General features: G+C 42.4%; 1 protein-coding gene across 2 annotated transcripts; it reads left to right on the plus strand.

Moving 5' to 3' along the window:
- Positions 1-35,299: 35,299 nt before the first annotated feature.
- GRAP2 (GRB2 related adaptor protein 2) lies at positions 35,300-51,093 on the plus strand. Of its 2 annotated transcripts, XM_050892904.1 has the most exons (5): positions 35,300-35,377; positions 38,537-38,628; positions 40,980-41,099; positions 42,857-43,025; positions 49,946-51,093. In XM_050892904.1, exons 1-5 carry the CDS (start codon positions 35,300-35,302, stop codon positions 50,123-50,125), a joined length of 639 nt encoding a protein of 212 aa, XP_050748861.1. In that variant the 3' UTR covers positions 50,126-51,093. The 2 variants fall into 2 exon arrangements, with proteins under 2 accessions (XP_050748861.1, XP_050748872.1); XM_050892915.1 differs by lacking the exon at positions 40,980-41,099.
- Positions 51,094-62,915: the final 11,822 nt, after the last annotated feature.

The following is a 62,915-nucleotide window of genomic DNA, read 5'->3' on the forward strand; positions in this document are numbered from 1 at the left end:
AAATTCTGGTAGGAGCTGAGAGAAATACAATGTTGGTGAACAGCCTTTGATAGTAGCCCTCTTAGGGGACAGCATAATATAGGACATACAACATCTAGTTATGTTTTAGTTATCTTGATGCCTGTTTGTCATATTACTTCTTCTGATGCTGTCAGGAATCATAGGAAAGGGAAGATAAGGCAGATTTTTCGTGGTTTTGGCATGCTGAGCAGAGACATTAACATATGCTACAGAACGCCTCAAGAGACAGGTTGCAGACACTGAAAGACCTCTGGCTTCCTCCTCTCTTAGAATTATAAACCTGGAAACTCAGTGCGAAGATCTCCTTCTCTGTGTATTACTTTTTCTCTCTCATTCCTTGTTTCTATTGTTGATAATTTTTTCAAGCACTCAATCTGATAACGCCCTTAGTCTCCCTGTAGTGTCACGCTGATGAATTCTGGTCTGGGGTGTCCTAAATAGACTGACCTGATGGACAAATTAATTGGAGTTGCAGCTGGTAGTTCAGGTGGTTACTTCTGGTCATTGATGAGTACAGGGCTTTCAAATTGCTTTTCAGAGGGCTTTAGAAGTTGAGATATTTTATTTCACAAATGGGATGGAGTAAGACTGCATGTATTGTCAGTTATCAAAACTCAGGTGAAGGGCAATAGCTAGTTAAGACAGTGACACACCTCTTAGAACTGAGTGACCAAATGTCAGTTGGTTTTTCTGACTTGTTTTGAAACCACATTAAACCACATATTACTTTCAAGTTAAGCAATGACGAGGTGGAATCACATGCCATCTTTTGCTGAGAGAGGAAAAAAGGGCATTGAAATGCAAATTCTCATGGTACAGTTAAGAGTTTTCCTTAGTCTAATCTCATAGACCCCAGATTTTCGTACAATCATTAAACAGTCTTGAATTTATCTCATCTATCAGTATAAAATCAAGCACAATCATTATGCACAGCTGTACTATAGAAGTGTCACAATGCAATTATTTCATTGCACAGAACAGATGCATGCTGTTGGCACCTCAGAGCCAGTAGGAGCTGCGTGGAGCTTGTATCAGCGGGAATTCGCTTTCACATACATCACTTGGGTACATGAATGTGCAATGTGACAGGCCCATCACTACCAATAATTCATCTAATTTACTATGGCAAGGCGGATACTTGGTTGTGTCTGAAAGCCAACAGGTCAGTGGCTTCATCTAGCAGCTCATGCTGTTCCCAGCAGTGCTACGTTCCTACTAATAATTTAATCTTGTATTTGAAGTTCAGTTCCTAGCAGTTTACCTCCTCTTTCTCATTTCCTTTAACTTCTACTTAAAAATATAATGGTCCATTTCAGCATAATTAACTGCAATTTCATGGATCACTACAGCAGGAATAAGTTTTATACATAATACTGTAATCCATCTATTTGTTCCCCAGAATGCAAATTGACTTGATGAGCAATTCTGTGTCCTATGTAAATAACCGTAGTTCTAATTGAGAGTGCTGTATTTTCAGTGAAGAAGGGGGAGGAAAAAGATTGTTTCTCTGGCTTTGACTTTCTGATGATTGTTCCAGGATATTTAATTTAAATTTTAAAAAATCTATCATATAGAAAATATAGGCAACAGCTACCTTGATTTCTTTTTGAATGGAAACTCTGGTGCTCTGCTCGTGCTTCATTCTTTGTTTTCCTTAGAAAAAGTAGTTTTCAAAATTTAGATTCTCATATAATATGCCAGATGACAATAACTAAAATACACAATTCCTTTATCTAGTAGATACCAGTTATCATATGGGCAAGAACAGAACATGACTCTTGTTCTTCCATCAGTGTGTCAGTAATGTCCAAGAAGAAACACTCTACAATAGGATAAACAATAGGAAGTTCACTTTCCATGGCCTCTCTTGCGTTCAGATTCTCTGCAGGGATTGCCAGCAGGTGGAATAATTTATATGAACTGGATAATTGTCTTTGTAGTGTGGATAATTTTCTACTATGAATCAATTGGCATTTCCATTTCTTTTCACTATAAAGATGTTAGACAGTAATGATCAAGAACTTTTTGCAGGTTCAGAGCTAAAAACAATGTCTAAAGATGATATTGAAAATAAAGATGACAGCTTTTATATGCTGTTACAAGTTTCCTAAACTACAAAGTTTCTCAACCAATTTGATTAATTATGAAATAGAAAAAGATACTTAAATGTCAATGGTAAAGATGTTTGAGTGGTAAACATTGAGTCTTGTCTATAAATGTAAACTTCATTGGACTACTGACTTGAAGTCCATTAAGTTAGCGTAACCTAACTTCTCCAGGAGGAACAAACCTACGTTATTGAAATTACCAGGTAGTAGTTTTAAACAAAAAGAAGGAAGTATTCTTTCATACTGTGCATTAAGTAAATTGTGGCATTTATTGCCACAGAGTATAGTGAAGGGCAAAAACATAAATAGACAAATTTACAGAAAATAAGTTGCTCTTAAATGTAATTGTTCAAATACAATCTCTGGCTCAACAAGTCCCTAGATTGTTGCAGGGACTGGACAATTCCTGGAAGGAATGTCAAGAGAAGGCTCACTTTGTTTCTTTTCTTCCTGCCCATTTTCTGTAAATAGATCTTATTGGCACTCTCAGCTAGAGGACACTGGGCCAGATGGGCCTTTTGCCTGACCCTGTACATTATTGTAGTGCTCTTATGTGCCTTATGGCATCTTTAGTATGATTTCTTGGCAAAATCGCATTTGCTTCAAAACCACCTTGTTTCTACCAGTAGCATCTGTAAGAACTGCAGAATGAGCAAACCTGCTGGCTGAAACAGCTTCAGCACTTGCTTCCTAACTGACATACCCTTGGGGTGCTGCTTAGTAACTTAAGTTGTCTGGGCTATCGTCGCACCGAGCAGCCACGTTATTTACCCTGTTCTCATATCAGTACTCGTATAACTAGGAATTTGTATACGCAGATTCTGTCTGTCTTCTCTGGTGCAATTCCCTTCATTAATCTAGGAAAACATAGCTAAGAGAGAGCAATACAAATCCCAATCTATTTTAATATGTATTTTAGAGCCAGGAAATATTAGTTTGTCTTGCTTATTTTCAAGCCACTGACTTTCAGAAATGCCAAATGGATGCTAATTTCTTTTCAGTTATCAGCATTTCAGCTCATCTATCTTTATATTCAAAAATATTTCCACTGATATGTAAGTCTAAAGTAGCAGTGATGTCATTTTTCCTAAGTTCTTACTTGTAAAGGTGTTAGTATTTTTAAGTATTTTTTCCTGAAAATAACACAGAAAAGTTGGTTTTCCTTACTCTTTTTCTGATTTCTTTGTGCAGCTGTAATCACTTATTATCTTTCCCTGAGCAATTAGTTTAAATAATCCCCCCCAAGCTTCCTAATTTTAATTGACAGGCCTTCTCAAGTCATCCTTGATTCCTTCCAGTGTTATCCATATAATGAAAATTCTTCAATGTCTCAATGTTGTAGAAGCCCTGTTGACAATGGTGTCTGACTTTCTCTGATCCATTACTTATGAAATAATCCAACCGTGTGAGGCACTTACGCACATGCCTCCAGTTCTTCCTGCAGTCATTCATCCTGTGGCGTACCATGTCCATAATCTCAGAAACAGAAACTGCACTGTATGTTAGTTCACTGATCTCTCACATTAGTGTACTTGAGGGGCCTCAAGAATCGTTAGAGGTTGCTTCTCTGACTTTTACTTTGGCCTCAGAATAATTTTTCAGAGTTCTTCATGTGCCTCCTGAGTGCCATGGGTAAAAAGTTATTTTGCATCTAGAGTCAGTAAGTGATGGCAGACATTTCTCGTGGTGCTTATTCTGTTCTCCAAATCAGAAAACTCAACACAGTTCTGCTAATGTAACAGCTCAAACATTATATAATTCACTTAAAATTCTGGAGAAAGAAGCAGAGACAGAAATAATTTCATTCTCTATTTCTCATCTGCGTAAGACAGCCAACATTGGGACTCCATGGTAGCAAAATTAATGAACAGGAAGATAGAAGAGACTGCTTTCTGCAATAACCTTTTGGTACCATTCAACTGTCCTTAACCAAAAATACAGCAACCATGACAGACCCAAGGAGAAAATACAGAGAATATGCCTAGCCTCTCCTTTTGGCGAGACTACAGTTTGACACCAAACTAGAAGGAAAGTGGCTTGCTTCTACTCAATAATGTATGCCATAATAATTAAGTGCTTTGACATTTATAGGTTGAAAACACCATATTCAGGTGTTTGACAATGAAAGTCTACCAAGAACACAGAGAGCACTAGCAAGTAAAAGAAGAAATGGATAATATTATTTTCCAGTAAGCTTGTTTAAACGTAGCCTAACACCTTCAACTATTAAACCACAGCTTCAGTTGACTTATGGTGCTACCGTGGCTAGCATTTTGATCACACCTATAACAAGATCCAAATGCAAATGTCAGATCCAGTGAGAGTTACATTACAGCAAAAGGACAATACCTGCATCTAGGGAGAAGGGAAGGAAATGTCTCATGTCAATCTGTTGCAACCCTTCTGTCTACGGAATTGTTGAAGGGCTCTAAACAAGAGCAGAGAGGTGAAGGAATTAAAACAAGAGCTTCCATTTGTCTGTGAATTGCTCTGCTAAACTGTAACAACAGTGTTTCTAGACCGATGGGCTTGGATCTGTCAGCTTTCACAGCTGGTATACTCAATAGGAGGTGCATTTTAGTCAATGCAGTAATAGCATAAAAAGGGAATGCAGCCTCCAAATGATTTAAGTGATGCTTGTGAATTGTAATTTCACAGCTTTATGAGATGTTCCTGTTCCCCTCCCTTCCTTATATTAGTTAGCATCAGGCTGGGTAGATTTCTGTGCAATTCCCACCTGAGTCACCAGAGAAGGGTCCGCCTTCATCATGTATCAACTTGATTTCAAGTGCTGACAAACAGCCTCAAGAAGGGAGACAATCTGTAATCCACTTTATGAGAACAAAAGGTAAAAATATTAAAATTCATAATAAATGTTTGTTTTCCATCTGAGCCCCCTCCCCACAGCCCCACTTATGAGCATGCTTCTCCTGTCCACTAGCTACCACAGTCCAGATCGAGGGACATTTTTAATGCAAGGTTAGGCATGAATTTCAAGCAAAGGATCAAAATGGTACCTCTTTAATTTTTTAAAGAATAGAGCTAATTAACCTTTTTATCAAACTACACACAGCTTCAAATGACTTAGATGGGAAATATATTGGTTTAATTAAGATTTCACAGGGAGAGACAGTTGCAAACACTTGGAACTGAAAGAAAGGGGGATCTTTATGAGGAGGGTGCTGTATGTTTTACAACTCCCTGTGTCTCTTTGTTGTTTGCACTTCAAATGGAGTCCATTTTTATCTGTCTCTCTCCTGCTGCGAGAAACTGATTTTATCATGTGTTTCAATGAAGCTATTAAAAACTTCAATCATGAGATTCCTCTTTTGCCTTTGTATGTTTCTGTCTCTCTCTCTCTGTCAGAGTTGCACTGTGACATTAGTTATATGGCAGCATACATTGATGTGCTCTCTTTTCCAAGTCGATTAGATAATCCTCCTGCAATCATAACTTGCTTTAACAGAAAATTTAGTACCCATGTTTTCCTTAGCTGAGTCCCTGCTCGGTTTGATTTTTGTAGGTCTAGGATTTTGATGGGTATGCCATGCTTTCTTCTGTTTCTTTGTTTTTAGTAAATGGTGAAAAGTTCAAGAGTGACAGCTTGAAGTTCTATATGCATACAAAAAGAACAACATGAACAATGCCAGCATATACTTGCCCCTCACTTCAGGAGCTCAGGAACATTTCAGAGGTGTAAAAAGAATGTACTACAGTGACATAGCATTACAATACAAGTATTTTGGGGGCAATACCACACAGGATTTCTACATTGACAAACCATATACTTTTAATGCTCAGATGTAGTTATTTATCCAGTACTCTAAGACACTAAAAGGGTAGGATGTGCTAGGGATAAAAATATGTCAAAATAGTTGAATCATAACTAAAACAAGTTATTAGGCTAAAAGATCCTCCTCTGACAAAAAAACCCACAAAACCCCAAAACTGAAATATAAAATTTGGTAGATGTTCGCATTTAAATAATATTCAAATTGAGACATTGAGACTATAAAGGCCTGAAGCCTGGATATAGCCATGCATTAATTTCCTGTCTTTTGCTTTTGTTTGTCAGTTAATGTCAGACAAATCATGTCATATAAATGAAGCTGAACACTGTTTAGGTCTTAGTGTTAGTAGACAAGACATCAACATTTGATTCTTGCATTCTGTGCCTCCATTCTTGAGCCAACTCTATGTGATTAGTGCTACAATGCTGCATATATAACTGATTTTTAGTTTGCTTGCAAGATTGACATCTCTAATGCAAAACAAAAAATATTTTTGGCTGAATAGCTGAGAGTATTTTATCTTAGGCCAAATGGAAAGTTGTGTTTTGCCCAAAAATATTTTTTATTGTTTAAGGTGTTTTTACCTTTTTATTCAATCAAAGTAAATTTTGAGATAAAGAGCTGTTTTAAGCTGAAAAATCAGAACATTTCATATTGGAAGTACCTAAACCATTAAAAATGGCAGAAGAGTAATTTAATAGAAATTCACAAAACAGCTTAATCCTTCTCTGTAACTTTTTGGACAAAAGATATTATTAAGAACACTTTTTTTCAATATTAGATATTTCAATATTATCAATAAAATTTTGCCCATTTCTGTTTGTAACACCTGTGCTCTTTTGAGGGACACAGATGGAACCTGAGCAATCTGGCTGCTTGTTCTTCAAAGTCAACAATAATTAGGAGTTAAAACATTTGTTTCTGCTGCTTTTGAGCAACAGGCTGGAAAAAGCACGGACCATTTGGCCAGGCTCTGAACCGTACTCAAGGAAATGGAATCCCATCCAGATCCGCAAACAGGTACAAAGTCAAGAAAAGTGGCTTCAAGAAATCAGGGTGTGTGGATCTCACTGACTCAAGAACTTGATAATTTATGAATCTGTTTCAGCTGCAGCAAATGGTCCTTTCCTGGCTTACAGTCTACCAAACAGAATTTAGATCATGTTTTTAGGCTATGATTTTAAGTGGTCTTAGAGTGATGGCTGCAGGGAGAAATTTCACTTGATGTCAATTCCTTTTTACTTTTCTCTGAAATGCCTGGTGCTAACGGCGGCAGGCACAGTACCAGGCAGCCCATGCGCCAGGGCAAGGGTTGCGTTTCCTGAGGGGGCTTTCTGCCCTCCAGTAGCAACCAGTTTTCCAATCACCCGTGTCCCTTCTCCCACAGGGGCCCTGCTGGCCCTTGGCAGCCCTCATGCAGGAGGAGGGACTGGAGATCTGAGGGCAGGGAAGAAAAGGTGGGAGGAAAACAGCCCTTCAGGAGGCCAAGCCCCCGCAGGGACAGGATGAGCATAGGGCAGGGGTAACTCTTGCCCCAGTGTAATTAATGTGTGGAGTTAATTACCAATGGGGTTGATGTAGGTGAGAACCTACATCAGTAGGTGGACTCAAACCGCCAGGACCAGCCCTCTCCTTATCCCCCATCCCTGCTCCTTGTTACCTCAGGAAGCCTGAACAGCAGCGACTGTTGGGTAACCTTTTCCCTGGGAGATTCAAACTGCTGCCAATCACCTGCAAACACCCACCCCCTTTCTCTCCTAATCCAATCAGAATGCTTTCAACCACCCCTCCCTTCCCCCATAGGGCCCTTGCCTTCAGAGGGGCTGCCAATCACTCCTCAAGCCCCACCCCCCCACCCTGGCTTCCAGCCCTTGCTGTGAGGGATGGGAGATCCCTGCCATTTTCTGTAGAGGTGGTGGGAAGAGGAACTGACAGAGGTGTGAGGGGGACAGCTTAGTGTGGTAACCCAGCAGTGTCTTTTCAGCCTTTACTCACCTGAGGAGAAAGCCCTAATTATTTTTACGGCATTTATGTGGTCCATAAATATTTTGCCATCTGAAAGAGCCATAGCAGAGGTGTTGGCCAGACAAATCATCACTGCTTTGGGTAGATCACAGTTGCTCTGTCCAGGCCACCGGCCTCCCGCAATGCACCCCTGCTAGTCATTAAACTGATGCAACAACTAAATAGGCAAATGTGCCTTTTCTGTGTTCTTATAAGAATCAGATTTTCATACCTCTTTTCTCACAGCTTGAAGATAGCCCATACGTTCACACTGATTGCAGAATCTGATGAAATCCTGGACTCTTTCTTATACCAACTCCCTCTTGGCCTGTGCCTACACAGGCACAAGATGGTCTTTGTATTTGCCTGTGTTTGCTTACAGAGATACAAGCACATCTTCACATGTGGGTGCACTGTGTGTATGCACCCATGGATTCCGTCACATCAAATGGGATGTGTGGCAGGAGAGGTGCTCCACAAGTTCAAATGCTGACAGCTTATGACTACCACTGTCACCCCGTATTAGAGAAGAGGGCACATTTTAGGGGACCTTTGATAGCTTGCTCCTGGGGATCACTACTTGTGTCCAAAGGGGCCAGTGCTTTCCAGACAGATACATTAAATAACTGAGCATTGAGCAAGTTACGGTGTGCCCCGGCACATGACATGCAGCTGGAGCAGCAAACAGCTGTAGCATTCAGAGAAACTGCTCTAGAGTAGCTGTAACCCTCGCAGTAAGAGAATAAAACCGCACTAAGCTGAGTCCCACACCCAGCTCAGTAAGCTACCATGCCTGTGAGTTCCTGCGTGGTTTGTGGTTTGCACCCTGTCAGCTTGATTGGCTGCACTTCATGAGGAAGAGGCGAAGATGCCATGGTGAAGACTTGTGTGCCCGCATGGCTCCGCAGACTTTGGCCCTTGCTAAGCACTTGCGCTGAAGACAGGAGGCGAGTTGGTTATCTCGTTATGAGACTCGTGCCATTCCCCACTGCTTTGTCTCAACACAGATCCTGAAACAGCAGAGTGCAACCATCTGCCTCAAAGGTACAGATCTGCTCGGCTGCTTGCTTCTTTCACTATGAAGTTTTACCAGTAGATGCATTGGCTAAATTAGCATTACATTTTCTGTAGAGTTAAACAAGTAAGGTCTCAGTTGCAAGGCTCAAGATTTAGTGTGTTTTCTTCTCTACCACAGGTGCATCAAGTTTTTCTCCTTGTCAATGGGGGATCAGGGCTGTGCTCAGAAGGAGGGTATTTATTGGAACAGAGCAAAGAAAATAATAAATGGGGATTTTTTTTTTTTCAGTCAGAAGCACGAAGCAAAGAGATATCCAGATTTCCCAGAAACTTTAAGATTGCTCTGACAGAGATCAGACTATTGTGTCTCTGAGACACCTGATGTGATCATACCAACTGGGGCAAGATGCCTAGAAAGAAAAATGCTTCTGGCAACTGTAGATCTGGCATTGTTGACCCTCCTTTTGATGTCTCCTGTGGAATGTGGTGAGGTCTTGAGGGGCCAGGCATGAATGTAGTTTCTTCTCAATTGCTTTTTAATGTCCTTGTAAAGCTTTTTGATGCATTGTAAGCATAACATGCAGTATCGTTACGAGACATTTCTTTAGAATGGAGTGCTATAGAGCTGTATGGCAAGGTCTGTGTGTGTTTCATGTGTGTTTGTGTGCATAGAGAAAGTTCATAATACTTGACTTGTCTTGTAGTTAACCTGTGAGCCAAAGGGCATCAGTCTCCAAGACATGATTTAGTAGCACCCTATCAGCACAAAATTTTCTTAGAAAAAATAATAATCTAAACTCTCTTCAGCAGCAGCAGCAGGAGAAGCTGTCACATTTATATTTGTCTGGAGAAGAAAGGTTTTATAATGACTGAGGTTTTAGTAAACGGGCATGGCAGGAGGAGCTGGGTTTTGGGATGAGAAAGAGTTGCCCACCAGTTATGTTTTGGCATCGAAGACTGTAGCTGATGCAGCTAGCAATGCCAGTCATCCACTTGTAAGTGGAAGGAGAGAGAGGCACATGCTTTAGCCTCCGTGGTTTCTGAATAGGACATAAACCCTGGCTATGATGTGATGGTGAAATGAGTTGTGGAAAAGATATGGAGAAAACATGTTCCCTCAGTGGTGGCTCACTGAAAAAATGCTGTTGGTATCCCAGTGAAGCAACTCCCCTTACTTTCGTATCTAGTGACATTTACTTCTGTTTGTTTCTTGCATCCAAACTTGACAATCCCACAGATAAGAGATTAAACACAAAATAGTGCTGTGTGTCATACCCATTTTTATCAAGAAAGCAGAATAACCTGGAGATGGATGGATAGGCAATGTGAAATGTACACATCTAAACTTAGTTTAGTTTTGTTGTCTGGATTTTGAAGTTGTTTTTATCTCTACCACTCCCTTCCGCACACATCTCCTAAAATTGTTAAGACTGAGGGACCTGCCTGGGCAAAAAAAAAAATTGGTCTTTCACAAGATTTTGTACAACTCCCAGAGAACTAGGGCTCTGCCTCTCAAGTTAGTTGTCTGTCCTGATCTCTTATACCTTCTTACATTAGTTTGCAGAAGGTATAGTGTGTCTGCAAGCTTGTCTGTTTTTTTCAAGTTATAGCCATTGCTCTAATAAAAGACATCACTTTTCTCTTCAAACTTTGTCTTCCTCTACCTAATCACACAGAATTTCTTTTTTTTTTTCCCCACACTTACCTTCTACTCTTGCAACCATATGCCAGTGCCCTCCATTTTTGCTGATTCAAGGGCAACAGCAGTGAGAATGTCATGTCCTCTGTACAATGTTATACTTTGCCCTCCCCATCAATTTGCTGCTTGACAGCAGCTCTCTGTGGCCACAAGCAATATCTGAAAGTTTGGCAGGCAAGAGGTTGCTATTAAGCCATAGGTCTGGAACTACTGCTGTAGGCAGTTTCTTTTGGTTTATTTTTACTGCCTAACATAATGAAAATGATCTTCATTCCCTTCACTATGTTTCTTCCCTTAACGGTATTTTCTCTTGAAATTCTCTTCTTAGTGGAGCTGTAAGATATATACCATAAAATATACTCACTGGCAAGTTCAGTCTCTGATATTAGTCAGAAGGGCCTACCCACTGTGGCTGAGAAAATGCCCTATGTTTTACCAGTAATGAAGTATTGCTATCAACACTTGATATGCCTACGTCTTTGGGGCTCATTTTAGTTTCTTTAGTTTTTACAATATAATAAGACCCCATCTTCCTCTACCTTTCTCCGTTCTCTCCAGAGTCTGGTTTTGATTTAAGAGGAACGAAACTATTCTGTCTTCTTTCAGTTCCTCAAATTGCTATACACAATATAATGATTGTCACACACTTGATCTGAAGTTCAGGGCTGGCTGAAAGCCATATTCCAGTCAGTGCAAATGGTATCCATAAATCCCTTGATATCTTTAAAAAATCTTTATTTTGCAGCTCCCTTGAAGGAGACTTCTTAGTCTTTTCAGCTTAGTTTTCCACCACCCTTTGTACGTTTGGGCAGCAGCAAAGGAAGTATATTATCATCAGGGGTTATATTGCAGTAACTTTGCCTTTCCTGTATAAGCCTTTCATCTTAATGTCTACACACGTTTTTGCCTATTGATGAGCATTTTGCCCGTTTGCCCTTAAGACAGGTGAGTATGAATGCTCTCACTTCATAACTATAATCAGGCCCATGTACATGAATGTATTGACATTGAGATGACAGAAGCACTAAAGCTGTACTAGCTTAACTAACTTGACAATCTGCAAAAATGAACTGGCCTCCTGAGAAGGCAGCTTTATGGCTTTCGGTACTCCATTCCATTTAAATATCTCCATGTATGGCTACACTGTACTTTTTAGATGTGTCCTACAATACAGAGAGGTGAAGTGACTTGCCCAGGGATGCACAGCAAATCTTTAGCTGAGCTGGGCTTGGAAACTGGATTCTTGATCTTCTTTCTTCATCACTAGACAAGGCTGCCTTGTTTCTGCATTTTATAGTGACAGTTTAATTTTAAATACAATTTCAAATAAGCACTTTTTTAAAGGGGGGGGGGAGAGAGACTTGCACAAACGTGAGTAGAATTGGTAGTGATATTAGCTAGACTAACAAGTGTATGTACTATAGTCTTCATGATTCAAGGTACAAACTGATTCCCATGATATAGCCATTCTAGTGGTTCGATGCTTTACTCAAGTGCTTCTGATGTTTGGTCACTACTGTCCCATGATGTCAGACTTAGCCAGCTGGGTAATCTGGGTCAGAGGAAGGGCATCTTTCTTTGCTTTTGGCTTTAGCCCAGAACTCTATCTTTGAAGCATAGTTGCTGTAAATACTGTTTCTAGAAGGACTGCAAATAGATGAGAATGAAAAAAAGTGATCTTGGAAGGGTCTGAGTTCTTCCTGTAGCCTTAATTTTTTTCAATTGTTCTGCTGATTAAAGAACCATGCTAAAGTACCATTTAAATAACATCTAAGCAGGGGAGACTAATCTTTGAGGAATAAGCTTGCTAAGAATGGACACATTATCTTGGCGCTAAGATCACAGGTCACTACTGCAAAATATTATGAGATGAAAGAAAATTACTTGAATGCCTAGATGAACAGTATGCACCAATACATGAGGAAACTCTTTTTTACCTCTCTTGGAGTTCCAAGATTCATCCTTCCTCCCTCTCCTCGACTCTATAACTTTTTTTACATATGGCTTTATCTTTTTGGAGCAGTGTACAGTACTAATTACATGCCATTTTTCTCCCTGAGGCATTGTATGCCCTACATTCTCTAGACTTTCCTTTCTAGTTCCCCCATTTTTTTTATTATCTCATCATGACAAATCCACCAGTAACCCTTAGAGTACAAACTTTAACCCTCAGAGCTCTGGCATTCCTTTTTTATTTTTAAAAAACTAGCTACATAAATAACATCATGTTTCCAGGTCATAGCCACTTCAAGCTACAGCTGAGTTCTGGCACAGGAGAAACACTCCGTAACCCTGCAATCGAAATAGGGATTATCTTAGGATGTGGACAAACTTCTAAAATTGTCTCTGTGCATGAATGTGCCCTGGTAATTGTTTTTCATGCAGAACTGTATAGCGTATAAAGATAGGATACTGGAGGCATTCTGTCTGACTGCTTGTACACGGCATTTGCTGTACCAGATCAGGCTATTAGTCTGTCACGTCCAGTATGCTACCCAAATAGTGGTCAAAACATAATGATTCTGACAAAGGTGACCGAACCCTCTATCAACCAAGTGTGCACACCTCTATGCAGGGATGGAACCAACACTTTCTAACTCTAACAGGGTGATTAGTTTACAGTTTCAAGTTGTATTACCATTTCAAGCTGTATTATCATTACACTGACAGACAGAAATAATGCCATCGTTAAACCATTATGTGCTTGGATTCGCCCTTCTTGGTAATCCTAATAGAGTAACAGATCTCTGAGATTATTCTGTCAAAGCAAACAAAACTTCTCCCGATTTAGTCTACTGTCAAAGAGAACTGAATCTAGTCTGAAAATACTTTCCCATCTTGAATAGAAGGTGAATCTTAATTCATTGAAGTCATCAAGTACTTTGACATTCTTAGTAGAAGGGGATGAATAGACATGCAATATTACATTGCTGAAAATTATACAGGCTTTGTCATAATCATATCATTACCTTCAGCAGAGGCAGTGTACGGCACTTGCATCCTTTGCCTACTGACTTGATATAGCATATATTGCTATCTCCTGTATCCCAAGTAATTACACCTGTACTACATGCCTAAATGGTTTAATGCTATCTTCTTCTTTTGCTATAATGAGCCCATTCAATAATCAAAGCCTCTGAAGGTTTCTGTTGTCAGATTAGCTTTAAATGATGTTCAAGAAAATATTTTTCCGTTCCCACGACATCACAACAGGGCAATTCTCAATGGGGCTGATACCGCTGCTCACAGTTAGAGTTTCATCATTCAGAGCAGCAGCTGCTTCCCTCTGTTTCCAACAGAAGTGAAGCCAAGTGTCCCTGTTGAAAGATGGTGGAGGCTCTGCTGTCTACTGCGAATCCCGGTGTGAAGTGATGAACATTTTGAAACGGCCATTCTAGCTGTGGGCAGCTCAGGTATCTTGAAAGCTCCATTTGTAGCATGGTCTGAAGAAATAAATTGAATACCAGGGTTCTTTGGAAGGGAAAATTTTTTATAAGAAGTATCATAGAGGTAAAAAAAATCTTGGAAAAAATCTTCATATGATGTCAATGCAAGGTTTTTGTGATCTTTAAGTAGAATAAAAATCTGGATTAATCAATCCATTATCGAGGCTACTGAAACAAACAAAAGATCAAACGCAAAGTGTCAAGTTTCTTAAAGAACCTGTACTTAAGAATAATTTTACTTAGTAAATTAGTTAATAGCTTTACTTGTAACTTCTCAGGAAATTCATTATGTGCCCTTACAGTTAGTGCTGTAATTCTTGATGTTCGCCATGCTTCTCATACATAGCAAAACCACAGAATCCTGATTTTAATGCAAAACTCAGATCAGCTGTAAGTACACAGACATGACAAGTACCTCCACAGTATATACTAATTAATTTTAAATTTTTTTTTTACCTGTTTTTCAACACTGTTCTGATTTGCTTCCCTTGACTGTTGAGGTCACTGTGGGAAATGGGGTTGAAGCAACCCCAAGATGACATCTGTAGAAATTAATCACTCATTAATAAATGCAACTGCAGAATGGGTTTAGAAATATTTTCTTAAATCTCCAGGGCTTCTGAGGGTCAGTTCTTTAAGCATCCTGAGATTTATTATTAATTAGTTCTTTTACAGAAAGGCTTCAACTGACCTTCAGACACTGTTGACACTAGATGCTCTGCACTGACAGAGGTTATGTCTTCATTGCCAAAAACAAGCAGTGCTTTAATATTCAAGTGGTTTACTCCAGGTATATTCCTCATTGTGGAATCTCAGGGAAGAGAAAGCATAGGTGATTTTATGATAATGTGGCTAGCTGTGGTCAATACAATACACCTGCCTGGAAGGTACCTCAAACAGCTACATCAAGGTAACAGTTCCATTGGGAATTTACTATGCAGTAGCTGTCTTGATTAGAAAAACCAAAAACAACTAAAAACACATCAGTTCTTGAGGTGTAGGCAAAGTCATAGCAGAAGAAAACCCAGGCCTCAGCAAGCTCTCATTCTAAAGAGAAAGGTAAATGAAGAGTGGGAAGTAGAAGAGAGGAAAGATGAAGGGCTTGTTTGAATGAGGAGCTCTCCCAGTGTTGTTGTACCAGGGCAGTTGTTTCAGCATGGTTCTTCAGGTAGGCATTGGTACTCCAGAAAAAGAGTTCCTTTTTCTGGCTTGATTTCTATCTCTTTGGTAGTGCCTCAAATCTCCCCACACCTGCTTTTACCTGTATTATTACTGCCTCGCTGTAATAAATCATCAGGGGTACCGCTTTCAACTGAAGGATTCCTTTCCTCTCCGCAGCCAGCTAAAGAGCTTTTACCGATCTTTGTATACCATAACTTACAGAGATACTGGGAATGGTAGCACACTTGTAGCCACTGCTTTGAGTCTTCTAAGCACTTTGTGATTTCATCTGCTAATTTAGGGGAGATTTCTAAGGGAACCCTCAGCACTTCAGGAGATGGTGTTAGTGACTCAGAGAGAATCAAGCCCTTTCCTCTGAGTCAATACTGAGTATGTCCTAGCACATTTCTTGCATATGAGACCTGCAACTGTAGGTTGATTGCCTGTGGTCATCAGTTATCCCTAATTGGGCAGTTGTTGCTTCTGCTCCTAACCTGCTGTGCACTGCTGAAAAGCACTGGAGGATGGATTTCATTGTTAGGTGAAGGGATAGATACAGAGTCAGGGAAAGCAGCAGCCAAACTGGAGGTACCCTCCAGGGTAAAGCTGGGGTCAAAGGACACAGTCATCATATTTTAACATTCAGGCTTACCAGCTCAGCTAACCCATACCAGAGGTGTCCGGAGAAATGTTATTCTCAGTGAGGCTGCGGCAAAAAAAAAGCTCATAATAGGGCTTCTTAATTAAAGTGCTGGGTAGTTTTAGCAAGAGAAGCCAAAGGAGCAGCTGTAATCCTTTAAAACACACCAGGGAGAAACTACAGCAGTGTGTGGCCCCTGCCTAGCACTGCTGCATCCCCCTCTGATGAAGCCTATCAGGATACCAGAAATACAAAGTGAGTCTGAATTTAATTTATGATTTGTGAAATGCTTTGGGAATCTTTTGGGGTGAACAGTCGTTATTTTCTTAATGAATTACTGCTGTTTTGAACCGTTTCTGTTCGGTATGTTTAGTTTTACTTTTTTGTTTGAAATGGTTTTTAGCTTTTGAGCAGTATGTTCTTTTGAAATGTTGTTCTCCTGTTCAGTCTAAACAATTCTGGCATGATGTTTTTAAGGGGGTGGTTTTGAATGCATCAACTTCTGCTAGGCAATCTCAGATGCCTAATTGACTTGAGCTTTGGAAGGGCTGAGCATCTACCTCTTCCCTTGACCAGCTGCAGAGATGAGCAAAGTCCAACCACTTTCAGACAGAGCAACCAAGAAAACAGTATCCCAAAATTCAGTGAATGCTTTGGGGGTATTTGAGGATTAGCTTCTTTTACAAAGATGATCACTTTACAAAAATAGTTATATTTAATAAAGCTAAAATAAAAAGCAAGGCTCATCTTCAAGACAAAAGAAACAGTCTACCGTAATCAAATATAGCAAGATATGCAATAGTAATGAATCTGAACACTGCAGTTCCTTAAATCTGATAGCAAGTAAAGTAGATATGAGTAGAAGAAACTGACAGAGAATGGAATAGAAAATGGAAGTGCAGTGAGCATCACAGGGTTTTGGTTTTTTCATATGGAAGCAGAATTGCAGTGTTGATAATGTTTTTAGATGTATTCCATTTGGATAAAATTCACCACATTCATCACAGAAGTAATCACACTAGTCCCTGTTTTGAGGGGTTAAGTCTCCTTGTAGCATGGGCCTTGTTTAAGTCTTGTGACAAGTAATACTTGCACTGGCAGGTTTCTCACCACAGAGTCCTTACCACATTCACAATGCATCTTGAAGGGTGAGAGCTGCACAGTTGCTATAGTTTGCAGCTCTCAAAACTTTCTTCTGCAGACTTTCTAAGGTATGTAGAAGAGGAGCACCTTCCTGAAGGCTGTATAAGGTACATGACATATAGCGTTTTCCACAATGCCTAGCCAAGTAATTTTTTTCCCATTCTGGAATTTTCTCCTTCTTTCCTCTTTTGCCTTGTTTTCTGAATTCTGTCTGTGAATAAGCATTTTTTTAAAGTTACGTAATGAGGGTGTTAAGCACACGGAAGTCAGGAAATAATGATTGTAATGCTAGCCTCGCTTTAGTGTGTTTTGATAATATGCAGCTGTATAATTGGAGTCTAGCACTGAAGTCAGTATAGTCTTATGAATGCATATTGGAAGGAAATCTCAAATCATTTAATGCAGATCTACCTAAATGATTTTCCATATGTCTTTGATCTAGACATGCACATAATTTATATCATTGCCTGAATGAGACTGGTGTTCCATTAGAGTAGTCCCTGTAGAAAAATCAGGTTACGTTCTCATCTTGTATACTTTCAAAGTTAACCCTGCTGTGAGCAGGGGCTTGAACTGGATGATCTCCACAGATACCTTTTAATCTAATTATTGTATGATTCTATAAACAGCTCTGACCCATTGGTTTTTGTTAAGTTGCACCATATGGAGGAATACCATTTGCTTCAAGTAGTTCACCTTATGAATAGGAAAGACAGTGAAAGGGTAAGGAAAAAGAGATGTAACATAGAAACACAATAACCAATCCAACAGACTGTCAATATGATATTAATTCTCTGATTTTTTTTTTTTTTTTTGCTTTCAACTCTTTTTCATGAGGTGATTCTTAGATGACAACACTGCCTTCAGCACAGTGTATTCTGGAGCATAACTGTAGGAACAACTGTGCATGATGTTTTATTGTGTTTTGGAAGACATAGCATGTTGTCCTCCCTCATAAACCATAATGTAATGTTGAATGCAACAGCTGGCTTCTTTAAATATGCACACACCCATTTCTCAGCCTGAGAACAAAGTCGAGATAAAACGATTGTGCTCTCACGGTTAAGTGAGCTGGTGGGACCAAAGCCAATTCTCAGGGGATCTGTGAACTGTTTTGTAGCTGTTGTAGATCATGTTGTGCCTCTGCCCTGATTACCTATGCTATGGTATCCTCAGCATATCCAGAGTTCCCATTGCTACTCAAGACCCTCATGGGTTATAGAGAGTCATTTTGTGTGGAGTCTCCCCTCATTTCATCACCAGTTCCAATGGCTGCTAGACCTTTATGTACCTCAATAAATGTGCCTTGGAGGGGACTCACTAATAAAAATTGGATTTCCATCTCATTCCTTTTTATCTTCTGTATAAAGCCACTACAAGCACAGTGGGTAAATTGGAATTGCAATAATATGCCTGCAGTTGCCACCCAAACAAATGTAAGAATACTTTTTCTCTAAACTTTTTGAACCAGAATTGCAGTCAGTTCTTTATTTAATAGGACAGAATCTGCATAGACTAGGCCCAATGTTTAGGCTTCCAGATAATGAAGCATATGAGACTTAATATGAATACAAATGTCATGAATGTGCACTTTCGTTTTCACCAAAGCAATTTTACTTGGAGATTTAAGTACTGCCATTCAGTGGTTTGTGTGCAAACTGTGGCACTGAGCAAAAATGAAACTGAGAGAGACAGTGTCCATCCTATATTCACTCACCAAGCTTAATTGAGTGTGGTATCAATAACTTGCAGAATAGAGGCGGGGGGGAGGATCTGCAGTGCTTTATGCAGTAAGCAAGTCTTAATAATTTAAAGGACACAATAATTTGGACATTACCAAAAAAAAAAAATAACGCAGATCTTGGCAGTGCCCTTTACCTATGCAACATCCTGTGAGTCTGTTGCTCTGGATGCAAATACATTGTTAGTTCTGTGCAAAACCAAACCTGACTGTTTTTAGCTTGAGGCAAGATAGCAGAGCTCTGCTTGCCCCACCCAACTGATATTTCATCTCCTCAAGAATTAGTTCATGTGTGGCCCACTGATTCCATATTCACAGCGAGATTCTCCATCTTCAGTTTAAAGCATTGAGTCCTTGTGACATAGCCTTGAGAATCTTATGAAGTATCTTATGTCTGCCTCTTCACCCTCAGAAAATATTTCCTGTGAGGCATTTCACCAGGATCTTTGTCTCCATGCTGATAGCTATTTTTTTCTTAAATGAGAGCTAAGTCAGTGTCTTTGTCCAGAGTATGAAACGCAAGTGCTTGAACTGAGGCTCCTAAGTCTCAGAGGTGAGCGTGTACTTTAAAATGGCTTAATGCTTAAAGTTGCTAAATATGCATGGATCAAACAGACTTCAGGGTGAGCTATAAGAAGTCAGACTCTCTGCAAACCTGTGCTTTAAACTGGAAGTATGACCAGGAGTGAAGGAGCATAGTGTTAGGCTAGATCATACTTTGAGAGGTTGCCATGCATTCTTTCCATGGAAATCTTTAAGTAGGTGGTTCACTGCTGGTGATGTTTGACTAACATATAAATTCCAGCTTCAACTGACACCTGCTCATGCTCATGGGTGCTCCTTGTCACCCACATGCACACAACAGATGTACCTACCCTCCAAGTGTACAGACCAGCTCATTCACAGTTGCTCAGATTTGTATTTGCCAAAGAAAACACAACACACACGTCACCTGAAGTATGCTCATGGGACCTCTGTTCCTCTGTTCAGGCATACTGCAAATGAACATCTTTCATTTATAATCAGATCCCTAGAGATACACATGTTCAAACATACTTTTGCTCAGATGTGTTCAGGCTTGCATGCAGAATGCCTGCTCCTGTATGATGGTAGAAAAGCCACTTCACATGATGCTGTGTTTACCCACCTGCATGTAATCCCACATTCTCACACACATGCAGAGTCTGCTGTTTTCCACGTGTGTATTGTAGCAAATAATTTAAATCTCTTTCTTCCCATCCTGCTTAACATGCAAATGTGGATAGCACATCAAGATTAGAAATAAATGTAGCAGAATGACTTCAGTCAACCTGAAATGTCGAATGACTCATTCACACCCTTTGCGCAGTGTTCCCTTTTTGCCACATGCAATCTATTGAACAGTCTGAAGGCTGTGCGGTTCCCTGCTGCAGAGCAGCAATCGATCACTTGCTCGCTGAAGGAGTGGGACCGTGATTATTTTTGCAGGGTGTACAGGGGTTATGCAGTGAGGTTCCAGTTAGCCTCCTTGCCACGAAGGTGCCCACACTGTAGGAACAGGAAACGTAGGATGTCAGGCCTGATCTACCTATATGGAACTTTATGTGTTTAATTAAGTCTTAGTCTGCACATTAGTTCAGTAACTGATATTCCTACATCAGAGTATGACTTGGGTATTTTTATTTCAGATGATGAGAACCTATTCCAGTTTGATATAACTCAATTTTGGATTAAGATAAACAAGAACGAGTTGTTCCTACTTCAGAGTAAAAATGTCTACATGTTAAATCATTCAGGAACTGCTGCTGCACTTTAATTTCAAAGGTATCATAATCCAAGTGAACTAAAAAATGCATCGACAAACATGAAATATGTTCCACACTTCTACTTAAAATGGTATGATTGCTGTGCAGAGACAAACCCCAGGAATAGTAACAAGCTGGCATTCACATTTACCTTATAATGAGAAGAAAAGTTGGATTGACTGTTGGAGTTGCATCTTTAAATATATGAATTATTGTAACTGATTGCTTTTAAAACCCTCTCAGAAGCATTCCCAAATGCAGATGCACATGGGCTGACTTTCATTTGTAGAAAGGCTGTTTTATAGCACTTAGGCCTTGTAAAAGGGCTTCTGTGTTTAAACAGAAGTTGAGCCGTGAAGATCCATTAAGCAGAAAAAACATAGTTAATACAACACAGAGGCTCAGAAGGTAAATATGTAAGTGGTGACATTATGCAATGAAGGTGCCACAGCAGTGCTCGTTACACCACATGGCAGATAGCACTAGTAGCATTTCAGTTTCTCTGTACTTACTTAACTGTGAAGCTTTGTGTATAAAGTGTATCAGATCTTCTCCTCAGAACAAAGGTGGCTGTGAGCTGAAATTATGTATAACATGTCCAAGATAAGAGGGGTCTGAGAACCTAATTACCAGATTTCCTATGTTTGTGTTTAGATTATCATAGCTAAATGTATGTTGAACTAGACTTTCATATTTCATTCTTTCATAAAAGCACAAAAGGAGAGGAAAAATATATAAGGGAAAAGAGGTGAGGCAAACTTCAGTAAAAAAACACAACTTGTGCAGTCAGATGCGATTTTGTACAAAAACAGATTATGGTTAAAAGGACAAAGAAACGTTACCTTTTCTTACTGAGCTAATGGTAGTTCTACTTTTCTGCAAAATCATATCAGTTGGCACACAGTGTAATTTTAGTACTAAAGTTCCAAATTTTGCACAATTATCTGTGTTGCCAGGATTAATCTTACACAAAAAATACCAAGGAAAATAACAGTTTCATCACTGATCTTGCTCTTCTTCCCATTTTACAGAAAAATTTTGTCAGCTGGCCTGATCAAAGAAACATGCAGTAGCTGATTTGAAACATAATATTATGTACCCAGCAGTATATACTAGCAGATTTTCATACCATTTTGTTCACATAACCCACTCAAATATATTGCTATACAGTAGAGTCCAATATAAGATTAAAAACTATTTTTACCAGATTGGATTAATGCCTTAATGTCATAAATTCTCTAGGTTGTGCTATGCCCTGAAATAAAGAAATGATAGCCTTCTGTTGCATCCTTCATCTTTTATATATGAAAAGAGGAGTTTCTTAACTGCTGTGGAAATGAACCAAAGACATAAGGTGTCATACTTTAGAACAAATATTTACAAATTTTTTTTTCTAGATTTCCATTTCACATTGTGAAATGCATGATCACGCATAGACAAAGAGAATTTACCATTCACATGCACATCCAGTGTGTATTCATATGCAGACCTGCCTTAACACCAGAATTGCTCAGCTCTTAGTTACAGCACAAGAGCTCAGACTTACAGAACAGCGTGTTGGATACTGTATGTTTTTTGGAAATCTCTCTCTGATGGTCAAAGCTGGAGATAATGAATCTTGAGTATTCTTTCCCATATTTAGATACCTAAATACAAGGAAAGCACCTTGGAGTATCTGGATCTAATTGTAGGTGGGTTTTATTGTCTATGGTTGGTTGGTTGGTTGTTTTTAATGAAGTCTCATAGTACCGGACTCTTGATTCTGTTTTGACTCCTTGGCTTTGGAAATGACTTTTGGAAAGTCCTTCCTGATAGGAAACATGTCTGAAATATAACATCACTCCTCGTCTCTTGTATGATCAATTTGAGAAGTGTAATTCTCCATCTGACTTGCTGCTAGCAGAATGGTTCCCTGGAGCCGATTCACAGCTGGTGTGATTCAGAGAGGCTTTGAAGGTACTTGTAATTATACCAAAGACCAGTTTTAGGGCAAGTAGTCCCATGATTTCACAGAGCCCAAACGTGGTCTGACGCCCCCTTGATCCCTCTCGACTGCAGTCTTTTACTAAGAGTAGATCTTCTCAGAGGATAAAGATCGTAAAAGGCTACACCTGCATGAAAGCAGATGTATGTACATGTACATAGATTCCAGAACAAATTCAGAGGTGTACATTCTTGCACTTGTTCTGATCTATATCCATTTATCCTCCAACGACCCTCCAATATTAGTGCAAATATGCTAAACACGCATGGTATGTTGATGTATTGATACGGTATATTGATATAGTGGTCTGTCGCAGCCCTAAATTCTGTGAATACACAAAGTGCAAGCTCCACCTGTACACAAAAGCAGATCCCTTGCATACATATGCACATGCACAGTGGGAAGAGGATTGTTACGCTGATAACCACACACTTGCAGTACAACACATCAGCCAGTGCTGAAGCTTACCAAGAAAAGATGAGAAAAATTGAGAGGCAGTTAGCTAGATAAGGTATGAGGAGATTTTTTTAAAAAGCAGCATAGAAGGAAGTGGCTACATTTTTCATACTTTAGTTGTTTGTCTGGAGGGCTTGAGAAGGAGCTGCTCGACAATTGTGCCAAAAGAGACTGTTCGAAGCAACTTCCCATCAGGCAGCATTCCTCAAGTGTCTGCTCTTTAGGAGCAGTCAGGGAAAATTCATTCTGTGGGAAGCAGTTAATGGAGCTGCATTACCAACCCCTTATTGCTCTGTCTGATAGAGAGACAGCAGGTTCACTTTGGCAGCTCCAGAGCCCTGATCAGTTCAGATCAGGGGCGCATTGTCTGTCTGGCTTAATCAGGCATGTTTAGATATATTTATCATGATTAGAGGGGTGTAGCACAGGGAGGGGGGAGAAATAGAGAGTGAGATTACTTTTCTCTAGCTTCAAATGGAAGCTTAGCAAATCCCACTGAGTCACTAGGTGCTCATCAAAGGGAGAATTTAAGTCCTGGAAAGGAATGTTTTGTTGAACGCTCCAGCATTGGATTCAAATCACTGAAGAAGAGTCTCTTTTTCTTTCTCTCGCTTCCTTTCTCCCTCTACCACTTGCACGCAGCAAAGAAGAAAATCAGCAGCTCATACAGCCCATGTTGATTTTGGCTTGATAGGCATGCAGCCCCTGCTTAGCTTCTCTGTAGTTCAAATTCTAATAATGTGATGACAAAATTAGCTATCGTCATAATGGCCTAGATGTCTGACTCCTGTATTTTTGTCATGTTTATCTTTCAGGGACGCACAGGGTACTGTTGCAACAGCCTCTAGGACTTATTTTGCTACTTGTTAGTGTTCAGAAGGAATGATAATAAACAAATTGTAAAGACTGGGAAGAGGCTCCTTTTTCTGTCAGTAGCAGCACTTCTCTCTCTGTCTTAATCTAGCTGTTTTTTTGGATTTGAACACTGTAAAGAAGAATTAGCCCAATGTATTATGAAGTCAGATGTGCCAAATTTGCTGCTGGTGGGTTGTGGTTTAACCCCAGCCAGCGGCTAAACACCACACAGCCACTCCCTCAATCTCCCCCGCTCCCAGTGGGATGGGGAGGAGAGTTGGGGAAAAAAGGTAAAACTCGTGGGTTAAGATAAGAACAGTCTAATAACTAAAGTAAAATCTAATACTAACAACAATAATAATGAAATATTATTATAATAGTAATGAAAAGGAATATAACAAAAAAAAATGAAGGGGGAAGGAAAAAAAAAGAAACAGAAAAAAACAGTGATGCACAATGCAATAGCTCGCCACCCACTGACCAATGCCCCAGCAGCTATCCGCCCCTCCCGGCCAACTCCCCCCTGTTTATATACTGGGCATGATGTTTTATGGTATGGAATATCCCTTTGGCTAGTTCGGGTCAGCTGTCCTGGCTATGCTCCCTCCCAGCTTCTTGCACACCTGCTTGCTGGCAGAGTATGGGAAACTGAAAAATCCTTAACTTAGGATAAGCACTACTTAGCAACAACTAAAACATCAGAGTGTTATCAACATTATTCTCACACTAAATCCAAAACACAGCACTGTACCAGCTACTAAGAAGAAGATTAACTCTATCCCAGCCGAAACCAGGACATGGTATAAGTTGGTATAGTTCATAGATGATGGTGGAGATCAACTGATTAACTCTTCAGAGTCTCTGAAAGAGGTGATGTTGGCTCCCAAGAGAGCAGTAAGGAGGAGAAAGGTTTCTTAGATCTGTCTCGGTGCTGAGGGTGATCAGAAACTAGTCCTGCTGGGGGAAGGCTCCAGAGCGGAGGTCAGGCTGCAGGACCCATGGTTTCTTGCCCTGAGTAACTGGCCCTCTTTAGCTCTTAGGTGAGATAAATGTAGGGCAGGCTTGGAAAAAGTGCTATTATGAGGAGCATATTCTGTTCACCTTTCCTTGTGGTCTCCAGCCTTCTTTGGGCTTGCAGATTCATCCAGACTTCCCAGTGAAGGCACAAATTGCTATGTGGTGAACAGAGGCTTCCTTGACAGTGAGATGGATCTTCTTTGGTCTCATCTGCCGATCCTTAAAAAGTAGTTCATGGGCCCACGCTGAAAACCTCTGACGCAGAACACTACACAACACAGCAGGCATGCTTTGGCTATGTGTCCTCAGAGCAACTGGCAACACAGAAGCTGTAAGGCAGTTGCTTCTATCTGGACTCTTGGGCAGCAATGCGGCAGTTAAAGGAAATCTATGGAAATCCAGGAGAATTGTTTGGTAGTAAAGGAAAAGAAGTCAAAACTTCCCTTTCTCCATTGTAATCTGCTCCTTCCTCCTCTGCTAATCCAGTCAATTCTGTGACAGTTTGGTTCTTGTGATCTTGTAATTGCTGTCAAGATGATAATCTGGCATGTCATGAGCATGGCTCAGTGTAATCACTCTACAAATGCAAAAGGTAGAGAACCTAACTGATTAGATACAAAAAGGTGCTAGTGAGATGCTAATAATTCAGCAATCAGGAGTTATGGGGTGGGGAATGTAGAAGAGAAAGTTGGCAGGTTTGAAGGAATTTGAAGAAAATATTTAATATCATCAAGTTTGCCAGTACTCCTTTAGAATAGGAAACTAGAGGATCATAGCAATATATTCCCAAAGAAAAATCTCTCAGAACTGCAGAGATGCTCATCAGCCAAAATGGTAGGGGGTATCTTTGGAGATGAATTAGCAGAATGATGGGAATGGTTGCATGAATCAAATAGCAAATTAACACTGTTGTTCAGGATTAAAGCCACATCTCCTTGCAATAAATGGTGCTACATTGATGGTACCAGGCAGTTAAAGTTGTACGCTCTCCTAGTGCATGCACAACTGTAGAATTAGAACAGTATTCTTACAGTTAAAGCTTATTCCTGTAAAAGAAATGGCTTCACACCTTTAATTGAAATAGTTGTACCACATGTGCAAGCACAGTACACTGTAGTCATACCAGCTAAACTGAATGTGGTTTATGAGGGTGATGGTGACAAGATCAGTGCTAGAATAGCAATAGCTATGCAGCTGATGCTGTTGACTGAGCTGTTTGAAAATCCTAGAACATGATCAAACAGGACTGCTGCAGGTGAGCAACAAGGTGCGGAGCTTTCAAGACAATCTTTGCTAACAGGAAGAATGGCAAATTGGGACAGAGCTCTGCCCAGATCAGTTCATGAAGCTCTGCAGAGAAGCTTTTATAGCACTGCCACTCCTGTGCACTCAGTCCTGAAAAAAATAACTGCCCACTAATGACCTGTCACTGTGGACAGCCTGAGCAGCTGTTTGCAGAAAGCAAAGTGGCGAGAGAGGATGAATTGCTGTGTGTGGAGCACATCTGAATGTGGGGACAGGAATAGATGGGAGATCGGGAAAGACCAGACAGTTTCCATTCATAACATTCAGCTTTATGTGGATTTACAGCCCTGATGCTCCTGAATCCACAGATGCTGAGTTATTACTTACAACAAAATATAGCAATTGAAATCTCCCTCGTTTCCACACTTTGACTTCTGTTTCCCTTGTTGGCAATGTTACTTTCTGGAGGCAAACTAATTAAGAACATGGGGAAGTAGTTTACATTGAGGACAAACAAAACCTAGCCACTTAATCTTTCATATATTATCAACCCAAACAATTCAGAGTAGGGAAAATATTTGATTTATATGTTTTATTGGAAATAACCTTTTTTTCCTTTTCTTTTCTTCCCTTTTTTTCTTTTCCCTTTTGTTTTCTTTTCTTTCTGGCTGCTGCCGTGCTTCCCAGATAGAAACTAAAGTGAATAAAATGCCTTGGAAAAAGTTTTTTCTCTTGAAAATTCCAGCCCAGCAAGAAATTACTAAAATTTTTGTGAGACAATGTATTCTTAGACAGTTTTCAGACATGTTTGCAGACACATCTATTTTGGGTCATTCACGTAAGTGTAAAAGCAGGTGTAAGTTTATCTGCATCAAGCTTTTTAAATCCAGGTCTTCCCAGACTGTATCATAGCCATGGTTCAGCTATCCCAACTGGATTGTGCCAGCAGTAGATGATGACATAAGAAGTCTGCAGCAGGTAGTTGTGGAATAACCTGTCTGCCTGGGTTGGACTTCATCCAGTTGTCTAATAGAGATTGGCTAAAACATGGAAGCATGGAGTCTAATGCCCTTCCCATAAGGTTTGTTTCCATTAATTATGGCTGAAGTATCTGGATATTTCTTCATATTTTTCAACATAGCTGTGATGCATGTATTCCACATGGCGAAGAGGTTAACATGCTACCATAACTGGGACAGGGGAGGAGTATATAGAAATGGAGAAGAAAGAAGAGTTATTTCCTATCCTATCCTATTTCCTATCCTTTCTCATTGTTGGGGGCTTGCCACTATTGAATGTTTTATTTATGGTATAGAAAGCCGCATCTTTTATGGCTTGACATTAAATAGATTTAATATTATCATGGAATAGTTCTGGATACATAACAGGAATCCAGTGTTTTGTGACATTGTCAGGCAGCAAGCATGAGTGACAGCTCACAGCAGCATTCTTGCTGGGGGGCCCATTAGATCACATCATGGTAGAAACAGAGAAAATAGGTCGTTCTAATGTGTAACGTAATGTAATCTGTCAGGCCATTCACAGAGCGTGAGAATGGACATAGCTTAAAACCAAGAAGACTGTGAGGATTGGTGTCCCACCTGCCTGTACAGAAGTTTATATTCCTGATGTATACAGTGATAACCACATGTAAAACTTTTCACAACATGACAAGGAGCTGCTTTACTCTTCTTATGGCCCCCTGCTTTCTGCACCTGTATATTTTTTCAGCAAAATATATTGGGGATTATCCTCTTCAGAGGGAATTCTCATTGCTTCTACCCCTCACTGGTTTGAGTGCTTCATAATTTACAGCCCACCTCTGTTTTAACTAACAGGTATTCCAGGGAGATTATTGCCTCCCCAAAGGGTGGTGTGGGGGGGGACTGCCACTGCCCACTGCTGGACCGATTGTCTTAGACTAGCACGTTGTGGTGTTTTTTATGAAGTACCATGGCTCATAAGAAGGGATGAATCGGGTCAGGTTACAGTTCCACGCCGCCCGTGATGCTGTGCCGAGCAACAGCAGTTTGGGGAAGGAGGGTAAGAACAGGGCAAGTACACAGCGAATATTCTTTCACTAGGGCCTCCCAGATCCCAACACTCTTGAGAATGAGCTCCTAGTGCTTATGTTATGAGAAATGATGGATAAAACTTTCCTGTTTGCCTTTTCCATGATTCTCATTATTTTCTACACTGCTTTTGCTTTTATCCCTCTGTCAACTTTTTTTCTAGGGTGAAGGATCCTAGTCTGTTTAATTTGGTCCTTCCTTGTTCAGAAACTTTCCATTCCTTTGGTCATCCTTAATTACTTTCTCTCTGCTATTTCTAATGCTACTGTCTCCATTTTTGAGATGGAGGGATGAGAACTAGCTGCTGTATTCAAGTTACAAACATTCAAACAGGTACCCCAGGGATTTGTATAGTGACATGATGTTGCTTTCTGTTTTGTTGTCTATCACCTTCTTGACGTTTCCTAACCTGCCTTTTTGACTTCTACTGAGCTGACACTTTGATAGAACTATCCACAGCAACTCAAAGGTATCTTTCCTGAGTGGTAATTGCTAATTTTCATTTCATTGCTGTGTTCATATAGTTACGGCTGTTTATTCCCATGTCCATTACTTTGCAGTCATCAGCACTGAGATTCATCTTGCATTTCAACAGTATTTTGAAAACCATCTGCAAGTCTTTGTGATCAGATTTAATCTGTATTACGCTGATATTTTTTTTTCTCATCAGTAAGCTTTGTCACTTCATTTTTTCCAGATCATTTATGAATATGTTGAACAGCTCATTCAAGTTGTTTCCTAACTTTTAATCAGTTGTTAATCCTCTATAGGACCTTCCCTCTTATTCTTTGAGAGCATAGGAGGTTTTTTAAGAGTCTTCAGTGAAAGACTTCATGAAAAAGGATTTAGAAATGTAAGTTTTATATCAAGTGATCACCCGTATCCACATGCTCATCAGCTCTTTCAAAGAACTCAGTCAGATTTGTGCAGTATGACTTCCTTCTACAAAAGCTCTGTGAGGGGCAATTGCTATGTCATTTCTCTCTTATGCCCAGTAATTCTTTTCTTCATTATTGTTTCTACCAATTTCAGGCATATAGAAGTTAGACCTCCTGCCCCTAGCATCCCCTCAAAACGCTTTTCAAACATTGGCATTGTGTTTGCTGCTTTTTCTCCTGGTACCGAGGCTAGGTTAGGTCTTACATTGTATGTCACAGTTTAATTGCTCAGCTTTTACTATTTCATGTTCAGTTCAGATTTCAGTCAAGATTTCTAAAACATCGAATCCTTGGATTTACTCTTGTTCATTTACTGATCTGTCCTACAAGCTTTTCTTCCAATTCTTCAGCTTGAGACAGTTCCGCTGGCTCTTCTCTGCAAAGAAAACCCCAGTGTGGGGACCTCCTTACATCCCTACAGAAGATGCATGGATGTAGAGAATTCATTTAGCTTTTGTGCTTCATCCTTATCTTCTTTGAGCACTCTTTTTGCATCTCAATCATCTGTCAGCCCTACAGACACTCTGGCAGGCTTCCTGCTTCTGTTGTCTTTGAAAATAATTTTATTATATGTTTTTATGTCTTCAGCTACTTCTTCCTCAAGATATGCTTTTCAACGGACTTATTATGGTTTCTCATTTAACTTACCAGATGTGTGCTCTTTTCTGTTTTCCTTATTTGGGTAGAACTTGCACTTTTTGAGGCAAAGTACCCTCCTTTATTCAGCTGTTAAACCAGCCTGGGCTGAGGCAGCAGCAAAGGGCAGGTCTTTTTCAACTGACACCACCATTTTAAATATGCAGTATATCAAATATTTCCAACATTAGAGACTGATAATTGTCCGTACCCCACTCTGTCCTGTGACAGACACTATTCTGTGCCTCTGCCTCTGTCCCCCATGCCCACTCCTGACTGTCCTCGTCCACACACATGGACCCGTTACTGATGCGGCATACTGGCACTGCAGGGAGGAGCCTGATACAGGCTGAGCTGTCCTCTTCCTTCCCTTAGATGGTAACGCGCCTCCTGCTTTCTAGCAAAGTGCCAGAGGAGAAGAGAGCTGCTACAAGGTATGGGGCGAGCGTGGCACTGAGACTTGAGTGGGGGGAGCTGTGTGGGAAAGGTACTAAGCAGGAAAGGGGGATTTGGGAAGGAGAGGTAAAGTACTGCGTGGTAGGGGAAGAGCATGGAATCCCAGTGCCATCTTGTTCATCAGCTTCCACAACAGGGCAGTGCTTTTGCAGGACAAATCCCTGTGCCTCAGCCAAATCTGACCAGCTGGAAACTGAGGGACGAGGTGGGCAAACAGAAGGAGGTGCTTCCCTCCACCCTAGTCCTCCACCTCAACCCTTCCAGCACAGCAAAGATTCATGATTTTATACTCTCACAATATTGTGCGGTATTGTGCTACTGTCTTCGGGGCTGCTGTTGCGCAGGCTTCCCATGGTGCTGCACAGCTCTACTCTGTCATGACTGGAAGTAGCACAGAAGACCCAGGTTCCCCAGGGAGATTAAGCACCGTCCTAGTCTGGGGCATTTCTTACCAACTGCTGTTGGTTACAGAGTCCTGAAAGTTTGTTTGTTCTGTGAATCCGGTTCCTAGGAGGCTTATTTTGTCTGCGCGCAGAGGCTCAGCCCAAGTGCTATGCATTGCTCTGGATGGCAGGATAGCCAAGACTTAAATGCGACAGTGCTGAGTGTTTCAGTGACTTTTTCTCCCTTATAAATTTTACCCTCTTATCGCTGACAGACAGTGGAGCTGCACCGTTAACTCTGTAGCAAGAGGTTTGTGTTTTTGGAACGAAATATTCCCATGCCACTTGTATGTGGCTTAGCTGGTGAAAACAAAGCTTTTATCTATCACAGCTCTTCTAGATAACGGGTCTCTTCTCCATTATTTCTGCTGAAATGTCATCTGGAGTTTCTGTACAGATGTTCAGGGTTGAATTCTGTCCCTGGTTGCTCATCAGTCCAATAGGTTGTTCTTGCAGAGCCGAACAAAGACACAGTAGCTTGCGCTGTATGTCTCAGTGCAAAACCTCACTGGATGGAGCTGCAGGCTGGCGATGTGTGTGCTGCAGGCATAAAAATAAAAACTTTTGTTCACATGGCTCCTTTAAGCAGGCACATTGTTGCAACTATGCCCTCCTTCAGTGATGTTAATATGTGAGATTGAGCAGGGCTGAGCCTGGGCAGTCCCTGAGTGGTAGACTCTTCATAGGTGGTGACCTTCCCTGGCATTGTTATTACTGAATTTTGACCCAACTTGGTGTAGGGTAATGGTGTTAAACTCTTTGGGATGCTGCTGTCAGACTGTGTTGCTTGCTGACATGATTTAGGCCTTGGCTCTTTTGATCAACAGAGAGATGCTGATGTTCTTGCTCAGAGAATGGCATTCTGCCAAACTAAAATACCTGCCTCATGCACTCAAAGCAGTGCTGCTTTTCACTTCTCCTTTTATGAATCTTCTGCTGCACCGGTCCCACAGAATTGCAGTAGCCTTATGCCCCTTGGATCCGCCTCGTTACAATGGGGAACCACAGAGAAAATTCACCTCCATGCAGAGAGCCAGCACAAAATGGAGGGTACTGGTCAACTCATACTCAGAAATGAAAAATCCTCCTTTGAACATTGCATAGACTTCATGCTAAACTCTGTACAAAGGTGATTTTCACACAGAACATTAAGCACAGTCTAAAATTGTCCTTGGTTACTCAAAAGCTTAAAGGAGTTGCACCAGGCAGTTAAAAGCGGAATCTGGCGCTCTGTCTGCAAACTGCAGTGCTGTCCTTTGGGATAAAAGGTGCTTGAGAAATGTAAGTTATGACAGTAATGAAAAAATTCCTGTCTCTCTGTGTCGTGGGGTGGTGCTCGAAGTCACGCACATGCAGAGAGGGAAAGAATGGGCCCCTGGCAGGGGAGTTTTTATGAGGGCCCAGCACCGACCCATGTGGAGTGAGGATTCTCGAGTTGCAGATGGAGGGAGGAACAGGATCAGAAAAACAGAACTGGTTTGAAGTTCAGGTGATGAAAAGTGGTAGGCTGGAGTTCAAAGACAGGATTATTGGCTAGTGTTGCTTTAGTAGTTGGTGGGGGAAGAGCTTAAGGCCACAGCATTACTGCATTGCTGATTTATCAACACAGCCAACACTGTGTATGGTATTTGAGTCGCTTCTAAATCCAGCCGCTGGCAATGAAAAGCACATTTAATCCATGTGTTAGATTGTTTGAAGAGGTATCTGTCTCCTGTCTCTCCCTGAGCTTGGGACTGCTGAAATCGAAAAGGAGGTGAGAGAGGAGATTTTAACTGTTTCACAAACCCTTCTCCTTTTGAGGGGGTCACATCTCCAATAGCACCTTTAACATTCGGGATATTGAAAAATGAAAGGCTCTCTCCCCTCTTCCCCCTGCAGAGAGAACCCCCACTGTCTCTTCTCTGACTAAGGGGCAAAAAATCAAAGACAGGATTTGTATTTAAACAGTTTATTGTTTTTAAGTGTGTCTTTTTTCTCAAGCTGGGATTAATGCTCTGCACTTAGGAGTTCCAGGATTCATCTGCACTGTTGGCTCTGATCTCTCTGCAGCAGCCCACCGCTGCAAGATAAAACACTGAAAAACATCCCTTATTAAAGTAACTCTCCTTTAGTCTTTTTCTTCAGTTCTCTTCCATGAAAGAGTATCATTGTTTAACTGGTTCTCTCAATGGTTAATTCCCCTCCAATTTAATACCCGTATGCTCTCTTAGCACGCAAGGGGCTCACACTGGCTGTGGGAGGTTACAGATTGAAGCTCCAAAAATGTCAGTGCAAGAATAGAGGACAATTCTCAGATCAGGCCTGAGTTGCATCTGCAGAGTTACACCAATGCTTGGAGTAAGAGTGGGGCAATCAGAGGGCGAACCTAAGCTATATTTGCAAATCTGCAAAGGGTACCAAAGTAAGAATTAAAGAGCATCTGTAAGTCAACAGAGAGAAAAGGGGGTGAAAATGTTTGGAATAGCTGGAAAGCTGAAGACTGAGAATAAAGCACATTGGTAAAACATAGGGTATTATAGTTCAGTATTGATGTATATTGACAAAACCCTAAGGCCGCGGGCAGGAATAGCAGGTGTATAGCAGATCACAACTGAGCTAGGTACTCTAACCTACATGGGAGACCCCACCACTGAAACAACCCCCCTTGCTGTACGATGGGTTCATGCTGAACGAGCAGAGCTGTCTGTGGACTGCTAAAAAATTTGCCTTGGTGCCACATAGCTCACATCAGGCACATGAATACAAGTTCACCTATAAGCAGCAAAAAAGAAGGTGCTAACAGAATCCAATAGGAAGCATGTGAAGATCTTTTTATAGTTAGAAATGAGATGTAACAAATCTCAGAACTAATCTCCAGTGATGTTACGGCCCCTCTTGTGGATCACTTTATCTGGGCATCTTTAGTCAAGTGCAAAGGGACTCTGCAAGCAGGAAATAGACAACTTAGCCAATAAATAACTGCTTTATACAGTTAACACACACAGAAGCTAGCTAGGATTTAATGAAATATTAGGCTAAGCATTAGCATACTCCTCACCTGTGTAAAAGCACTCAAAGAGTCTTTGCTGGTGAGGCAGGCATCAATCGGGAGGGAAGAGTCGGCCTCCATGGTTGCCATCTGCCACCAGCTGGGTCAGGACTGATGGCGCTGACAACTCAACTCAGTGACCCCAATGATTCGTGACTGGTCCTCAGCTAGACTGACTAACTCAACTAAACCTCCTGTGGTTTTTTTTTTCCTCTGACATTTTATATCTTTCCATGGTGGTGTTTTTCCTCTTGAATCCCTGGGCTACTGCTGGTGCCATCTCAACAGCCCTTCCTCTGTCTATAATTTTTGCCCTGCAGACTTTCTCCCAGCTCATTCTCAGCAGTTTGAGTCAAGTTGCACTGTATCAGAGCTGGGCCCTGGATCCTTGGTACACAGGTAGTTAAATCCCTGGGTTGCGTGTCAAAGGAGGAAGCTTACAGCAGGTATTGCAGAGAAGAAGGATTACAGCAGCCTGTTGATTTTAAAGTGGCATAATTCTGGAGCTTGCTCAGTATCAGCACTTTGTATTTTGGGGATCTTGTCTCAGTTCTAACAGGAGACAAGAAATAGCCGCCTAACTAGGGTTGTTCATATGGTCTCTTTCTACGGCTTTCTGGTTAAGAGTGTTTTGGATCAGGCAAGTTGGCACTTCTCAAGCTGTAAAGTCTGGGTGTTTTTGTGAGAGGTGAGGTTAGGTAATGGAACCTTTCGCTTCAGGATCGTTGTTCCCACTCTCTTGATTATAGAATAATCTGTTGTGATTATAGAAGTGGTCCTGCTGGGGTACATCTGAGTTACATGAGCAGGAAGTGGTGAAGAAGTGAAGCTCATGTTGCTACTTCCCCTGCCACATCTGATCCGCTGATGAAAAGCGGGCTTTGGTTTGCAAGCTGTCTGGTACGTTTCAGGCTCCTGCGTTACTAACACTGAGGTAGGGTAAGTGCATGCCTTAAACTTGTCAGTGCTACAGTTTCACTCTCTGCCTGCTCCAAAATAGGGAATACAGCCTTTCTGCAAACAGTTTTTCCTGGCTGAAAGTTCTGGTCACCCATGCTAAGCTATCACAGAGAAAAGACTCTTTCAACCTTCAGTATTGTGGCCCCTGTCCAAGAAAAAATATTATTTATTGCAGGCTGTTCATTTTGTCTGCAATTTATCTCACTCTTGAGATAAAGAGTAAGTCACTGCAGAGGGCAAATGCATTCTTCTATTGCATGACAGTCACTTGCTTTATTGGGAACTGTGACAGAGTAGTGGTTGGTCTATACAGAAGGTTTTTCCCTGCTACCAGTTTATTTGGGTGATGTGTGCAAACTTCACCACGAGATAGCTGCAGAGAAAGAGATCTGTTGGAATAAGCATACACAATGGGTTGTTTGAACTACTGACTTGAGCTAATTATAGCCTCTTGGCCGTGCCATCTCTTTTACTTGCTAATGTCTTTCCATGTCTAGTAACTAATGTCTACCAATGGTTGGTGCATGCTCATCCATGTACAAATCACAGCATTGCCTATAAGCTTTCTAGAGGCTAGACTCAGCAGTCCCAGCAGCTCATAGATGTTGACAAGCATATACTTCTTCCAGCTTTGCTCTGCCACCAAGACACAGTATGGAAGCCATCGCCAAGTTTGATTTCAGTGCTTCTGGAGAGGATGAGTTGAGCTTCCAGGCTGGGGATATGCTGAAGGTAAGTGCAGCACCAGGCTTGACTAAACAGCATTTCTGAGAGTGCTGCCGTATCTTTCTATACTCCCATTTGCCTTGACAAAACAGATGAAGACAGATTTCTATAAACTGGGATACAAATGCAGGATACTTATCTCCCATAGGGCTCGCGATAGGTCAACCAACAATTCCCAGGTCACTTGAGTCTGTGTCCACTTCACTTGATTTTAGGTCCATAAACTATGGATTTAGTTGCCCTACAGTCCTCCAGTAGTCAGCAGGGAAGGATAAGTAGCCTTGCTGGGGCAGAGATCCAGTTCTTTGGTAGACAGATTTTGAGAGTCCTGTCTGTTTTCATTGACTATATAGGTAGTCTAGGGTGACTACCTTTAGGACGACTATGTTTAAAGGCAGGCAGGATGAGTGTGGTCCAGAGAGATTGTGGTCTTCCTTATTTCCAGCTCTTAAACTGTTTAAAAGATGCATGCATTATAGAACTTATATCTGACTTTTCACTGTAAGTAATTACTGTTAGTTGCCACAGGGGGTTTAGGCAATTGCAAATAGAAGAGGAAAAGTCCATGAGACAGTCTGTTACACACATAATGGAAGAGTTTAAGAGGTCCTGGGCTAATAATATTATGTACACCCTTGCAGGAATTTAGCGGTGGGGGAATGGCATAAGTAGCGTTGATCATATACAATACAGAGCACATGAGAGTCTCTTTAAAGTTGATTTGCATGTGTTATGGTAGAACAGTTCTTGTTAACCCTACCAAAGTCCCACAGATGAAGTCACACGCTGTTCCACCCTAATTATTTATCTTCTCAGCCCCCAGCGTAGCTATTCTGTTTCAGTTGAAGATGCCTGACTATAACTCCTCTCTAAGGCCTTAACTCCTCCACTGTCCAAAGGGATGATGTACACAACAATAGGATCTAAACCCTTGTTTGGCCAGGGAGCCTTCGCTACCTCCCTGTAGAGTCCCAGCTATTCCAGTTAATAACCAGATATTGGGTCTCAGCCTTACCTCTTCCATCACCACCATTTTTTATTTTATTGGCCTTTTAATTCTTGAAGCTTAGACAAAGCTGACGGCATCCAAAACTCATTAAGATCAAATACCAGGTTTTTCCAGAGAGCTATGAGAAGGTTCTGGAGAAATCACTGCCTCTCTTCAGTGTAGATGAACGCTCTCATTCCTAATTCTTCCTTAGGTCAAAAGTGTAGTCCCCATGTCCCTGTTGTCCCATGATCTTTATCTGATATCTTCTTCCTCAGGAGACTGTGGTTTCATCAAGTCCCTGGCTGGGATGATGGTGGTGGCCAGATCACTTTTCCTTCTGTTTCTCAGTTTCCCTTTCTGTAAAATCATTATAAGCTGGAGCTTCCTTTCAAAGTACATTGGAAACTACTGATGAAAAGTGCCAAATAACACTACACATCAGTAGTATTATTAGTTGTCACAGAGACTTCACTACCAGAAAAGTCAGACTGCCTCTTGCTTTAACGTCCTTGAGGTAAACAAAATAACACCTTAGCCACCCAAGCCATAGTAGCAGTAAATTAGCCTGAGAAACATCTCTCTTCTGGCATATGCATACATCCATTCATACCCTGTCATGAGCCCACTCCTGCTGCCTGCACAACCTGCTGGCTGTCTTTTCTGATTGATAGAGGAGATAAGATGAACAGTATTGATGTAGAGATTAGAAAACAGGAAACATGAGGCCCTCAACCAGCAGTGACAGGAGGAAATCCACCCTCTCACCCCCCCAACATCCTTCTCTGAGAAGATGACACACTGAGAGAAACCTGCCAGCCCTGCACCGAGAACCAGCAGGTGGGTCTTTCTGGAAACCTTGCTGCCAACAGAGCAGGGCCTGAGCATAAGCAGGGCGTAGCTATCATCCCATTTGGTTGGCCACAGCAGCAAAAAAGAGCCTTAAACCGGCACCCAGGGATGGGGGAAGCAGTGACTATACAAGAAGGGAACTCCACAGCTTTCTATTCCCCAATCTTTCTGTATCCAAATGCATAAAAAAGGCCTACGTGCCAGGCAAGGCAATGGAGAATTGGCCCCAGAGACAGTAACATCCTGTTGCCAACACCAAGCAGTTAGAATGTGCATTAGGCTCCCAAAAACATGACATTGGCTTACAAAACAAGTATTATTATTGTTAACAATAGATTTTAAATTAAGTCTTTTCCACTTGCTTTCTCCTTTTAAAACTGTCATGGCTCATGCTTTCAGACTCCTCTCCAAAACCAGGGAGAACAGAAACATGTTCTATTTCATAAAGTGGAATTCTGTCCCAGGAGTTGGAATGTTAAACAAAACACCAAAGACCACAACATTTGCAGTAAAATCATAATGTGGTTGTATTCCTGTCCTCGCTCCTCTAGTTTAGGGCTATATCAGGGGCCATCAGCCAGGGAGCAATGAATTTGGGCAGTCCCTGGTCAGCAGTGCAGTCCCTAAGGACCATTACAGTCAACATTAATGTGAGCACACTTGAAGCTGCTCCAGTGTGCTCTGTGGACTGGCTTCCTGCTATCCTACAGTCTCTTAGGTGTAATAGTGGCTTTAAAATACTTTTTACCTCCTTCTTTTATCTACCTTGGCAAAGCTCAGGGCAGCTGAAGACTTAACCCACTAAATAATCTCTTGTGAAATGACATGTGAGAGCACATGGTAACATCTGTGCAGTCATAACACACACACACAGATATAGCTGTATATCCCTCCATACGTGTACATGTCAGAGGAGTTTTCGCAGATTTTTTTTTTCCTCCTTTGTGAAACTGAGATGCTTCAGTACCAACTATTAAAAGCAGCACGGAGAATTCCTTAAACCCCTATTAAGTCCTTCAGAGCTGAATTTCTCCATTTCACAGACATCAGAGACATGCAGACAGCATTCCCAGCCACCTGGACAGGCATTCAGATGAAGGGATAAAGTTAACAAGCAATCCCTCTAATTCTACTCGGCTTTCTTTATTGCTTGCTTTGCTCTGAAGTGGTCATCAGCCACTAACCTTGCTGCACGGTGGGTGGGAAGTAGAGCATATGTGGAGTTCTCCGCTATTCTTACAAGAAATTGTAGGTTTCTGCCAGAATCTTGGTTACTTTTGCCTTTCTTGGGAGACAGGTTTATTCCATCCATCTCTCCATTGCAGGTTTTGAGCTCCCAGGAAGAGTGGTACAAGGCTGAGCTCAGAAGTCAAGAGGGCTACGTTCCTAAGAACTTCATTGATTTTCACGTTCCCCCGTAAGTGTCACGGAAGCTCTGTGCACCACCATTGCGCATTTCCACAGAGTGCTGTCGAGAGCATGTGTGCGTGCACACACAAAGGAAGACGTGACAGAGGAAGCACTGGTTATAACATACTACAAGTTAAGGCTGGCAAGGATTGCCATAATGCTATATGCAGTTCTGCCAGCGCACCTTATTTCTACCCTGAAGCATCCTCTGTTCTTTCAGAGCTGAATGGTTCTCAATGCTCTCTATCACTCCCAAGTGACCCCTTTGTTACTGTTGCTCAGAGGAATGTCACTGGGATGTGGCAGGAACCGCATTTAGATCTCGGACAGAAGGAGAATAGTCATGATGTGAAGTCTTAGCAACAGAGACAGAGGCTGATCACAAAAGGAAGAGCAAGAGATCTCTCTGAAAATGAATTATAAAAATGTAATTCCCTCCCCCCGACTCTTAACTACGTTAACTCCCTTTCCCCCACCCTGCCATCCGCATTCCCTCCCCCCCGCAAAGTGTGTGTGAGTTTCTCTCGACACACTAGAGGTCAGTGCAATGCTATATGAAATGTGACAGCGGGTGTTACTCACGGATTGACAGAGATGATAGACCAGACATGCCGCCCTGCTCCCACTCACATGCAGACACACACGCACCCCCACCCTTCTCCACGTTTCGTGACTGCACACCCAAACATAGATCTGTCAGAGGACAGGCATACCTTCATTTCTCTCTTCCCACTGAGCAGATGGCACTGCACTTTCAGGAAGGACGGATAGGTGTTTAAATGCATGTTAAATGTGCTGTCCGGCCCTGTGCCATAAATATGACAATGCATGGCATTTTTACAACCTTCTCCTTTCAGTTGGCAGAAATGTTCACTGCAGCCCCTTTAATTGTCCTCTTTTGAAAAGTGCCGCAGCATTTCAGGAGCGAACAGGCAGAGCATGCACCAAGACCAGTACTGCTAGCTGTAACACACTGCTGCCCTGAGCAGGCAAACTGGGAGTGTACAGTGATTTTGAGAGTACAAATAAGTGCCACTGTCCCCCTTGGAGGTGGCACTTACCAGCATTTTTGGACAAGCCAGCCTGCTTGGCTGAGCTGAAGGATGTTGTTAGTTTGCTGTGCAAATATGGGCTTGTACTTTTGGGCCTCAGGGGGACAAGATCTCCCAGTCAGTTGTTCTTGTTTGCTCTTTCACAGGGCTGTGGCATCACGCAGGGACACTAGCAGCTTCTTTTTTCACACACATTTTTCTCATGATGCTTTCTCTGTACAAGAGCTGTGAAGAAATATTTCCATTTTGACACTTTTCTAAGTAGCAGGTCTGCACTTTAAAGCAGTTCAGGCCAGATGCTAGAACCAGGTATAGGGAAGAAAGCTGTCTCCTGTTTTTGATGGGCCATTTTTTCCCATCTTTGTCTTGCCAAGTAATCATTGAGACCAGTTATCAATGCTGATTAAATTCTGATTTCCCTTTGCTAATGACACATAGGTAAACTGTGATGATAGTAAGGAGAAGTATAACGAAACTCAAAAGTGGAAATGACAGAGCTTATGAAACTATCAGTCCTTAATTTTAATGCAATACAGGCAATTAAGCATTATGTAAAAGCAGAAGACTGCAGACTGTACATCTTATTAGCTGTGGGGTGGACATATATTAAGTGTATATGATGATTTTTTTTCTCTACTGAAAAATTCCTATTGACACTGTATTATTTTACTATTTATGGTGACTTTCTTATTATTTGTCCAGTGCCTTATACTATCGTTTGTTATGCCCAGCTAAATTTACATAAGCGTGCTTATGTATTCTGTGTTTCTGCAATTTTGTGGTATTATAACTCTCGCAGGAACCAATTTATTAGTACTAAAACTTTCATGGCTTGCTTCTGCTAAAAATGTATGTGTGTCCCTTGCAATATATCCATCACAGTCCAGTAATTTTCAGTTTACCAAAAGCAATTTGATGTATATGTCTGAGAATTATGTGTGTATGTATATATAGATACATATTTGTAATTTAAAATTTCTTTGACTAACACCTTACTGTACTGTGCCTGTAATTACAGTTTCAGCTGAGTGTTGCTTCTTAGCAGGCCAAAGCTTATATTGTTCTCTTTGCATCTACGTGTTTTTACTGCTCAAAGAAAATGGTCTGCACCCATCAAAACCCTTTACATGGCCTTAGCATGTACATGGCCACTGGGAGTAGTCATGTGGGCTCCTCTGATCCTTTTGTTTTGTCTTTCCTCCACCCTGCTTATTCACATTCTCCCTACCCTCAACTTTTTTGTTCCTCACCTTAATTCAAATTCACATTCCTTATTCACATCTCCATGATTTTTCCCACTTGACAGCTGGTTTGATGAGAGGATATCCCGCCACGAAGCAGAGAACATCCTCATGAGCAAAGGAGTTGGCTCCTTCATCGTCCGAGCCAGTCAGAACTCTCAAGGTGACTTCTCCATCTCTGTCAGGTATCTGCTTCTCACAGCATTTTCCTGCTTCTTTTCCTGTTTAATGATGTCCCTAGCCTCCTCTTGATAGGATTCCTAATGTGATGTAGCCTCTTGGGAAGTTTGCATGCTGCCAGTCACTGGCAGTGCTGCTGTGTTGTGAATGAGAACAAATTAGGCATCAGATTCCCAAATGTTTCTGCCTCTTTTCAAGTGACACAGTGAATGCCCCATTCCAAAGCTGCATCCCCTGGTGACCTGCTTCTCTGAAAGAGCTGCAGCAAAGCAGAGTGGTACATGGAACATCTCCCACAGTGTAAAACATGTGCCTTCTATTTGTTTTAATTCCCTGACAGCTCTGGTTACTGAATCCAAGAATTCCACTACTATCCATTAAGAGATGACTATTACACTGTTAACTTATTTCCCAAAGGTCACTCAACAGCCATTGGACAGGAATGGCTTTTAGTTGCTTGCAGCCCAGCTGCATTTCCACAGCTTATTGTAGCCCAGCCCTTCTCAGAGCGTTTGCTTCAAAGCAGAACTCTTAAATGGTGGCCGGGTTCCCAATTGTCAGTCAAACAATTGATAACCAGTCTTAAATTAGAGTAGTGGTTAGCAATGTCTTTTCCAAGCAGTATGCACCTTCTGATTCAGGGAGCTCAAAAACTATCTGGGAGGAATGCAGGAAAACATTCTCATTACATCTCCACCAATAAACTAAGTACAGTCAGGCTCCTTCTCTGGCCCTGAGGTCAAGCAATGTGGCAGAGCTCAGATCCATATAGCTAAACCCTCTTCACCCCACAGAACAGAACAGCTGTATTCAAGCAGCTCACTGCAAGCAGTTCCTGGTCCACTCTGTCCCCCTAACCATGGCCCAGCACTATCTAGGGGAGGGCTTTTTGGTTTAGACCAAAACCATGCTAACACTTCAACAGCTTGTGTGACTATAGCACTCCAGGATAGCACTCACTCACTGCCTGGTCCCCATTTAGATTATTTGTGCAGATGTAGCCTCTGAGACAAGTGTTTTGTGTTCCTGGAGTTGCACAGAGCAAGGAGGTGGGTACCAAAACCAGATTACATCTGGTGCAAAGAGGAATTGTCCAAATCAGACAAGAGGTAAGAGGAGGGGAGTTGCAGGTGGGAAGCAGGGGCAGAAGGTTGAGACTGTTAATTTGGCTTGTAATAGCAACTAATAATTCCTTCTTTTTTTTTTTTCTTTTGGGTAGGGAGAATGACCAGTAGTAATGATATTACACTAGATGATATTATACAATTATAAAACTCAGTGTATGGCTTCATGTGACTATGTCTGCATGTAATGGTGATGCCCGTGGTGTGAAAAGTATAATACATCTCTTATAGTTAATGCAGACTGGACGTTAACAGGAACCTGCAGAGGCTAGTGGGTAGACTACAACTGCACCTTTGTCTCCTGTACAAAGTACGGAATAAAGCTATTAGCTATTTGTGGCCCTGACAGCTCCTCTGGCCTTTATTTCAAAGGAGAGGCTTTAAAACCCCATGCTTTGTTCTGATAGTGCTTTGTGACTGGGCAGCCCTGCGGCACTCCATGTTTGTAAGTTGATGAGTCTTTTGAAATACAGAGCCACATCTAGGTCCAGTACACACAAGGACTGCCATTGCTTTACTTTCCAGAAGTCTAGATTTGGCCAAGCAAGAAGCTTTGGTACCCTTCTGGAAAAGACTTTTTTAAAAAAGATAAAAGTGCAATCTGGTTGATGATCTCTTACTGTTCCAATTGGATCCAGGCATGAAGATGATGTGCAACACTTCAAAGTGATGAGGGATTCAAAGGGTAACTATTACCTGTGGACAGAGAAATTCCACTCACTAAACAAGCTGGTGGACTACTACAAGACGACTTCCATCTCCAGGCAGAAGCAGATCTTCCTGAGGGACAACAACCGAGAAGAGAAGGTAAACACAAACTATCCTTAGGAGTTTCTTAGTAAGGAACCTTTCTGTGGAAGGAATTCAGCCCATGAGAATGTCTTGGGGGGAGGGGGAGAGTCTGTCCTTGGAAACCCAGTCACATCACTACACTGGTGGGCCCTGCAACATAGATTTTTAGTGGATTCAGTGGTATGTACAGTTATATAATTGAGCAGAATTTTCTGATTCTGTTTTGGATAGCAATAGGCAGTGCTGTAAATCTGCATAGAGGTGCTTTGCTAAAGCTATGCTAAGGCCCCAGAGCTGAAATTCTAAGATGCCTTACACATCCAAGGGAAGCAGGACTTACCTTATTGAAATGCCTAGATTTCATAAGGGCAGGTACACAGCTGACTGGTAGGTTGTGTCTGAGAAGAATTTGAGTCTGGTTTCCTAGTGTCCTTGAATGCACCCAGAGTGTGGCTGTTATTACAGTTGAAAGTTCGTCTGCTCAGAAGAATCATCCATCTTCTGTTACCGAGCGAACACAGTAAGGAATGTGAAGGAACCAAGGGCAGAACCTGGAGCAGTGGCTGGTAGGAACTGAAAAGTACTGCTGAGAAGAACATAGCAGATATGGGAACAAGGTGTACATTCAGGGAAGATGTAGTAGATGTTTGAGAAGGCAGGGAAATCCCAGTCCAATGAATGCCTGGTTTTGTGCCAGGGGAACAAGCAAATGACACGGTAGAGGCTGCTATGCATTGTGCACACAGTACTGGGAGTGTCTGGTCACAGCAGTAACCAAAGTCCTGCTTTACTGGGAAACGGATTCTGGTATTAAATTACCAGGATGAGCAGGTAGAGGCAAGGCAGAAAGTACGTGACTTGCTCACTGCAGTAGTAAAGATTTATAGGCTGCATGTGGGTCATTCTTGCTGGCTCCAAAAAAGAGATGATACATTTTTCAGTCTGAAGAAGGGGCTTGTGTTGTTTCCTTCTAGACCACTTATGCAGTGGTCCTTCTAGACCACTTAAAAAATGCATTAGTAAGGTATAAAATAGAGGCTATGGGACGTATGAGAGAAAGATCACAGCAAAGAATTGTCTGGGGAAGGAGAAAGGAAGACTGTATGCATGTATATCAGTAAAACAACCTGTTTGGGCTGACTGTGAGCAGGAAGGGAAAGAGCATTTGCTCCAAGATGCAGACAGGCAAATGAAAGAACAGGAGTCAAGTTTGCTTTGGCAAACACTGTGTACATTTGTTATGGTGATGGGCTCAGCGGGGTATGTTTAGCACTCATCACAGTGGGGTTTCTGTTCACAATTCAAATTTCTAGATGCTACAGCCATATGATAAAATGATAGTAATATACAGATTTCAGTGCAGAGACAAATGAAGTCTAAGGGTAGTATTTCCAACAAGAGCTTGGCTCCTGTGCCAGTCCTCACATCAGTGGATACATTTTCAGCCCTGTCCTGGTTTCGGCTGGGACAGAGTTAACTTTCTTTTTAGTAGCTGGTACAGTGCTGTGTTTTGGATTTAGTGTGAGAATGATGTTGATAACACTCTGATGTTTTAGCTGTTGCTAAGTAGCGCTTATCTTAAGCCAAGGACTTTTCAGTTTCTCATGCTCTGCCAGCAAGCAGGTGGGCAAGGAGCTGGGAGGGAGCAGAGCCAGGGCAGCTGACCTGAACTAGCCAAAGAGGTATTCCATACCATGGAACGTCATGCCCAGTATATAAACAGGGGGGAGCTGGCCGGGAGGCGCGGATCGCGGTTCGGGAACTAACTGAGCATCGGTCAGCGGGTGGTGAGCAATTGCATTGTGCATCACTGGTTTTTTTCTTCCCCCCCCCTCTTTTGTTGCATTCCTTTTCATTACTATTATTATTATATTTCATTATTACTATTGTTAGTATTATATTTTACTTTAGTTATTAAACTGTTCTTATCTCAACCCACGAGTTTTACTTTTTTTTTCCTTTGCTTTCCTCCTCCTCACCCCACTGGGAGGGGGAGGGGGAAGCGGCTGCGTGGTGCTTAGTTGCTGACTGGGGTTAAACCACGACAAGCCCAGCACCTCCCATTGCTACCCACTCTTCAGATGGGGAATGGCTACAACAAAGATCTAAAATACAGGATTACTGATTTGTCCTTCTGTTCAGAGGGGCTTGATCTTTCCTTTGGAAGAGCCCCCAAGGTAGAGGGTAGTGGTAGTGATCAGTGTGCAACGATCACTAAGCTTCAGTCAAGGATGTGGTGGGAAGCAAAACCTGACCTCACTTTTGCGATCTTTCTTCCATCAGGAGAGGCATGGTGGGAGCCTGGAACGGATGGGCTGGGAAGGATTCCACCTGGGTGGAGCAGCTGGAGAAGATCATTCTTCTATATCCAAGAGATATGTAGAGCATCCTATCCCCATACTGCAGCAGCAACAGGTACTACCAGGAACGAGGGGCTGGGACGTCAAGCCCAGGCACATGAAACTTTGGCCTTAATTGCTTGGTAGCAAGTAAACAGTCACTTTGTCAAAAATCTGCATCCCTGAACCTGCTTTTTTAGGAAGCAGAGTCAGTTAGGTCTTCATATGGGAGTAGCAGTGATGATGGTGTCAGCCTGGGGAGCTCTTTGATGTGTAATAAATATATGGCTTTTATTTAGTTCTGAGATCCGTGACTGATTGACAAACCAGCAAAAAATAGAAGTCAGTGTACAGTGGCCCTTTCACTGGGAACCTGGGAGTACTCCTAGGGAGTTTTTGGGGCTCCATCCCAAAAACTGGAAAACAAGGAATGGTGTCATATTCTTGCTTTGCTTAGGAAAGGACATAAAGTATCATCCAGTGAGACTGCAGAAAAACACTCCCAAATCTTGCATGCACACACATACATAGTTTCAGGAACTTGTCTCTAGTCTGTAGGACAAATGAAACCTTGCTGCCTGTTCCTTTTTTCTGAGTTATGATACTGACATTCAGCACCACAAAACACATCACAGGGATGAGAAATGACTACAGTAACCCTAGGAGAGTTTGGTTTCCTTCAGAACATTCCTCCTTCTCCTCCCTATTCTGGGCCCTCTCTGCACTCTTTCATCTTATTGCATCCCTGATGTGTGAGGTTTCTTTACTCCTTTGCTTGCATAGGAATGGAGAGGCCAACAGCAGTACCTGGTGCTGTCTTCAAAGTTCTTCCTGATTAATTTTGAGGGAAATAATAGTTTTCCTAGGGTTTGCTCATGTCTTTAGCTAGAGACAGTGTAGCATCATCCAAGGAGAGGACTTGTCCTACTGAAAGGAAGAAGTCCAAAACCATGCCCCTTAAGGCATGAGAGCTCCCACATAGCAAGGCCAGCGACAACTGTGAAATGGTTCTTCTCTCATCAGACAAGCAGTGTTGCCTGTCAGGGGACCGCTGATGGAATAATACAGCTTCTGACAAAGCTGAGGGCCTGCACTCTTTGGAGCACAGTCTATGCATGAGTCACATTTGATATGGAGCAGAAACACTCATAGGAGTGAAGTGTCCATGTAGTAAGTCTTGCAGCTGCAAAGCCAGATTGAGTTCACTCACTTTCTGGCAGGGACAGGTGAGGTGCAAATTGCGCTCCAGTCTCAGCCAGTCTCAGCCAGCCTCAGCAACCTTTTAGGCTGACAAAGGCACAAGTGAAGACCATGGGAGTTTTTGGAAGAGTGGGTGCAAGAAAGGAAGCAGCAAGAGGGAGAGGACGAAAGCTGTTTACAAGCAACAGCAAGCACAAGCTGTTGTTCTTCCTCCCCTCTGTTGACACAGCTGATCAGACCCTGTGTCACTGAAGCACTGCTGCAACCTGAGCTAACAGGATAACAGATTCTGTCACACCGTTATCATAAAAAAAGCTTAGTGCATGCACTAAGGGCCTGGAGAGATGAAGACACTCAGCGCCTCTCAGCTGTGCAGACAAAAGAGAACTTGCTCCCTAGATGTTGCCTACTTCCTCTCTCCATCTGTCTGGGCTGATTTGTGTTGATATGACTTCAGATGTGTGGTCATATGCCTTCTTTTCTTTGAACCTGATTTTGTCTCTTTCGTCTTTGGTTAACTGGGCTACTGGATTCTCAGACTTTCTCCCTGCCCTTTACAGCATGGAGAAGCCCAAGAAAAAGTGAAGTAGTGAGTCCTCAGATATACAGTCAGCTGTGTCAGCATCGCTGCCATTCCACCAGCATATGGGACAGAGGAAGAGCAAGGAGTGGGCAGGACTGGGGCATAATAACTCCAGATTGGCAAAAGTCCCCTTGGCAAGCATGGCTTTTCACCTGTGAGTTAGAACAGCCTTAGGTTTTCTCCAAAAGTCCCAGAGGCCAAAAAAGCCCCTCTCTGACCACTTTTCCCAGCAGCTGTGGAATACAGCTGAGGACAGTTAACTTTCAACTTCTAAGAAGAAAAATCCAAAATAGAACAGTCTAAGGTGACCTCTTCCATGAGGGGCATTGCTTGCAGGACTGCAGCACAGGGACTGTATTGGAAGCAGACATCTAAGATGATTTACTTGAGGATTGGACCCTGACTCCCTGGCCACCAATGACTCTTAAAGCCCCTCATTTATACATCTCAGCATATACATGACTTTTCTCTTGCTGTTTTCTTTCTAGGATAGATATGGTGGGAGTCTGGACAGGAAAGATGGGCTGCATGGACTAAGGGATCACAGCCAAGGAAGTGCAGCAGCTATGCAACGGAGACACACAGACCCACTGCACCAGCAGACACCGGTAGGTGATGTACCTGGAAGGCCCCATCTGCCCAGCTCAATGGGTGCCTTAGCAATGGCCAAGCAGTCTGGGCAATGTCACCTGCACAGAGGCTGCATGAGGAATAGTGTATCAAGCCTGTCAGGACATATCTTAGAAGATGTTTCTGAGTCTCAAGACTCTGTCCCAGCCACTTGAACCTGCTTTTGGGGGCACTCTGAGGGTAGGACTACAGTGTTACATGAGCATAGTTCTAGGACTGCTCTCAAGACCAGTCTTAGTTAACATGCAGACTTAGTAGAAGAGGGAACTTAGCCTGAGCTCAACAAAACAGGCATCTAGGACATTGTGAATGAGCCCAAGCTCACCCATGGGTTTGGATCAAGCACAGGTCCAGTCCAGCAGAAGACATTTCTGAAAACCTAATGATCTTTCCTAGAAGGGCTTCACATCCACTGATCCAAGGGACTATCAAGTATCTTTGCCACCACAGCCAGGCCTTCCTAAGCACAGTAGCTAGATGTACAGTACTCTTTTTAAGTCCTGTGGAGAGTTGCCTCATGATACTGTGCCATGCTACAGTGCTCCTTCTGTCTTGCAATGCACTTGTAGTCACACTGTCTCTTCCACTACTTTTTGCTTCAGTCCTGAGAAGACCTGTCATCACTCATCACTCAGTTCTACTGGTCTGCACCCGGCACATCCTCTCGGACCTACTATGCCATCAAAGTGGGACTTACCTACTTGTCACCCTTATCTGTCAGAGCCTCTTAGCACAGTGGATGTGGGCATGTCTCTGTCTCTGCAGACATCTCAGACTGCTCCCCTACCTGGATCCATACCTGGCAGCTGACCTTAAGTAACCACCTGCTCTGCAAATTCCCACTATGTGAATGCCTGCATAGAGCATGGTGTCTTTCTCTGCCTCAACCCATGATTCCACTGCCAACTCCAAAGTATTTCTCCATCAGCTCCTAGGAGTTTGACCTAAGGCACGCTCCTCTTCCTTGAGGAAATGTACAGCTTAGCTCAGAACAACCAGAGAACGAAGGACAGCAGACTTTTCTCAAGTATGACAGAAAGAGGACAGATTGAATTAGGAAATTTGGAACAAACTGGGAAACAGGGACATGTCTTCTTTTGGCAAAAGTCCCAAATCTTTATTATAATCCAGCTCAAAATACAATGGCTTTTATCCCTCAGAGGCTGTGGCAATGAGTAACAACATGCCCTTTTGCCTGCCACACCCCATCAGTGATCTAGAAGCCACAAATGCAATTATAGGAAGGTCTATATGTCCAGCCACATAACTAGGAGCCATGTTTAAGCAGGGCCCTGAATGGAAGATTTAGCAAAAGTTAGTCTGTCTTCAAACAGATCTCTCCATCTGTGCCCGCAAAATATACCTCCCAAATTTTCCATGCCCCATGGTGTGGGTGCCAACAGTCTCCCAGAAAAGAAGCCTATGCTATGTCCTTTAAAATCTGATTTCTGGTCAAAATGGGAGATTGACTGCAAAGCCTCTTATGATAAAGTTCTTATAAGAAAAAAATCTGACCATAGTGCTCGTTAAAGTGCAAACCCAAAATAAACTGATACACCCAAACAGTTCCTAAATCCTTTTGATCTTAGGGGACTGATCTTGGGGAGAATGCAAAGAAGGCTTAAGACCCTCCCCTATGACCCAGAAGTGCCTGAAAGAGCAAGTATCATTCTTTACAATGTTCCCTAAACTCGCCTGTGTGCTGGCTCTCCTGATGTATCCCTTGTGTCCTTGGCCAGCAGAGGACTACCTTTCTATATCCGTACCAGCACAAGCTCACCTCCCTAGAGCCATTCGCTTATAGTGTACAGCCCAGCAGGACTCAGGCAGGAGCCCTTCTCTGTGCTCCCACAACTGGCTTCAAATGTGGCTACCACAGCTGATCTTACAGGGCAGAGGAGACAGAGCCATGTGAACACTATTTCCTAAGGACCTGCTCTCAGTCTGACTTTTCACATTATGGTGCGAATACCCATGAATATACTGAGGCTGCTGAGAACCCAAGCACCATCCCTTGGGCGTCCCAGTAAATTGGTCCCTCCTTCCTGGCATCTTGGCCACTTTCAGCATGGCTTGTCCTCTCTTAGTGAGGACACTGTACTGGGGCATAAGAGGGGTGACAGGAGGATGATCTTTAAGAGTTCTGGCTCATTGTTCCCTGCCTGTCTCTCTCTCCTTTCCAGCGAACGCTATGGGTCCGTGCCTTGTACGACTTTGATGCTATGGAGCATGACGAGCTGGGCTTCCGCAGTGGAGACATCTTAGAGGTCCTGGACAGCTCCAACCCATCATGGTGGAAAGGACGTCTGCGTGGGGAACTGGGTCTCTTCCCTGCCAACTATGTCACACCGGTGCCCCTGTGAGGGCACAGTATGCCCCAGAGGGCCATATTGAAGCTGCTCTTCTGACATGACAAGGACAGAGAGGAAGTGCATCTTCCCTTGCCCCCAGGACATACGGTGGTTTTGGTTTTGTCTTAATTTATTGGCAATTGATCTTTTGAAATGTTGGTATGAAAGGGAACCCTTTGAAGAGGATAGGAATTTTTTCCCCTATTTTTCACATCCGTGAAAGGGAGGGAGCAAAAATCCTGGACTGTTCATTGAGACCTTGCTGGATCCTCCCTGCCCTGTCACTTCTTTGGCTAAGTATTGATAACTTCCTGCAATTAGGTTTGTTCTGTGGAAATGCACCTCAGACAAGTCAGGCTTCAGTATTCAGGTAGCCCTACCCCTTCCTTTTGGATCTGGCAGCACTCATAGTCTCTTCAGGCTCCATTTCACCTTTCTTTCAGAAGCGGGAGGAACACCCAGGTGAATTAAATGATCATTGGTAATCACATTAATACTTCAGGTAGGGAAGGAAAGTGAGGGGGCCTTAGGCTGAGGTCCAAGGCAACCTTGACTTTTCTAAATAGTTTCTGGCTTACCCCTCTAGTACTTTCTGTGGGTATGGACTATATGGAGATACCAGATGAAGGGAAAGGATCCTGGAAGCTTTTGTACAAACAAACCAGTGGTGAAGGTATGGGAGGGCGAGAAGCTACTTTCTTTGCTCCTACTGATAGTCCTGCTCTTCTTTCTGCACCCCATAACACCACCTTGTCCCATTTTCAAGCTGCTCTCTAAGGTACTTCTTACACTTCTGTTAGACATCCTGGTTAGAGCAGGTCAGGCCCTTCAGTTAAATTAATATCCACTGGATCGGATAACAATTAATATCCCTCACTGGTTCCTTTTGTAAAACCGAATTGGGGAGGGGTTGGAGGGAAGAGGTTTTTCTGGTTTGGTGGCAGAAGTTCTTTCCCTGAGAACGTGGGGTGTTCAGGATCACTGTGTACACAACTCTGACTTGCTAGTGGAATGCCTCATCCAAAGCTGTTACTTTACAGTATGCAGAGAATAAAGTTGTGGCCATCAAATAGTCTGTTCTCTGTTCCAGTTTCTTTTGGATGCAATAAGGTAAATGAATAGGTTTTCAAATCATTGCTGAGTGAATGCCCAGATGTGATACAAATATACTGCAAATGCACAGTCAAAATGATCCAAACCCTGTGAAGGAGACACTGCTACATAACCACTGCTCAGGCAAGTTGATATTAAACAAGCTGCCTGAATTTTTCACAACATGTGGGACCTCGGCAGTCAGCAAGGAAGTGATGATTTATCATTCTTGGGAAAGAAAGAAAGAAAAGGCAAGTGAAAAACTCTAAAAACAAATCAGACCCAGCAAGAAAAATGTTCTTATCTTTTGTTAGTCCCAGTGGGAGAAAAATAATCCAGGAAATAGGTTCTTGGTAAAGTCCAATCCAATGTGGCTGGCCTAAATAAAGCTGCCAGCTAGATAGAGTATTAGCAGAAAAAAAACACTCAAATTTTTGAGAATTCCACCAAAAGCAGATTATTAATAGGTGATGTAAAATGAGAATAATTAACAAGGCATATAAGCTCTAAATAGAATAGAAAACTTTGACAGACACGTTAAGAGCTTATCTCCGTTGGCTACCAGGGTGGTTCAGGAAATGGAGAGATACCATATGACTTCCTGGGCTGGACTTGGCCCTGTTCTCTTGCAGGAGCTCTGTTCTGGGCCTTTAGCATCTCCTTTTGAAGTGAAGTGCATGAGGCTTCTTTTGGAACAAGCTACCTTATTATTGCATTGGTGTGAGGCTGTAACCTCAGTGACTCCACAGTTTGAAGAGTGTTTTGTTGTGATTCGCACGTTTTGCGGTTGTTTGGGTTTTTTTGCTAAGGTAATACCAAATTTGGAAGAGAGAGGGTTAATATTTAGTGAGAGAGAGGATTAAGACCAGGGGAAGATGGAAGCAAAGAAACCAGAGACCAGCGAAGGCAGAGGAGGGATATGAATGATGAATCTTTCATATTCAGGTCTGGCTGAAACAGAAGAAATATGTTCACCCTTATTCCCACCATGTCAAATCATCTTTCAATTAATTCTTTTTTTTTATTAGTTACTTTTAAAATTAGAAGCAATGTCTCCTTTTCCTCTCCTCAGCACTCTAAAGACCCTCTTGGTAGTGAAGATGTAGTTGCACAAAATTAATTGAAGATAATGCACTTAGCAGTTTGATAGCTCTTCACACATTTGAAACCCCTTTACAGAGATTAACTAATTAAGCAAGTCTAAGTAGTACATTGTAAGTACCCCCATGTTAACTCATGATTCGTTTGAGGAAGAGGTAAATTTTCACGTGATTTTTTTAATTGATGTTTAAGGAATTAATACTTAAGGTAATTAGCATTAAAGGAGTGCATGCTAATTATGGACAACATACCAGAACCACAGTAAAATGATGATTTCCCATTATGAGCAGCACCTAATGACACCAAAATTACTAGGAGGCAAAGGTATCATGGCATCTGTGATAACTATACTAGTGCCATGTTCTGCACTGCCTCGTTCAGCTGGCCAAGCTTTGGTCTGCACGACCCAGTCTCGCTTGCCTCTGCTTTTGTCCTTGCCTGCTCCCCAGAGTAGAGGCAGCGCTACCTGCATTTACTGTACATACCAGCAGCTGGGAGGCACAGGCATCAGGCTGCATTTTTTGTACCCTCCCACAGTAGAAGTTGTTTTCCTTCCAGCAAAACAGATGGCCCTTCCCAAGTCAATGGAGTCTCTGGGTATAAGGAGAGGTGTGGGCAAAGGGGGGAGTTTTGCTGGGGTAGAAGGTGCTGTAGCCACAGGATGGAGGCGTTTTCCACGCCCCGTGCCATTTTCTGCGGTAGTCTGCCCATGAAATGATACCTCCCACAGATCAGGTCACTTAATAAGGAAAAAGAGAGAGAGACACTCCTCTCCTCCACCCATATATCCTGCCAACCTTCCTGCTCCTTCTTCCAACAGGTTTTAATTGTAACACAATCCTTGCTAATATTGTGGTGCTTCACTTACTCCTGTGCTGTGAAAACCTCAGATTCTATCGCCCGTGCAAGAGGCATGTGTTAGCAACGTAGGACAGGAGCCTTGAGATGACAGTGTGGTGCACTGAGTTTACCTGACATTTGTCAATGTTTCGTAAAGAACTAACCCTCCAGAACACATCCTGAGAGAGCCTACTGTGAAACCAAAATGGGAAGAAATACAGAGGAACCCAGACAAGTATTTTGTTTGGTATTTTTCTTAAGCAAGAAAGACAGTTCATGAGAAAAGAGATTGTAAACAGAGATAAAAGTAGGAAAAGTATGTAGGAAGGCAAACATTATTATAACAAATGAAACAGAGGAAGCTGGACTTGCACATGGAAAAATAAGTTTGATGAGCACCGCTGAGCTGTGCTTTCTCCTGTCTGAATGAACTTTTCGCCTACATTCTGCTGCAGATCCGTATTTTGTTTAGAAATGTCTCTGTGATTAATAAGGCTGAGTGAAAAACAGTAAATGGAAATCTTCTTTCATGCGAAAGCTGTCCAGGAGGTTTTCTGTGCCACAAAATAGAGATGTCTCTGTCTTGGTGCACATGCTTACTGTAACAGCTGCACTCACTGGAGCGCGCTACAGAAACAACAGGAACATGGCTGGTCCCCATCTGACTGCTGACAGAGTAAGAGCACCAGGGAGGCGATCCTCAGTGCTGCCACAAAGTCAGCACCTTGTTAGGCTGCTAGGCCAGTCCCTCCCAGTACCAGGGGTAAAACAAGTTCCTGGGTTGTTGTTTTGGTTTGGTTTTTTTTTAATTTAAAGTAGTTCTCAGTTTCAGTGGGCTGTGCAGGAAATTTGGAGCTTTTCACAACAGGCACCAAGGATGGCAGAAGCAAAAGATCCAGCAGCCAGGACCATGTGGTCAGGAGAAATCAGCCTTGAACAGCAATGTGGTATCAGCTGGGGCATTTTGCACTGCAGGAGCAATGCCCCAGCAGCTTTAGTCCAGCAGTGAGGTGAAGGGTGAGCTCTACCCTGAGTGGGAAGCAGCAGTTCTTTAATTATATCAATGTCACATCATAGGGACAACAAGGATGTCTCGTGGGACAGAAATGTGGCCATCTGGGCTAGGGCTGTGCTCAGACTCTTGCTCTGCTTCTGCAGCTCTCTGCTAAGGAGCCTGGGTTACACCAGACTAGGTGTGAGAAGTATTTGGCAGTGCTGTTCCTTCCAATGCTGCCCATCCCTGCCCAATGCCACCAAGAAGCCTACCTGCGCCTCCCTGCAGCTGCAGCCCATCACCTTGCTGTCCCTGGCTGCACTAGAAAGACCATCGCGCAGCTTTTGCCTCTGTGCTGATAGAAAGTCCTCTGCAGACATCTCATTTCAAATACTTGTTCAAAGCAGTTGGCTTAGCTGCTTTTAAATGAAACCCTATAGAGATCAGTAGAAACCATTAGCGTTCCCTAGATGACCCTGGCAGTAACATTTACTGGTTAAAACATACACATTGACTAAAGAGCTTCTGACACCCATCCACTCCCTGCTGCTGAAAGCTTTGCATTTCAGTCAGGAACCATGAACTGAGTGTATGATAAAGCCTTTAACAGCACTGAGGAAGAGGGCAGAGCATTGCCAATTTCTCCAATTTTTAGAGGCAGCTTTCATGTGACAGACTTCAGGAGCCTTAATTTGCATCAAACGCAAAAGAAGTTTGTTACATAAGCAGAACTGACAGTAGAAAACAGCCAAGGACTTATCTGCGAGCTACAGGACAGCAGGGAAACAGGCGAGTGAGCAGGAAAAGTTCACTGACCTTTGTGCAGAGGGAAAATTCAAAGGACATTGTCTGCTGTCATTGTGCAAGTGAGAGCCACTTGGCGGATGTCCAGCTTGCTAACATGCAAATGCAAAATTTCACAAATGGCAGGCGTGCAGGGATCCTTGTAGACATGCAGAAATAAAATTAGCTCAGGCAACAAAGGGAGGAAGAACAAACAAACAAATTAAAAGATCTCTAGATATCTTGCGGCTGCTCCCCGCTAGTCCAAGCAGGCTAATTTCCACCAGGATTTATGAAAGAGATAGCCATGGCAAGTTTGTTTGTCATAAATAAAAATGAGAGCAAATCTGTGGGGAAAAAAATGCAGTTTAGGACATGAGTCTACTACTGTGCACTTAAAGCTATAAAATGGTGACATGACTGAAGTTCAGTTCCCTGTTTAAGAGGTGCTTCTGGGAAACCATTCAGTGATATCCAGCCACAGATAAAGAAAAGAAGAAAAAAGAAAAGGGGGGGGGGGGGGAAGAGGTACCTTCTCTACTGATCTAGCGGTCATTTGCATTGTATCTTTTATGTCTGTGTTCTACTGAGCATGTCTGACTCAGAACATAACTTCTTTGTGGTACTGGCCAGTCCCTCTCCCTTGTCCAGTTCCAAGAACGGTGCTACTGCATTGCCAACAGATAATAACAAACAGCAGGAACCAGTCCGCAGTGACCCTTCTCATGACTGAATGTTTTCTGCCAGGTGCAGCACACCAAAAGTTTGGTTGCAAAATGCTGAATTAGAAGTAGACTGCATCAACCTTTTTTTTTTTTTTTTTGTTGGTCTTATCAAAATTTATGGGGGAAAAAAGGCAACTGCAAGTTTGCTACCAGCACCAAGGGACTGGGGAACTGCCCTTTGCTCTGCCCCTTCTAGAGTAATTTTCATCGGAGCTGAATGCATGTGTACCACCGACAGCTCATTCTGAAGTAGCAGCTTTTTACACTCACTTGGCAGAGGTGTGAATAAGAGGGATATGCGGCAGCAGAGAATCAGCTCTCTGTAGTTGCATATCTATATATCTGAGCTTGCCATTGTGATGGCAGCTATTTGCCTGTTATCGGATGAAGATGGTCTGCTCATAACAATGGCCATGATTTCATCAGAGCAGGTGAGTCAATCTAACAGCTCACTGCCACCCTGCAGAAAATGATCCACTTGTTTTTTGCCGGGTTAATGAGTTGAGTCAGCTCACCGAGGGCAGCATAAGTAGGCCCAGAGCCAGTGCAGGGGGAGCAGTGGGAATGGACAGCCAGGAGGGGAAAGGGTAAGACAGCACTTCCCAGTCCTGGCAGCAGGAGCTATTAGATCACCTCATCCTAGGCTGCAGACTCAGCAAAATGAAAACTTACTTGGCATTGAGGTTGCCATAATGCCTTTAGATGAGTAGGGAATCCTTTCTTTAAAGCTTGTTTGGGAGATCAGGGTGGGGGCAGGAAAGGGGGAAAGAACTCAGATCTACAAATAATGTGTCCTACATCTCCTCTGTGGAAGCTCACGGAAAATCTTTTCATTTAAGCAGCAAAGCTATAAGAGTTTTTTTTATTTTTTGGACTGTAAATTAAAGCAGGAAAAAAACTAATTCCTAACATTAGGAATTTTACAACAGTAAAGCTCTCAGTCATTCAAGCTATTATCAACATTACCTCTGAGGGGAATGGACCATGCACAACAGTTTTCAGGAGGAAAAAAAAAAAAATAGCAAGAGACACTTTGCTGCCCTGTGAAATAGCTAAATTAGTGCCGCTTGTTGCTGATGCTTCTCTTTCTGGGTGGGGTGCAGCTATCAGTCATGTTTATCAGGTTGGAGAGCACACCAGTGCTTACAAGTTTAAATCTTCAGCATCAGCTGACCAAAATGATAGCTGCATATTCTCATTTAAAATGTGCATGACTTAAAGAGCACAGACATTTCGCAAGCACTTACACAGCAGAATGCACTCTGGAACACCAGTTGTAAACATCTTGAATTCAGGACTCCAAAAATAAGAGGTAAGGCTTCAAGACACACAAATGGGTGGTTTGCACTGACTTTAGACAAATTCTGACTAAAAATAAAACGTGCATATTTAAAAGAGAAGGTTCATAACCACTTGAACAGCATAGGAAGCTTGCTGTGGTCTCTACCACACAGTCTCCAGCTCAAGGCTGGCAAGAGGGCTGGATACAAGATTTACTGGGTGAAATACTCTGGCCTTGGTTATGGGAAGCCGGAGAACATGGTCACGACTGTCCCTTCAGTCCTCTGAAGCCTTTGGTTCTGCCAGTGGATTGAAGGCCACTTCAATGATGAGAGATACCATTACTAACAAAAGACTGGTGGTTATTGTATATTAAAACGTAAGTACATTTTAAGTCCATGGAGCTATTCTGACTTTTACCAGCTGAGGTTCTGCCTCGTTATTCCAGAAAGAGATCATACTTTAATTTGATAAGATCTTCATGTAGGGAGCCAAAGGGTGTGGGTAGTGATTTACTCCTCTTTGAAATTATAATTATCATCTTTCATCTATTTAAAGAATCTTTATATTTACCTGTGTAAGACAGTCTAATATGGTCAAAGCCTCGTGGTTTTCTTTTCTCATGACTCAGACAAAGCTGACCACAGCTCCAAAGCTCTTCTCAACGTACTCTTCATATTATGCTTTATTGTTTCTACCTTCCTTACTTCTGCAGCTTCCAGCTTATTGAAAAAGCTGCTGCAAAAGGGGGTTTTTCCAGCCGTGTCTGTACACGGAAAATGTGTCATTTAGGAAAAACAGCTGGTTAACTTAGAGCTAGTTCAGCTCAGTAAATAACTCAAGCTGGTGACAGTGGCATGACTGTTTCACAGTAAGTGGTCAAGCCAAGCACCCTGGATGGATGCATGCAGTCCACACAGCAGCAGTGGAGGACACTGTGTTTGGTGGAGGCCTGTCCGGTGTAGAATAACAGAGCTCACAGGGGAGTCAGTGAAGAATGACTGTGTTGTAAATGTACCTAAATGAGTATCCCATGTAAAGAAGAGCTAACATTTTGAGGAATACAGTGCCCAAGGAGGCTGAAGCCTAGCATATACAAGACACGTGTTGTGTTCAGAGAGCATTAACCAAGACTGACTAACCCATTTTTAATGCAGCTGCCTTTTGTTCATGCAAAATTCAAATTTATGTTGAGCATCCTGTTACTTAGAGCGTGGGTGCAAAACTCTTTCTAATAGGATGTGTACTGCTAGTATAGACAAGGCTTGGCTGGCTCAGCACTGCGATCACATCAACCTCCTATTTGCATCCTGCCACTGTCTCCCTTTGCACTCCCACATTAGCTGGAAGCTCTTGTCTTCATCATCGTAGCTTCTAATTCCTTCCTCCTGCATCCGTAGCTCAAATGCTTCATTATGATCCTGGAATTCATTCTACAGTGTTCCTAAAGTTCACCATCCCCATCACCACCTCTCTCAAGAGTGTGTAGATTTGTAGATTTGCTTTCCATTTCATTACACCTATCATGGACATTAGCACACTCTCTTTTTTGTGTGTGTGTGTATGTGTGTAAGTTTTTCTAGTATTATTTTACTATTTATTCTTACTACTCCCAGGTTGCTATAAGGCCTTGGGAATGCTAAATCCAGACCAAGACCAAGGCCTTGTAGTGCTGGCACTATGGCCATGCCCCAGAGCTCTTGCAGCTTCCAGCTAGTGATAAGAGGTGGGTACAGGCAAGTAGACAGGAGTAGCACAAGGAAGCAATGAGGCAGGATAGATCACGGTGATGGCCAAAGCAGCAGGCATTCTTGACTCATCTGAACATCTTGGTGCATGTTATATGACTAAAGTATTTCCCTCCCTGACTTGAAAACCCTTTTAAGACTTGTTTGTGCTACAGGACCTACAGCAGCACAACTATGCAAGTAATAACTCCACTGTCAGTGCTCCCTGGTGCTGCCTTTCTCTGCTCTCACAGCTTTGCTCCCAATGAAGCAGTGTGGTTTCCCCATGTCCAGTGAATGGGGCAGGGGGAAGCTGGACCCCTCTAGACGTGCATAGACATGGGCAGCCAGTCCACGTGCTGTGAGTCTGGCATGGCTTTGCCAGCACAGGTGCTCCACTGGTGGTCTGATCCTTTAACCCCCAGATAAGAGCACCGAGGAGAGAAGAGTCCATAAAGCAAAGACCACTCATCTATATAGGACTGCAGTTTTTACCTGGAACAATCATTTTGCCTCACCTTGTCAACCTATAGTTTGTAAGACAGGGTTGGCCTTCCCTCCCTGTCTGCACAGCACATAGACACTCAGGTCATGAACTAGTCTGGAAGTTTGGGTCGCTCCTATGGCATGAATGATTGATTGCAATTAATAAGGGATGAAGCTGAGAGGACCCCTGTGATGCAGGAATCCAGAGTCAGCAGGTTTGGCAGAACTCTGTGAAATTTCAACCTTGGCATCAATGTCTGTGTTTTAGGAAGCAGCAGCCTGTGCTGGCTCAGTGGCAGAGCTCAGACAGCAATTAGAAATAAAAAAGTAACGTATGCCAACTAAGGGGGAAAAAAAAAGGGACCGCAATTGTTCTAAAGCAGAAATTATGAAATGTAGAAAACTGACACGGAAAACCGAATACATCAAGGACACAACCCTGGCTAGAAAAGCTAAAAACAGTAAAGGATATTAAGAAAATCTGGAATAGGAAAAACTCTAGCAGTGATACAGACTTAATATTTTTATTGATACAGAGAAGACACGGGGCATTTGTCAGTTTTTATGGATGTCCTGGTTTTGGCTGGGATAGCGTTAATTTTCTTCCTAGTAGCTGGTACAGTGCTGTGTTTTGGATTTAGTGTGAGAATAATGTTGATAACACTCCGATGTTTTAGTTGTTGCTAAGTAGCACTTATCTTAAGCCAAGGACTTTTCAGTTTCCCATGCTCTGCCAGCAAGCAGGTGTGCAAGAAGCTGGGAGGGAGCATAGCCGGGGCAGCTGACCCGAACTAGCCAAAGGATATTCCATACCATAGAACATCATGCCCAGTATATGAACAGGAGGGAGTTGGCCGGGAGGCATGGATCGCTGCTGGGGCATCAGTCAGCGGGTGGTGAGCAATTGCATTGTGCATCACTTGTCTTTTCTTGGGTGTTATTTCTTTTTTTTGTTATATTCCTTTTCATTACAGTTATTATTATTATAGTAGTAGTAATAGTAGTAGTATATTTTATTTTACTTTAGTTATTAAACTGTTCTTATCTCAACCCACGACTTTTACTTTTTTTCCTCCTCCTCCTCCCCATCCCACTGGGAGGGGGGAGGGCAAAGTGGCTGCGTGGTGCTTAGTTGCTGGCTGGGGTTAAACCATGACAATGGAATAAGTAATGTATATTCATCTTGGCAAACTCTGTCCTATAGCTTTGTCCCCAGTCCCAACCAAAACACAAGGGGTGAAAGGAAGACAATATGGAAGTCATTTGCCTGGGCATATCTATGCTGAGAGAGGATGTGACAGGTTCATAAAATAAGACAGGAGGACCGACAAAGGGGGAAGACGATAGTTTTCATTGAACCATGACTCCCAAATCCATGAGAGCCTCAGTGTCATGCTGAATGGAGGACAATGAAATGGGAAGTCACAAAGGCCCAAATCCTTACAGAGGTCTTTATTTTCACATCCAATTTCTTTATATTAATGGCATCTAATGCCTATTAGTTGCAGTGGAGCTCCCTTGCATAAGTGGGAGTTCAATGTCTAACTACACTTGAGGATCTGACCCTCCAAAACAGACCCCACCAGACCCTGCAGAGTCCCTGGAGCCTCTGCTGCTGCTGCGGGGGAGTACCGCGTGAGATCCTGTTCCCACAGTGGAGGGGAGTTGCTGCACACAGGATACTCTGGCACAGGCTGCTGACATCCTGGATCAAAGTTAATTACTCGTGTCTTCATTTTCGTTCTCTGGCTTTCCCACTAATGTGTCTTCCATATTTCTATGGTTTTGTGTGCGCGGCCGCCTGCGGTCAGAAGGTCTATTATCTTCCCATCCTGACATCTTGATAGGCACTACAAGGAGTTGGATAGAGCACTGAGAGGTAATTAGCATTCAAATAGGTCAGGAGCTCACTTGGGGGTTGTGTATGACTGGGTTTTCCCAACTTCTTGTCAGAAACAAGTGTTGATAGAGCGAGGGCGGTCACCAGTGGTGAAACTGCAAACATGAAATCAAACCTCTGTAGTGCTTCAGAAAAAGTACATGGGGGCAAGGAGGAGTTCACCTTGCACATTTGCTCATCTGCAGGAAAGGGAGGTCATGAAATGCTGCCCATAAAATACAGAGTGTGCTGCAGAGAGCTTGCTGTTTGCTTCCTGCACCTCCCCTCTGCTGTCCAGGGCGCTCTCATGTTCTGAGAAGTTTCCTTTTTGGTGGATATAATGTGTCGAGCATCTCTCTCCTGTCCTACAGTGAGCTTGCTGGTCCCTTATTTTCAGTGTACACTAATATGTATGTAGACTACTGTGTGTATGTGTGCATTTGTAGAAGATACAGTTAGTACCTGCGCAGATTTGTGGCTATGTGTGCTTGTTAGGAGTTTCATAATTTCTTCTGGAGTTTCCTTATGTGTAAAATGGAGATAATAACACGTAATTACCTACCTTGCAGGGCTGTTGTAAGGACAAATTAACCAATGCTTGTGTGGGTGTTTGCAGATGAAAAGCTTGATATTAAGACTAAATATAATGATTGAATGTTACAGAAGACAGTTTGTATTTGTTAAGGTGATTGAATATGAGACGAGAGTGCTTTGTGGGCGTTTATTTCTTGTGCACTACCAAGTATTTGTGGAAGGTGGGAAACTGGGGGAGCTGAGTTTGGGGTAGGTGTCAAAGAGATGGTTAAAGTTAATCTTTAACCTTATAGCCTACTGACTTTCATCTTCTCTCAACTAAAGCTGATGCTGAACAAGGGACAAGAGAACAGAGGAATGAAAACAGGGCCAAGCTATAGAGGAAGGGAATGAAAATAAAATACAATTTAATATCATGATTTCTAAGAACAAAAATGTAAAAACTGAATGGGAAAATAAAAGCTAGGGGAAGGGAGGACGGGGAGAGAAAAGAAACCTCAGAGATTCATAGTGTTACATTATCTCAGTACACGGAATTATGAGAAGGTAAACACCAATTTAAAAGAGGCATCAGAAACGATGGAAAGCATGTGCAGGGAAACAAAAAGAGAGTGGAATGGGAAGGAAGGAAGGAAGAGATGTACTTAGTTATTTTTTGGTTTTGTTTCATGAAGTGTAATGGCATCATTCTTTTATTTCCCATGCGTTGTTGAGAGGCACTTCTTTGCAAACCTTAAAGATGGTGTAAGGTATTTCAGACACTTTTTCCATGTGTTCCATGGGCAGGCTGGTGAGAGTTAAGGTGTGGATGCATTTGTCAGCCTGAGAATGGCCCTGTCTGGTTTCATTTGGCCTTCATGCTGTCTCTGGAGAATTAATGGAACAAATTCATTTCCATCGACTCCAGTGAAGCTGTACCAGGAGTGAATTAGACCCATTCTCCATGCTAAATGCAGCTGTTGCCCTGTGAAACCCTGATCCAAAGTGTATTTCAGGTTAAACCTGGAATGTTTTGTGATTAAACACAAAAAAATAAAACCAAAGCTTAGTTGTTATGATCTCTCAGTGAGTATGGTATGTTGGTGTGCGAGCTGCCCAGAGGTGGACCATGAGAAGGAGTAAGGGGTAAATAACCACTACGCTGCAGAGTTCAGGGAGCAGACTGCCTTTCTTTGCAAATTGTCCTGGGTTGGAACAAAAATCATTGGCAAACATCCCTGCAGGGTCCCATGGCCTGTTTGCCTTTGCTCCCTCTTGTTCGCCCTCTCTCATCCTCACCCTCCCTTCTTCAACATCTCTCCAAATCCAGGATGGCTCCAGTTCTTCACTTGGTCCTTGTTTCACATCTCTTCCTTGCACC

The sequence above is a fragment of the Gymnogyps californianus genome, chromosome 1, assembly GCF_018139145.2.
Source record: "Gymnogyps californianus isolate 813 chromosome 1, ASM1813914v2, whole genome shotgun sequence".
NCBI lineage: Eukaryota > Metazoa > Chordata > Aves > Accipitriformes > Cathartidae > Gymnogyps > Gymnogyps californianus.

Excerpts from the sequence above, each read along its gene's own strand:
- GRAP2 (XM_050892904.1), top strand. The coding sequence starts at position 35,300 with ATGGAAGCCATCGCCAAGTTTGATTTCAGTGCTTCTGGAGAGGATGAG. Across the intron at positions 41,100-42,856 it reads GACTTCTCCATCTCTGTCAG|GCATGAAGATGATGTGCAAC; the intron begins GTATCTGCTTCT and ends AATTGGATCCAG. Across the intron at positions 43,026-49,945 it reads ACAACAACCGAGAAGAGAAG|CGAACGCTATGGGTCCGTGC; the intron begins GTAAACACAAAC and ends TCTCCTTTCCAG.